This window comes from Empidonax traillii, unplaced genomic scaffold, assembly GCF_003031625.1.
Source record: "Empidonax traillii isolate 1590-97213 ecotype Southwest subspecies unplaced genomic scaffold, ASM303162v1 scaffold117:size1203958, whole genome shotgun sequence".
NCBI classification, from domain to species: domain Eukaryota; kingdom Metazoa; phylum Chordata; class Aves; order Passeriformes; family Tyrannidae; genus Empidonax; species Empidonax traillii.
The window spans coordinates 319,779-391,867 of record NW_020955310.1 but is presented as its reverse complement, the minus strand read 5'-3'; the positions used below and the strand labels follow the sequence as shown (position 1 = coordinate 391,867).

The following is a 72,089-nucleotide window of genomic DNA, read 5'->3' as shown; positions in this document are numbered from 1 at the left end:
GGCACAAGGTGGTACTTTCATTATGCACAAGAGTGGCACTTTACCTGTGGGCAGGTGGAGGCTGCCCATAAAGGAAGTTTCTGGTTGGCAAAGAAAACTACAAATTTGATTCTAGCAGCACTAAAACATCTGTTTGTCTAATCAGATAAAGGGATCACGGAAGTCACTAGAGGATCTAACAAGAGAAATTCCTGGCCCATACCCTAACCAGACATCTTCAGGGTATGTTGCTGATATGTGTTTCAGTCCTGACAGGATGAACACCAGGTATGGTGTTCAGGTTGACATGCCGTGTGCTGTGCTTGGGAGCACAGACAGATCCCATCCTCCTGCTCCTGCCTTCCCAGCGCAGCACAGTCAGGGCAGGGCAGGACTGCAGGACCTCCTACACCTTGCTCACCTTCTGCACAGACAAAAGCAGAACATCTTCACAGACTGCTCTCAAAAAAAGCATTCAGGACAGAAAGGGCCTTTTCCTCTGCCCACTCAGAAATAGAGATCAAGTCAGAAATCCTGACTCAAGTAAAGCAAGCAGGACTTTGTCACTGATTTCAACAGGCCCAGCTTTTCACCCTGAGAGGCTACTCTGCTGTTGAGTAAGGAGATAAGCTGCCAGCAGCAACAGTCTGGCCTCGGAAATCTGGAGGGGTTTGTCAGCTGATTGCAGAAGCAGTAAATGCACAGCTCACCCACAGTGCAGATGTAACTTGCATGTCTCCCACTTTCAGGAAAGCTGAGGACTCTGTGTTGTTTATTGTGCAATAGGAAGACATTAATAATCATCCTGATGATGTTAAAGAATGGAGATAAAATTCTCTATTATCATGGATTATCAGTTTGTCAAAGGGGGTGCTGGCAGACAGAAGCTTTACTGGGATGAGGTTTGCATTTCAATGAGCAATCTGCATGGAGAGCTTTCAGCTCCTCTGCCATCAAATCCAGGCAGGAGGAGATCTGAGCTGAAACATCCCTCCAAGATGCCCTGCAGTGCTTAGAGAGGTCTGACTCCAGCCAGGTCATAGTCAAGGCTGTCAAGACTAGAAATTGTAGATGGCCTTAACTGCAGAAGATGCTGCGCTGCAGGGTGAGTACTCAGGGGCTTAGAAAAGCATGTTGAGAAGACCACATTTCCTGCTAATTATAAAAAGGCTGCAGAAGTATAAACTGGAAACACTGGTGTAATAATTAAATCTCAATTCTCCCTCAGACCCAAGGTGCTCAGATCTTTTCATGAAGGGAATGGTAGAAGCCCTCAATCCAGTTGCCTTGAAAAGATTTCAGGGGCTTTGCTGGGAGTTGGACCCAACCCAAGCACCCAGCTAAAGACAGAGAGAGCAAACGTGTCAGCAAGCAGCATCTCACTTCATGGGGACTGTGCTGAGCCACACAGAGAAAAACTTTACTGCAAGCACGCTGCTAGTTGTCCAAGGCAGTGGTGATTACAAGGGAACACGGAGTGGCAGTTTTGTCCCTCATAACTTCTCACAGCACCATCCCTCTCCTATCACATTTCTCTACCCTGTAGCCATCCTATGAGTCAGGTAAATCTCCTTCTTCAGCTTGCCAGACAAGCCTAATGAAGGGCTCTTCTTTAGCACTAATTTCCTTGCTGTTCATTAACCTTGCACGATGCCTGGGAATGGAATACTCTGACTTAGGTGCTTTTCCAGAGGTAATAGTGGCAGTATGAAACTTTGCACAGATCTGAACTTCGAACCAAGGCTCAGCATGAAGAAGAGATTATCACCCCTTCACATTTGAAGTCTCTTTCTGCAAGCATATGAGCAAGAAACATCCCTCTTTCCTCATCTCCCTGTAAAAAAAAAGTTTTCCCTGAAATACTGTTCATCAAGGAGCTGTCTCTTTGCCAAGTTATCAAGCATCTTGAGACTCACGATGGAGTCTCAAGAGCTGATAAAGCTGTCTGTGCATGTGGCTGAGGAAGCTCTGGGAGATGAAAGGCAAGCAACATCCCTGCTTTGGGCCTCATTTCTACAATTCACAAGACTCACACAAGAGACAGCATTGGCTGCATAAATCCTCATGGCCCAAGAAGCTCAGTGCAGGAGCCTGCTGACAGCAAAATCAAATTTTCCTTGTGCACACCCTCTGCCACACTTTAAAACAGACCTGAAATGCCAGCAGCCACGCTGACAGAGTCACAAGACAAAACACCGGCTGCTCTCTGTTTGCTCTCCGGGATGCAGCCACCAGCTTGTGTGGCTGTACATGCAGGGAGCATCTGCTGTGTGCTGAGAGTGCCATCAGCTCAGGGAGAGACAGGCACACCCCCCCCCCACCAGCTACAGCCTTACACCATAAACACAAGCTGCTGCTCAAGTGCAATGCTTGGCTGAGCTCCCTACCACCTCTACGGCACTCAAATAGTTCAGAAACAAGTGGATTGCTGGGACAAAAACAACCAGCCTTTATTTCTTCTACTGCAGACCTGCTCCCACAGGTTTCACAGCTGACAGTCACATAGTGCCCTTTCCCACAGGGTCCCTGTGTGCAAGGAGGGAAGAATCCTTATCCCCTTTTCTGAGGCAGAGGAAGACAGTGCTTTGCACATACTGTGAAGACTAGATTCCCTGGAACAGAAAGGCAGGAGTCCAGACCCAGGCTCCTCCTGCCTCAAGCCATCCCTTCTCGCTGCAGTTTTGGCCCATTTTTTCATCTGTGATCTGCTATGGACCTGGGGAGCAGGTCCTTTTGTATGGCCCTGACTTCACACTTGAATCCTGTTCTCTTCCTCTTTGTCCTTTTTAGGTTGGACAACCCTTATTCCATGCAGAATACAGTGTGGGAGGATTAGTGCTGCAATTGCTTTTGCAGGAGTTTGCCATTATTATTTTGCAGCTCTTCTCTAGTGTGACCCATCACTTTCCTTAACTAGAGCATGCAAAACCCAGCCCCAGAATTTCAGCTACAGCTGCACCTCTGCTGAACGTGGTCAGAGAATCACCTGTCTGGGTCTGACTGGCTACACTGCTGTTTGTCTGAGCCCAGGTGACAGTGCCTTTGTACAGTTCCCTGCTCTGTAACGTGAAAGTACAATTTCACTAGGCAAGGCAAAGGCAGCTGGGAACTCAGGCAGGCAGGTGCAAGAGACACCCTCTGACTACATCTCCATTTACCTCTGTGTCTGTTTCTACATGGCAGGCAAAGAGGAGGTTTGAAAAGCATTTCCCTTTGCAAGTCACAGTGTCCTGAAAGCGCCTCAGCAAGCCCAGCCCCAGCAGAGTTGCCTGCACCAGACAAAGAGCAGCAATGATTGTGGCTGCACACAATGATTGGAGGCAGCAGAGCCCACATGCATTTGACAGACAAAACCCTAATAGACCAAGCAAGCAGCATGGGTTGACACAGCTGCCACTCTCTTGCTGACTCTCTGCTCTCCACAAAACTGCATGGTTCGTGTTTTGCTGTGAGGGCAGAGGAGATGCATTGTTGGCTGGGCTATGACCCTTCCCTCACCTGGGCTGAGCCACCCCAAAACAAAGGGGCAAGGTTTAACCTGCCCCTCTCTACCTCCCCTCACTACCCTGAGGCAGTGGTTACCCTCCCCAGTTCACACCAATCTTCAGCCCTGGTCTCACATGCCAGGGGCACTGCCAGCCTCCACAGATGGCCATAGAGCAGGGTTTTCATACAAGAAACAGTTGAAATAACAAAAACTCTGCCGAGGCTGATTCAGCTCGTGAGCCTGCATCCCATTAAGCAAGTCATTTTTTCCAGTTGTTCAGCACAGGAACCGTGTGGTCGGGTAAGGCTTCCCAGGCAGTGGCTGGCCACGCTGAATCACCTCTCCCAGCCAGGCTGTCAGCAGACAGCTTACTCTGAACTGGACCTAAGTTGCTCCTTCTACTCCAGGAAACAAGTCCTTGTGAAAACAAGTCCTTGTGACGAGGACCTCCAGCCAGTTGAATACTGAAGCCACACTGGCAATCCAGTGTGTTTCATCCCCTAGCAGCCCTCTCAGGAGCATTGCTGCTGCCTTGTGATGCCCATGGACACCTGCCCAGTGCAATAAGTTTCTTAACGTCCTCAGCTGGCAGCTCTCAACATCTTGCAGGCTCAACACATGGTCTGGAACACAACAGAGGTGGCTGTGAGGCCCTGTAGGGTCCAAAGGGCAGCACAGCTCTTGGGGACTGTAAAGGAGACAGACACCCTCTGCAGCTCCTGCACACGGACCATCACACTCAGGAATCAGGGCAGACAAATTAACACTACTTTTCCCCCTTTGTGTCACGTCCTGGACTTACATTTTGTAACAGACAACTTCACACAAATCTAGTGCCTTTGAGACATACTAACTCAGGGTGCTAAAAAATTCTCAAAACCTAGTAAAACCTACAGCTGATGGAACAGCTCTGAAACTGTTTTTCCTCTTGCTCACTGCTGGGTTTTTTGCTGTCCATTAAGTGCTGCAGACAGTACGTGATTTGTGCCGTTCTGCATCTGTTATCCACAGAAGATGCTAGACTGAAACAGTCATCAGCTGGAAGATTTCAAGCAGGAATTTATAAGAAAGGAAAATATTTTTTAAAAGTGGGTAGATATCTCTAGGAACTCAGAGATCCTAGAGTACATTAGGAATGAAATTACCATCGAAATGTAACTGCATCTTTCAGGGTTTGGCTGCCTTTGAAAATGTGTCCTTTAGTCATTTAGCTCAAGACACAGTTGCTTTTAATTTAGCTTGGGAGGTTTTGACTCAAGGCACAGCTCGTAATTTCTACTGACGTATATGCTGCTCTCTGAAGTGAGGCACACTGAATTGTGAATTTTAGTAACAATAGGATAAAGATTAACTGGGTAACCATTTTGCAATTGTTAAGCAAAGTCTAGAGATATGGGAGTTTGCTTAACAAAACAGTTCAGAGCAGTTTGTTGTAGCCCTGGACATACTTTCAAGTAGAAGTCATAACCAGGTTGTGCTGGAATCACAGGAAGATGATGACAGTAGAATTACCAAACTGTTTGAGGGTTTGACCTCTGAAGCAGACTGATGAATGGTTTTGGATTGAAAAAGAAGGCTCTTATCCACTGTGCAAACTCCTACCTGCTGGAAACATGAGGAGTCATGTAACTGATAGTGCCAAATCTGATAGATCACAGAGCTGATCCAAAGACACGGATACATGCTGGGTCGTTTCTGTGCTCTGACACAGATTCAGGTGTTGACTGTGAAGCTTTTGATGTCTCCTGGGTGTTTCACCAACTACTAACCTTTAGAGAAGACCAAAATGGTCCTTCTCACTTTCACAAGGCTCAGCCTCTACACCTAGAGATTTCTGCTGCTTTTTTTTTTTCTTTCACATTTGACAATTTTCAAAAGCACCCATGTGATGAATGTTAACAAGCATTTCTGTACTGCAGAGTTTCCCTTAAAGCACCACCAACAGCCTGATGCTGCACTTTTGCACATGTGATCACTTGTTGCCTTCCCTGGCAACTGTGCAGTACCCATGCCATGGCAAAAAATTCGCATTAGCTCCTCATTAAACACTGTTTGGGTGCATTTTGTTTTTGCCAGATTATGATGTTTTGAAGGATGAGTATCACATTACAGAACAGCATCTGATCTAGATAATCCGAAGCCAAAGCAGCACTAATCTTGCAGTGAATCCATGTCAACACACTTACTCATGTCTCCTGGGTTAGGGAATGCAGCACTTTCCCTTCAACCCGAGGCCAGACCAAAAATGCCCAAGGGGTGCTGGCAGAAACTGTAATTATAAATGAAGGCATCACAAAACCAGCCCTGAATAAAACTGGGATGATCCTGCAGCCTTGAGCTGGCTGCTGTATTAGAATTGCTGTATAAAAGTACAAAGTTTATCAGTATCACTGGGAGACATTACCCCTACCACAAGCCATTATAACAAAGCTATAAAGTGTTACAGTATGTGTAGAAATATGACACAGTAAAAAAACCCAAACCAAAACAAAACTCAACAAGTCATACACACCCAGGACTTTTTACTGAAAGAAATTTAAAACTTGGTTTCACCAGTTTTCTGGAACAGGATAGGAAGCTTTTAGTCCACGTGAAAATGCACATTTTTAATTTTAGCTATGAACTACATAATACTTAAACACTGGCATATGAAGTGAATCACCTCAGATATTTTTCTTCCTTTGGACCAAGTATATATTTTGGAGATGGGCCATTGGCTATCCGGTAAACAGCGTACTTCACCAAATGACCCATTTCCTCAGCCAGACCATTTAGAGGAGATATTCATTTGCTTCCTGTAAGTAACACTTGTGGAAGAATTTTCCACTGTGAAGCGGGTCAAGAGCCAGCAAACAGCTCTGGAGCTCTGTGCAAAACCCACATGGCAGAGCAAGTCAGGAACGCTCACAGTGAAGCAGCAGAGATGGGAAAGCTGGAATAGCAGTGCCTGCCCAGCACCAGCTGGGTATGTCTTGCTTGACAGGAGGCAGTAGCAAAAGTGTAACAGAAAGGTAGTAAGAGAATGCTGGTTTTTTTTCCCGAAGCTCAAAGGCAGTAGACTACATAATTGAGAGGACCTCCTATAGCAGTAGGTTTTGAGATCTGAATCTCAAAAACAGGCAGTGTCTGGTGCCCAGTGCTGTTATGACAGGCAAACTCTCGTTCCTGCTCTCCTAACAGCCCTCACACGTCTGCTTGCTCTGTGGGACCACTCACACCCATTAGTTTCTGAAGGGTTAGGTTCACATTACAGAAAAAAAACAACCTCAGATCTTTCCAGTTCCCAAGTGATACAATGCTAACAAGCAAGGACTTCCAGCACAAGAGCGAAGGCTTATGGTCCTCACAGCACTCTGTGAGGAGAACCACCACAGTGGGTAAGGCTGGATCAGGCCGTCAGTCTATCCTTGCCTTGTTCCTGGCACTGGCCAATACAGAACATCAAGGAAAGAGCAGGAGAAATCGCTGAAAACAGGAGGAATTCAATGGCATGTTTCTTCGTTCACTTGGAGATGATGGAGAAGACCAAGACTGGCCCACAGATGAAGGTATACAACGCTATCTGTGAAGGTAGTCAAATCCTCCATTTCCTTTTTGCCACAGATAGCAAGGTACCTGCAGCTCACTCTCCTTGTCTCTTTGAGACACAACTTGCCTCAAAGCACCTCAAAACACCAGTGTGTTTGGGAGGTGCCCAGTGCCTGACATACCAAATGCATCAGATTCAAAAGCTGTAGCCTGTCCCTCCCAGCAGCTAAAGCCCCTCTCTGCAAGAGGTCCAAAGCACATAGAAAACACTGAAACCCAGGTGAGCCCTCACATAACCTCGATTTCCAGACATCCAGGATTCCCAACAAATGTGCCAGACGTCCGGCTTCCCCTTGGATAAGACCTCTAGGTGGAAGAAAAGACAGGTCTAGAGAAGGTCTTCTGCTTAGAGCAGGGTTGGAATCTTGTTACTAGACCTGAAAAATAAAAAATGTTATTAGACCTGAAAAATGCCCAGCAGACATTGAACAGTATGACTTCAGAGCTCTCTGCCCATTTCTGGAAAAGTCTGGACAAAGTAATGGTATGACACAAGACTTCAAGCCAATCTGAGGTACTGGGAAGAGTGACAAGTGGGTGCTTTTGTGAGAAAGCTTAGGAGCACTGTGAAATCCAACAGTACTCTTAAACTGCAGATGGGATTGGACAATTATAGCTTTGTACTTTCAACCAAGGACACCACACCTTGTCTTAAGACTCTTTAGAGTGCTTTCTTCTGTCCCCAGAAATGCTCTGTGTCTGTCTTGGCAGCTGGTTTTCCTCAATAAGCTGATCTCATGCAAGCTGTAGCCTCACTGGAGCTTGTGGTGTGGTCAAACATAATGAAAAACAGCCACAGCAATCTCTCACTGTGATCCTACGGGCATTTGGGTAAAGATCTCTGTACCAGTTCAGCTAGTGACTGATGGGGATCCTAAAAAGTAACAGCTTCTAGATCCCTGGTGTGAGAAGGAGCTGGTAGGTACCTTTAAAACATTTTCAAGAGATGAATGCTGGCTATTAAAGTCAAACCTTTCTGAAGAAACATAACATAAAAAAAAAGATAAGCAGTCATAAAATAGTAGCCCTCATGGCAAGGCATTAGAACTAGATGATCTTTAAAGTCCCTTCCAACCCAAACCATTCTATGATTCTGTGAAAAGAGAAGAGCACATCAGTTAAAAACTACTTGTATTCAACTGTAGTTACTGTTGAACATCAGAATTCTTTTGCAGCTTTGTTGTCTCAAACTCAGAGAGGTAAATAATATGTTGTGCTCTGTTTGTTCTTTAGGACCAACATAGGATATTATACATTCATTTAAAGATAAAATCTTGAATGCTTATGAGGTGTTGCTTAAAAGGAGAAAGCATGCATATTAAAGAAAGCTATATGTTACAGATAATAAATAAAGGAAATAGAGCTGGAGTGTTAGCAAAACTTGCATTACTACAAGAAAAAGGGCTTAAATCTTGCAGTCATTTCTGGAAGACTCTTAGAAGTAGAATATGGACAAAAAATTCAGGAATCCTATTCTCAGACTGTTTCATAAGATTTGGCTCCTAACCTCCTCTTCACTGCCTTTTCCAAATATAATATTTTCTACATAAAGTCTTTTTTAACAGTATTCTTCTGTATTTCTTAAAAAAAAAACTTCAGGTAACCATTCAAAGCCTCTGAAAGATCTACGCTTTTGGAGATAATCCATCTTTTTTTAATCATCACAGGAGCAGTTATAGTCAAAAGAAAATAAAAACAAAGCCTGTCAATGTCTGATTGAGTAAGAATCCACTTCACATTCTCGCATCACTGCACGGGTGAGTTTTATCACTTTTTTATGTACACCATTGCTTCCTTGCTTATTCACTCATATTGCCTTATGGAAGAAGACCAATCTGGAATATTTTTGCATACATGCAGTGTTTACACAGGGCTTCTTGATACAGTCTTTGAACCCACAGAATCCAGCTGGATGTCTGCTGTCTGTGACATGTGCCATACATAGTTTTAGAGACTCACATCAGTAACAGGAACCTGCAGCTCTCAGCATCTCACATGGCCCTTGCTGAGCTGAAGGGCTCTGTCAGCTGGCAGAGCTTCAAAGTGCTGTTAGAACAACTTTATAGCAAAACTAGCTAATTACCACAGTCTGCAGCCAACATGGGCTCTCATATATTATTATATTGTCAAGGAAGAAACTGTGGCATCCCTAAAGATCTGAAGAAATTCCCAAACTAATCACTGTTGTATATACCCAGTTACATAGCAGAACATTAAAACACTGTGATATTTCAAAGCTGGGGAAAAAAAAAGAATTTTAAAAAAAGAAAACCACTAAATATCTAACATCAGAAAAATTCATTATAAGGGATCAAAAGCAGCTTTAAATTTGACACCAATGTCCTCCCACACACCCAGCCAAGCACGAGCAGCCCCTTCACCACTGGCCATTGTCCCAGATCCCATCCATCCACATCTATATATGCCCGTCTTGAAATAGCTCCTTGAATCAAATGCAAAAGCCACACCACCAGCCACACAGTAGTCCCAGTCCTCTCTATTTTGGCTTACATACCTCCAGAAGAAGTGGCAGCAAGAGCTGGAGAGCCTTGTCTACCTGAACCGCTTGCCATTGACTACCACATGTGTTGTCTCCCAGCCCCCTTACTCTTCACCAGGTGTGGCTCACAAAACACTCTGCAAGAGACACATTTCCCCCAAACACATCACCTCCACAGTAAAGGTACTTAGAAATATATCACATGTAGCACAGCTCCACATGAGGGAAGTGTTAGAAGTCTAGCTAGCTAAGATTGTGAAAAATTATGGAGTTCCAGATAAGAGCTTTTTATTTGTTCTTAAAATTCAACCCAGAACTGCCCCTCTCTCTGGATCACATTTCTATTTGTTTTTGTTGGTGGTAACTGACACATACGTACAGGCTGATTTTAGTATTCTGGAAGAACAACACATTAATGTTTTTCGACAGAAAAAAACCCCAAATCAAAGACTCAATTCAACCAATCTGATTGACAGCTGCAGAGCATTTCCATAATTTTAAGACTGCCACATACCCCTGGCCATATCTTGAAGCCGAAGTCAATGTTACTTCCACAGAAGATGGGAGTGTAAGACTGGAGAGCCCTCTGTGGTCACACACCTTGGTTTCCCCAGGCCACAGGATTTGCTTCACAGTTTCAGTTTGAAGGTTCAAACTCACGTAGCCATTTGTCTTTAACACTTAAATTGTAACCAGGTCTTACAGCAGACGCCCCCTCTCTGAGGCTGGGTGCAATCAGAAGGGCTAGGTTGGCTGGGTAAGCTGTCCTAAAGGCTCTCCATGGATAGCTTAACATTTAAAACAACACTAAAATCACTGGATCTCTTTCACTTGCTTAGTGAGCAAAAAGGATAATGTCAGATGCTGACATTTGGATAGTTTTATAATGGGCAAAGAGACCTTACGGTAGAGGTTCCAACCTCATGCTCAGATATCTTACATGAAAGGGCACCACTGGGGGACAGCTAAAAGGATCTCTGGCCAAGTTCATAAGGCATTTTGTGTTCTTTGCATGCAGATGAAGGGCCTTATGCTGTGAAACTCCCTTTGTCCTGTGGTCAAGGCTTTGCTGAAGAAACACAATGCCAGCTATAGCTATCGAGTACAGTATTTTCCCCAAGATAACTCCCTTTAGGGGAGTTATTTGCTGCAGCACGTGGGAACCAGCACTGGGGGAAGACAGAAGGTCTTCCATTTATTCTGGCTTCAGCCCTGACCATCCACAATCAAGAATCAAAGTTGAGCTGGCAGTTTGGTTGATGACACACAGTTCTATGAAAAGCACAGTCTTTCTGCTGCTGTGTCACGTTCAAGCACACATATTACACACATAAACAGGACTCAACAAATCCTTCCCACCAACATGCCCCCATTTTTGTGTGGTGATGTGTGTTAGGTGACTACTGCATTTGGGACTTAACTGTTTCTGACAACCCTCTCACCAGGCAATGCCATCCAACCCAGCAGGGCTTTTCTGGAGCCACAGCAATAAGTGCCCCAGAAACAACACAGAAGGAAACAGAGAGATCAGAAACTCAGTTCAGGTGAAGTGACACAACAAACTGACATCAGACAAGACTAAACCTTTGTATCTCAGTTCCTTGGTAAATACTCCTAAATCAACATGTTACTTGTCTTAATTCCCATGCCGCTGAAGATACTAATTCATTTTTGCTTTCAAATCAACTTTCATGTGACATATTGAAGCACTTGGGACTCATTCCCAATGAAATCAATTTAACACAGCGTAAATCCTGAAAAGTAGTGCATATATGTACCAGGATACAGAATCAGGACCCTAACAATAATTTGCCGGTATCTGAAAGCACCAGGAACACCAAGACCTAGCACAGCACATCTTAAAATCAGACACATCCAGCTGGGCAGACAACACACAGCTGAGCAAGAACTTCATACAACCAGCCCTAGAAGAGCGTAGAGCTGAAGCTGTGGAGCCAGCTCATCTTGTAGAAGCTGGAGAAGAAAATGCTGCCCAGACCTGATGACCAAGAATGGCCTGGGAGAAGGCTGGTAGTACTACAGACACACAAGTTCCTTCTTGCTTTTCCAATTCCATTCACAGGGTTAAGAATTGGTACTCGTATTAACTGAGAATATTGTTTAGTCACTCCCTACCCAAATGGTGAAGTATTATCCTGTGCATACAAATTAATCCTTATTAGGAAGAAGCAGGAATGACTTTCTCATGTAAGGAACTCCCATTGCTATGCTCATTTCACATAAAATGGGGCAACTTTATTTCTGCTTTTTTCTGCCCCTCAAACCCAGTTTAAAAGGAAAGCAATGGCGAATTGAAAAATTTTCTGTGATTCACCTAAAGCACACCAGGGAATTCCCAGAACAACTTCAACTGGAGAGTAGAGTCATGGATTTGCACAGAGACCCAGGACAGGCACAGAGCTAGGGAGAACAGGAATTCCAGCTATTGGTGTATGCCATGTGAGCTGTGAGATGCAAATGGATCCTGAAGGACTGTGGGCCCATCTGCAAGTCACTTACCCCGTGGAGAGAGTGACTCGCAGCAGCGTCTGCTCTTCTGACGAGAACAACCACATGCACAGTACAACTCTAATAATCCTGTGTTATATTCCTTAAAAACAAAACCAAAAGCCGCCAAACCAGGGTCTACCATGAAAAACACTCTGATCTCACCCGTGCATGCCAGAGCAGGCTGGAACACAGACAGGACACCACTGGCTTACAAGACAGTGCCACGGTGGGGCAAGGTTTGCTGCTGGAGGATCTCTGAATGCTTCAGCTGCTTTCACATTACAAAGACAGCACCAGAGCCCAAGGAAAGTGCTGAACAACTGGATATTAATTTACATTGTGACATGCTGCAGCCAAGCAAGGGACTAGGAGGGCTGTGAAAGCAGGCAGAGGGAAGAGTTGCCCAAGAATGATTTGGCTATGTTAGGACTTGAAAGTCCAAAGAGAGCCTTGCCACTGAGTGTCCATCTGCACAGGGAACTGGAGGGCAGACTGAGAAAGCCTGGGAGTTAACAGGCTGAAGGGGTAAGGCAGGGAACCAAAAAAGCTGCCTGCAACAGAAACCAGTCAGCCCAGTTAAAGCTCAGATGAAGCTGAGTCTTAGCTTTAAATTAGGATTTACACTGCTTTTTCTCGTGTGTTTCTGAGCCTACAGAAAACCTACCCAATTGCACTGTGTTATTTCTAAAGTGATTAATACGGCTTAGCTTGCCTGAAAGTAGGGAGGAAGACCAGCCTAATTAATTCAGAGAACAGTGAAAGCTCGTGTGAGACCACATCACATCAGCACTTCTCTATTGAATGCTCAGACATAAAACACTGGAAATTTGTGTTGACTTGAACAGCATTTATCTTGGTCATAGCTGTATCAGGTTGCTACAGGCCACAGGAGAGCGAGGCAGGAGGAAACGTGATGCCTGGTGTCACATTGTGCTGTAGTTCAAAGGAAGTCAGCTTCTGTACAGGAGAAAGCAATTAGCTGGGAGCAGTGTGGATGTCCGTAATGGCAGTCTGGGGTGGGAGCCTTGGGCTGGATCCAGTTGTGGCTGGGAGGGCTGACTGAGCAGGCTAGCTAGGACAGGAAAAATAAACTTGCCTCATTTTGTACTTTTTACCTCTCACAGTGAGAGGTTTTCTACTTAAACAGAGTTAAAATAAGAAAAAAAAATTAAAACAGCTACCAGAAAAAACCCATAGTGAATGAATCAGAGTTGCTAGAGAATATTCTCGGGCACCAGAATAACTGGATGCAAAGGCAACTGCAAAAGCAGCAGTCTCAAAATAGCAATGTTTTACAGGCCACGATGCAGCAGAGCTCACGTACACTGCTGACACCTCTGAACGAAGCACAGCTGTTGGGGTTGCAGCAGCTGAAATCCACCTGAAGCAACATAAGGTCTGGCCATGGGCTTTGGGTGTATTCATTTGACCAGTTCCCAAAGCCTGTGGTGTCCTGATGAACTGGGCTGCTACCTTACCTGCACAGAGCCAGCTGAGGTAAGCCTGGCATACTTACCTGACAGACTTCACAACTGCTGGCTTACCACAATACCAGTCCTTTTATTTCTTTTGCCTGCTCAGACATGTTTTAAGTGACTTGCTACATTGCACACCACTTCAGATGGGGCCATAACAGCAAAAGAAGAAACTTAGTAATACCTGGGACCAAAGACTTCTCTGCAATCTCAGTGCAAAACTCCTTACTTCATGTATTATCTAAAAAGATCACTCACAATGGAGAAGTCAGAGATTGATTTCCCGTTTCTTTCAATTTTCCTGAAGAGCTCCATGTGGCTCCATCCCACAATGACAGTCTGTACTTGCTGTTGCCTTGAAGCACATCATTATCTACCAGAGGGATTCTGCGTGACAGCAAGGGGAGCACCACGAACCCTGTTTGAGAGAAAGGGAAATCAGAACACAGAGTCACAGCATCTCTTCCTCAAGGCCATCTACTGAAAACAGTGACCCTTCTCCCGGCAAGAGTGGAGCTCCCCAGCACACGCTGAGTCCCAAAGACAACAAAGGAAAAGCCACGCTGACAACCCTCCTCCCAAACCAGACAACTCCCTTAAACAATGTTTTGCCAGAAAGCTGCACTGCCCCTGAGGATGCCCCCCCTGCAGATGACTGCAGCAGGCAGACTCGCAGCTCTGGGGTGGAGGTGGGTGCTGGAGCAGGGCTCCTGAGCTGCTCTGTGGCAGCAGCAGGGCTAGAGGCGCAAGGCTGGCTTTGAACTGCGGATCAAACACAAGCTGTGATTGTTCCTGCAGGCACTGAGCGGGAAACCTCGCTCCAGCGACCGGAAACGAGGCGTTAAAGCACAAATTACAAAACCTGCTGCCACAGGAGAGGCCTCCAACATATGGCCCTCCAAGCTGTGATATGATTAGGGGGCTGTGAAACACTTGTCGAGGGCTGGTCTTTGTAAGAGGAGCTTGCAAGCAGCATTTATAAGAAAAACAGCTGCTGTAAACTTTGCAAGTCCAGTTGTACACAGAAGTTATAGGTACAAAAATATAAACAGTAGTTCCCATACTGATACATTTTGACTAGAGGAGTTTTTTTAGCTCCAGTGGCAGATCTGAGGAAACCTCTGTAAAAGCAGATGGTTCTGATATGAAGGCAGGAGCTGGACGAAGGTGTTTGTCCAAGCCTCTCCCAGGCCAAGCCAAACAGAATTATACCAGTTCTCCATAATGAGTGACCAGAGAGGACTGGTGCTGCCTTGGTTTAAAACCACCTCTTCAGCTACTTCACTAGTGCAAAGATGTTTGCAGGTCAATCCTAAAATGCAGTTTCAGAAGGGCCAGAAACTGGAATTTATTGCACTGTACTCCTCTCACTTGGAAGGTGGTACTCTTAATCCCTGAAACTGTGCTGCCTTATTTCTGTTACCAGGGCTGCCAAACAGCCCAACAGCAACCAGGGCTTTTTGAGCTCCTTTACATCCCCACAACTGCCATTCCCAGCAGGCAGAGCCTTGACAGGAGTACACCTCCTCACATGTCCACGAGGAGCACACTGCCCAGCTGCCTCTGGCCAGCTGTTCCTCGTCTAGTCTTCATGGGGATCATATTGCTTGCAAGAGGGGTTGATCTTCACCACTGGTCTGCAGGGAGGATTGGCAGCTGACAGCCAGTTTTCCAAGGGTGGTTCTCCCAACCCTGGCACAGAGGTCACATTGGGAGTGGAAGGACGCCTGGAACATGAAGTCTGTTCGTAGCAGCCAAGGTAGGTTTGAACTGTGGAAATGTACCCAGGTGGCAAAGCATAATCATCCCCAAGTGCCTGTGTGACGCTGTGCAGCCAGGAGCTGGCACAGGGGCATTGCTCCTGCCCTGAGCTCCTCAGTTCAGGTGCGCTCAGGAAGGTGAAGAGGTCTCTGCAGGTGTGCTCCGCTCCCCCAGGCAGCGCCCCGGAGCGAGGGAATTCATCCAGGCTGCATCTGCAAAGGCTCCACTGCCAGGATTTCTTCTAATCTCAAGCATCTGAACAACTAACTGTGTCAATTGCTTACGTGCAAGACAATCATCAGCACCACAAGCATTTGCTTCTGATGTCAAGGTCATCTGAAGCCACACGGGTTATATGTGCTAGCTAGAAAGCTTGCAGGTCATGTTTATGTGGGGGGGGAGGGGGAAAGAAGCAAGGATGAGGATGCATTTTGGGAAGGATTACTGAATTGGCAGAGAAGAAAGTGCAATTCAGCACTAAAAACAATGGTAAGGCAAGGAGATCCTTGGAAAGGATTTCCTTGTTATGCCGATGGGCACTGAAGAGGAGTCAAGAGACAGATTCCTACAGGAGCAAAGTGTGCCAACACTTTACATAAATTGATCCCATGGGCACAAACACAGCTACTAAATGCAAAACGTTTGCAAAAACACAAGCTGGGGTCCACAGGCTGACCACAACCTGTCCAAGACCCACTCAGCATGTCACACAGCCACCTGCACTCTGGGTTCACAGACTGGTGGCCTCAGCAGGAAGGTGACAGGCCAAGGACACAACCATCTACCACCAGCAGCTCTTTGCAATGTTCTGTTTTCCATTTCCCAGTTCACCAGCTGAATTCACACCCTTACTGGGTCATTTTTTGCCCTTCACACAACCCAGCTCCAACTCTGGTGGCTCCTTGCTCTAAGGGAGAAGATCTTTTCTTTTGTAAATCTCTGCACAACCCTTTCCAGGGCTTAAATAGGCCAGTGTTTTTCCTAAGCTCTAAACAGAAATGAAAACATAGACAAACTGCTATTTGACCAGCTATGCAAAAAACCCCCAAACCTCCTTCAGCAGGATATGATTTGTGGATTAAAGTTTTTTCCCTTGAGCTCAATGCAACCCAAAAATCTCTTCCGGCAGCTTATCACAATTTAGCTAACCCCAATCCTTAAAAGACTTCTGTATCTCAGCACACCAAGGAAGGTCTTTGTCAGGGACTTTCCAAGAGCCCTTGGCAAACCTGTTGCACACATGGCACAGAACAAGCTTCTGAGCTTCACAGAACGCCTGAGATGCCAGAGTGAGAACTGGGGGGGTTGATGTCAGGAGCAGAACAAGCCTGGGCATTATTTCACTTTGAAACTTTTTGCCAGTCATCTGGAAACTCAGCACATTGTTCCAGAGGCACTGAAAATGGGGGGCTTCAGTCAGAGCGAGCTGCTCCTCACATCCAGACTTTATGTGGTCCTGGAGAGGTGGCAGCAGCTCCCTTGAGTAGACTGGAACTGGTCAGTAATGGAGCTACATATTGTTAAGCTACCCAGCATTAGGTGCTGCCAGCAACTTGAGCTCCAGGAAAATATACCTAAAACTCCTTGAAAAAGCAGAGCATCACATACAAGGACTCACTAGCACACACAGAGTTAACCTCTGTGCACTGCCCTCTCAAACAGAACTGGTTTTGAGATGTATTTATTTAAACAAGTTAAGAGAAATGTCAGAGGCCATTTCACCAACAGCACATGACGACAGCCTCCTTCCTCCTCTATCAGCAGAGAACAATCACACACTGGGCACCAGGGGCTTACTGATGTTGAGTCAGAGCAGGAAAATCCATCCAGAAAACACATGCAAATGAAGGAAAGAAAAGAAAGATTTTGCATTTTCTCTTCCCCCTCTTCCTCCTCTCTTCCCTCAGAAAAGGCGAGCTAATCAGAGACTGCCTCTCCTGCTCCGGTTGTAAGAGCCCCATGGAAGAATTTGACACATCAACAGCCTCATCAGTTCCCACAGCTCCCGTGTGGGTGCTGCTAGTAAATTGGATGTCTGGATAAATCCTAGCTAAGGTTAACGACTTCTGGTTATCTCAGGGCAGGAAACTGTTTTCCAGGAGTATCAGGAAACAGGATATTGTTCCAAGAATGGGCTTCTGCATAAAGCACAAGAGCTCTTACATCTACTCCAAGAGGAGAAGCTCTGGACTTTCTCAAACCACATGGACAAAGCATGCTGGTGTTTCCTTCCAGCCACAGAGGACATGGAAGGCCCTCTTGCTTCACCTTGTAAAGGACCCAGGGCCATGAGGCTTGTTAAGTATTGGGCATGATAAGGGCCTGCAGACAATTCAATTTTTTTTCCACTGCTGAAACTTACTTGCTTTCCACTTGTGAGGAAGGGTCAGCTCAAGGCTTCAATGGCAGTGCCTCTGCTTTGCCTGCCTTTCACAGAGGGATCCACTGCCTGTCAGAGGCTCCACAGCACCTCTCCAGATTGCAAATGGACAAACCAAAACTAGTTTTCAAGAGCAACAATTACTCAACACAAACTAAGAAAAGAAACAGCACTTCTGAAATTTCTGATTACACGTTTAACTTCCTGTTTTCAGGACAGGATAAATACCAGGTGAGATGCAGTGAGTTATTCTGGTACAGCACAATTTTATTTCTTTCAAAAGACTTAGCAATAAATAACTGAGTACTCCCACCTCTTCCAGGAACACCAGCCTGTCTCCAGCCTCAAGCAAAGATGTCACATAGAGGTCACTCCTAAAGTCAGGAGGGTTCAGCTATTCTCACTGAGGAGAGTAGAAGGTTCTACTAAGTCAGTAGTGGTATCAGGGAAGCCTATTAAAACATCTTTCTTCTCACTGCCAGTGCAAGACTGTCTCCTGCTAGTGTTTTATGTGGTCAATCCCTCTTTCCCATGTATTTTCTTTAAACCTACTCTCCTAAAATTATTACAGTTGCAATATGGCATATGCTTATGTACAGCATATACTCCAGAAGGAAACCAGCTGCTGACCAAGCTAGTAAAGAGGTACATTTACATGTGCCCATGTATACCAAAATGAGCCAGGAAGATTTTCTCAAAACATGACCCTGCCAAGATCCCTTGAGCCCTGAGCTGCCTTTCCCCAGCACAAGCACCAGCCACCTTGCAGCTGAAGTGCACTGAATTAGTGACAGGACAAGAAAGGGGAAATTTATTAACAAATGAATTCCTGCTATTACAAACCACTTCCACTGCACTACCAGGGCTTTTAAAGGTTCGTGGCAGGATAGGCCATCTCCTTTCCCAAGAGTGCAGTTGAAGGCTTGATTTTCATGATTGCTGAGCTTTTACTGCAGCTCCCATTAGCTGTGGCAGGAGCTGTGAGTGTTTAGCTCTTCTGAATCAACAGTTTGATGAGGGGAGGGGGGTACACACCCCAGCTCTCGCTGAAGGCTCAGGATGCAGTCAGTGAGCTTCCACTCCTGATGTGAGGGGCAAGTGCAGGTACATGCTTGGGGGAGCCTGTGACAGTGTGTCCATGGGGCTGCCCTGAGCAGGGATGGGAGCAGGCTGCACCTGCCAAGAAAGGTTTGATTCCAGCTCTTGCCCTGGTACCTGCAGTTAAAGGCAGCCAGGAGTGGGGAGAGAGTGCCAGGTCTGGGGTGCTTTGGGACATGTCTGATCACAGCCTTCGCCTGCACCGACCCAGAACACAACCGGAGCAACAAGCCGATGTGTTTGTGAGGGCTGGACCTCCCGGAGCTCTACAGAAGCAGCAATTTCAGCCCTAAATTTAATTGGCAAGATGGAGATTTGATAGACATCTGCTGTTAGAAAATGCTTTAGAGAGAGAGCAGATTCTTCACAGTAATTCTCCTGCATCACCTGCAGATCCTCCTTCTTATCTAAATGCAATATCAGCAAGTCAGCTATTGATGCTCCACAGGGGTTTAATTATTTGCAAGAAATGACTGTTTGCTGCAGACAGCAGACAGTGCTGGGTAAGGTCCTCTGGGATCAGACTCCAGGCTGCTTTATGGCTTGACATTACAAGGAAATCACCTGAAAATCAGTCTTCTTGTACACCATCAGATAAATGCAGTTGTCAAGCACAAAGCTGAAAGATCTTTAGTGGAGAAGAGGCAGAGTTACTATTTTTTTTTTCAAATGCTGACATGAATTATTACATCAGAATGAACTCATGAAGCCCTATGCAAGCTTTAGTGGCTGCCAGACTCATACAGGTTTCTGTGGGAGGTCTGTCTGAACGAGGATGTTTTCAGCTATCCACCTGTGGGGGGGGGGAGAAGAAATGAAAAGAGTATTTTGTTTCGATATAATCTAGTCCCACCACGTGATGCTGACTGACGTGTGATAAAATTTCCAGAGCTCAGCAGGTGTTTGGGGAGTGACTGCAGCTGCCCATTCAACGCCACAGCACACAGCCACAAGAGAGGAGTCTGAGACAGTGGTCAAGGGAAAAAGTGTAGGAAGTTAGGTGTGAGGATGAATAATGGCACAAGATGAAACTTGTGCCAAACATGATTTACAGGAGAGAAACTAAATGCTCTGCCTGGGTGAAAGCAAATTGATTGGTCCCTGTTACAGATTACTTCTCCATCACACTGACAATCACAGGTCTACACACACCCAGATGCACTGGGACAACTGGCTGAAGACCACAGGAACCCCAGGCCAGGACACAGCTCACTTTGTCCACTTACTTCTTGCACATCAGTGCTACTACATTAAGCAAAGGAAAGGGATTTTACTCCTTCTCTTTCAGAGATCCTGCTGTCACAGAGTGGCTGAAAATCAGGCACAGAGTGACGACACGAATTCAACCATAACCAATTCTTTGCTGGTTGCGTAGCCCAAACACCAATGACACAGGAGAAAGTTCCAGCTCACTGTTGATACTCAAATGCCAAGGCACCCACAACCCAGACCCTCTGGCTGTCAGATATTTTAGAATGACGTGCTAAATATAGTCCTGACCCTAAATATACCCCATGCATTCTCTGCACGGAGTAAAACACTCTGCGTGCACCAGCTAGATAGATTTATGGTAGTGCTGGTGCCATGTGCAGGATAACCAATACGTGCTCCTCCAAAACTGCTACACTCCTACACAGGCTGCACAAACTCAGAGTTAACCATAGAGCTCTAGGAATTAAAGCAGCAAGGTTGCTAAGGTCTAACGGAGTACAAACACCTGGGATCAAGTTACTAGACAGAAAAAAGGATGGATGAAGAGTTTCTGCCTGTATGCTGGCTCTCCCCTTGGAAAATAAGGCAAGCACTGCTTTGCACAGCTCCCTCCTGACTCTCCTGGAGTTGCTTCCCAACACGCAAGCAGAAAGGCTCGTGCAGCCTCAGGCAGGAGGCACACCCCCACATTCCCAGCCTCCCCTCCTCCGTGGGGAGATCTAGACCAAATTACAAACTAAACATTTCCCAGCAAGCCTTTCGTATACCAGGAACTTCATGGTCAAAGGAGCACCACACTAACCTCAAAGTCTTTCCCACAGGAGCTGGGGTTCGTGGGTTTATGAAAGCTGGGTCCTTTCACTTTCTGAGCAAGCCAGTTTTAATTCTTGCAAACTCTACCCATGGTATTACTGAAACTGGAGCAGCCTGGTCCAGGGGAAGCACATGCTCAGCAGCACCAAGTCTTGCTCCTATAAAGGGAAAGAGAAAACCAAATCAAATAAACCCCTTACTACAGAATGTTTCACTTTGTCTGTGTACAGATATTAAATACTTTGGAAGATACCTCTGTAAATTGTTGTAAGAAACTTGTAGTTGAAAAATACCATAATAATTTTATTATTTTTGCCTGAATCCTCAAATCTTGTGCACTGCTCTATTTTCTAATACAAGACAAAAAGAAACTAGAAAACCACCACCACCAAACCAAAAGATCTGATGGGTGAGGTTTCTCCAAAGAAATCTGCAACAAAATGGTCTGACCAGCCTGTACAAGGGCTGCACCAGTTTTGCCATGACTTGCACATACAAGGACTTTAAACCTGATTGCTACTGTAATGATGAATCATTGCATAACTGAGGCCTTGTAACCAAAGTATCCTTGGCAAAGGGATCACCCTCTACTGGTTTTTCAGTTCTCTGCTAATTTTTTCACTGCTGCAACTCCAGTCCCCAGAGAAGGACCAGAAACACTCCATTGTAATGACCTAGCTAAACATGACTGTATTTATAGCATTATTATTTTCCCTTCTGTACATTTCAGAGTAAAGACAGAGCAATCAGACCCCTTGAGGATTATATCCTAACATATCTACTATAAATATTTATCTGACTGACTTAATTTTAGCTTTACCTAGGTCTTTTAGGGACACAGAGTGGGTCCTAGCTCTGGGAAACCAGAGAAGCAACACAACATGACCTTCTCATGTTCAAGCCGCTTTCCCTTACTATGTCTGGGTTACGTTACCTGCGTGTAACCGATCCAGGCCAGCCCCACAGCGTCACTGCTTTTCTCAGAACTAATGCCAGGACTCACAGTCCCTGGTGGAAGCTGCATTTATTGCTGAACTTGCTGATGGAGAAGGTAGCATTTTCCATTTTGCTTTAATGCTACATAAGACACTTTGCCATGACAATGAAAAGCCTGGCACTGCCCAAAATAGCATCGCTCCAGAGAGGTAACTCCTTTCTGCCTAGTACAGTGTGTTCTCGTGAGAGAAGAATGTTCATTCAGCTACTAAAATAAAAGATAATTAAAATCCTGGTCACAGTAACATCTTGGAAGTAAATTGCAAATCAGAATAACAGCATACCTTCTGGAGCACGACTTGGATATCTACAGTGGTGCCTCACAACAGAGTTAGTGCCACTGCCCTGAGGATGCTGAGGTAGTCCAGCATGGTCTCCTCTCCTACTAACAATAAACTGACCCTAACTCGAGTGCTCACCAAGTGACAGCCAGGAGGAAAGATCAAGAAGGATTATGATAAACTGAAAATCTAAGCAATATTTGAACAGCCTCAGATCTGCATCCCTGAGCAGCACTGCACAGCTACCATAAGGCTGAAGGGGAAAATCCCCTCAGATTAAGTCAATCACTCAGATTTGGACATTACAGGCAACTTGTCTCAGCAGAAAATGTAAATACACAAAGTAACCTTTGCCAAAAATAGAGTGCCTCCTCTCCTTCCCCTGGTTTCAGGGTGGAGACAGATTCCTCAGACACACACTTGCAAGGTCAGTCACACTCTCTACTGCTTTACAATGTTATCAGATGCTGAGAGACCAAACAGCTCATAAATGAAAGAGCTTAATTCAGGAACAAATTTTCTTCTGTTTAAACAGATTTTTTTTTTTTAACTAATCTCTGATTATTTCAGTACTACCACTTACACTGTGACCCCGCAGGTAGGTCAGTGGCAAGAGGAAAAGTCCAGGCTGTTGAAGCAGAAATAGTTTTGTTCAGTGGGTTTGGTTTGTTTTGTTGCTAAAGAAAACATGGCACTGAGCTGCACCTTGAGTCACGTTTTAGAGCATGAAATACTCCCACAGGCTGCAGATCCCCCTTGCTCTCCCTGCACAGGCCAATGTAGGAAGAGCTGGCCAACTCCCTCTCCACTGAGAGCCAGGAGGCACACGAAGGGTGGTGATTACAGGCGCTGAGGTAACTTAGGAGACATTTGGCTCCCGATTTGTGACTTTTAGATCCTTCCTTCTCCAAATAATTAGTGGAATTCTCAGTGTTCAAGGTTGTATGAGCAGCACAAATTGCCACAGAAATTCTCACTGTGAGTTGTACCTACCATGAGGCCCACATAACCTAGAGATGATCTTTCTCCAAGCAGATAGAAGTCCTGCCTGGTTCTGCAGCAGGGTGGAGTTCATCCCATTCGGGCAGCAGAACTGTCTGGCACCTCCCTCTCACCCCACACCTGGCTGTCCCCTGGGCTGTCAGCAACTTTTGATGGGGCTTCACTAACTGAGGAACAGATTCAGGTCTTAAAATTAATAATATTAAAAGCAAGTAAGATAAAATCAATTTTGTGTTTCCTTTAAATGCAGACCTGCTTGGCACAAAGTCCCACCTTGCAGCTGTGTCACCATGAAGGGAGGTTCACTCAGTTCCAGAACCCAGGACAAGAAGCCAAGGATGGAGCGGGGAACATTGTCACCAAGGTGCCTGTGACGTGAAACTACACCCACAGCAGCCCACTGTCAGAACAGCCCCACAGCCCCACTGAACCCCTGTGCCAGCAGCAGCAGGACTGACCAGGCTGAGGAGCAGCTGAATGAGTCCTAAGAGCCCTTCCAAGCAGAGCAGTGAAGCAGAACCTTCAGACGTCAGTGCATCCTGTACCCCTTCAAGGGAAGCCTCCCCTCCCCTGTTCTTCCCTGTGAAATAGGTGGCCATGGAAAAGAACAGTTTTAGGGGAGGTGATGCTGTAGGTGGTGCCTCCTAAGCCCCACACACAGACAGCATCCTGGAGCACAGGCAGGATCACAGCTTCACATTCTCTGCTCACCACAACTTTCACGGATCTAAAGGACCCACATCTCCTTATGAACTGTTTCAAGCAGGATGCAAGAGTGGGTTCATCTAAAATACGGCAGAAAACAACATTTCCACCAGACACCGTGCAGGAGGCATCTCAACACCAAGGGGAGGGTGCTGGGCTGCTGGAGCAGGGGTTAACTGGCTGCTTTGGCCACTCACCATCCCAACAGGCCCCAGGTTAATTTAAAATACTGCAGAGGTTGCTGGAGAAGCTGTAGTGCTTGAGGGACAAGACAATGCCCAACAGGCAAGGATGGGCATGGGGACTGTGGGATGTCTGTGGAGAACAGCCTGCCTTCCAGCCCCTGGCTTCTGAGGAAACCACATTTGCAATGCAAATTAACTGTGCACAGGCAAGTTATAGTCCAGACAGACTTGCAAGCCTGATCTTCCTTCACTTCTGAAAGGGAAACTGGGATTCTCACCATCAATGTTCATATGGTAAAAGCACTGCCCAGCAAACAACTGCCTAGAGGAGGGATCAGACAACTATTTCAAATGCAATTCAACAAAGGCATCTCTGGGAAAAAATCCAAAGTCTTGGGGGTCCCCCTGCCACTCCCAACCTACCTGTCAAGACTCAAGCCACCGTAAGAAGGTGTTTTGGTGTTGCATGTCCACAGTTGACTCCAGCATTGTGGATGGGAAATGGCTGCTCCACAGTGAGACCCAGGCAAGTCAGGCAGGTGACAGGGACAACCGCAGGTGGAAGATAACAAAGGATCTTTCTCAGGTGCAGTTTTACCAGTACCCTCAGTATTTGACATCTAAACCACTTATGTGTATCCTAGAAGGTTTATACTAGTGTGATTAACCTAGGCATTAACTAACTTACCTGCTCCAGAAAACAAAAAAAAATAACCAAACCCTACAAGCACTGGTACAAGTATAGATGTGTCAGATCAGACAGCAATCAAGCTTTCTGCAGAGAATCCTGAGACACATAAGCTCTTCAAACAAAAAAAAAAAGAGCTTAAACTGGTTTGTTCCTAGCAGAGCCGAGTGCAGCCCTGTGCTGCAACACAGCCAGACACCCACTCCCCAAACAACCAGCAGGCCTGCTGGCTTCAGCAGGTGGTTACCTGCCACTCCCACAGCTCCATCAGCCCCAAAGGTTGTGCAAGCCCAACTTTGGGCACAGACAGTCAGGTTACCTGAGGTCAGCACCCAGATACCATTCAGTTATCCCTTTTACTGGCACAACTGTGGCAGTGTTGAACTGGGGGGCAGAAATGAAGGATAACATCTTTAACACACACAGTTAGGGGCTCTTAGGGGCTCTGTATGGTCTTGCTCCAACTGGGAATTTTTTAAAGAGAGCTTTAAGCCTTTAACAGACCTCACAGGCTCTTACCTCCCCTCTTGTACTGCCTGCAAGGAGCGCAGGAAACCTTTGTACCTGCCCCAAAGGTGAGTGAAGCAGAAAAGCCCCCTCAGTAAGCTTGTGCACCAGAGCACACCAACCTCCAAGTGGTCAAACACATTATGTGATAAGAAACACCAACAACCGCTGAATAATTTATGTGATAAACTATTTCTGGAGCGTTTGATCAGCTCTACCCGGCTACCATTACTTTTGCTGAATCAACAGCCCCCATCGGAGCATATGCTCCAGCAAAAACAAGCAGTGCTGTGACAGGTTAGGAGAGACATTTACTAAATTAAATGCACACCCTGCTCGCTCTGCTGAGCCATAAACGCAGCACACACACAGAAATCCAGGCAGCCAAATGCACGCGCTTCCTGAAGTGGTGTCTGAGCATACACAATCTGTCCCTCCAAGGTTTTCCATTAACATACCCACATGTAGAGCCATAAATCAAAATGAAGGAGAACAGAGCGGGCTGGCAGAAGAGCAACAGAAAGGAAATACATTGCAGGCCATTTTGCAAAAGGTGGTGATTAACTATTGTCAGTTAAAAGGAGCGATTCTGCACCTTGGCGGCCTGGGGAAGTGGAAGGAGGCTGGAAAGAAAAAAGGTATTTAGTTGCTCTTGAAAACAGAAACAAACACAGCAGCAATTTTTAAAGAGATTAAAACCATTGCTAAATACTCACTTCATTTCAGAATTTGCCACAAACCTAATGAGGACACCAGTACTGATTTCTGTAGAGGAGCCAGAGGACCCAAAGCAAAGGAGGGGACTGCAGTAAGGAAGCACAGAAAAGACTCTGGCAAGAGGTTGCTCTGTACAACTGCCCTGCTACCTTTCTAAGGCTGCTCAAAAAGCTGCTGTGGCACAAGGGCTGCCCACATCCACACAGGATGGAATTTCAGTGAGCTATCCCTTCACTTCAGAAAGTAGTGCCTGGGATTTGCTGGGGTAAAATGATCAGGTTTTTACTACAAACATTCCCCAGGGATAACTCACTTCTACAAAATCTGAAATCCTTCTCTGCCACCACCTTTCTCTAAATGGCAGCTGGGGACCACTCTTCATCTCATATAGAGTTGGCAGACTTTCAGAAAAGAAAGAAAAACTGCCATGTATCGCTGCTGTGGGACAGATGATGCCACCAGCACTGGGATTATGAGACTCTTTGCTAGTGGAAGAGCATGCATGGCAGGCTTGCACCCAGCTCCACAGAAGCATCTGTGAGATCACCTTGGCAGATCTGGCAAAAAGAAGTCAGTGCTTGTTTTCCCAAAGGTGCGTGGATTCGGACAAGAGGAATCCCCAGCACACGCTGGGATCTTCAGCTCAAGACACAAATCCCACTCCTATTTGGTGTTAATAACACACAAACTCCCAACTCCCAGAAGAGAATCTCACTGTCTACCCTTGATCACACCGAGGTGCACGAGGGTTCGCAAGAACAGCCCGGCCCAGCAGGTTATTTTGGTGTGGTGAATCAGTTCACCGGGCTGCAGGGAGCCTGCCAGCGCGCATGACGAGGCAGGAGAGCTGCCAGCTGCCCTTCAGCTGCCGGAGCAGCTCCTATCTGCACAAACACACTGGCACAACACCCACTCTCTATCTGGCAACAGCAGATCTTACACCGCTCAACGCTGCTGCTAAATACAGGAATCGTTTCAGAGCACAACAACAAAGTCACACATAACAGGTTTAACCAAGGCTGCGTATTTTCCTGCTATGGAAACCGGTCACAAGAACCAAAAAGCTGCCCAATGACAAGAATCTTGTGTGCTGCTCTCTCCTAATCTGCACTGTTCCCTTCCGAAACCCTAAAACTGATGAACGGCGACATGGACTAGTTACAGCTGGCCCAAAGCAGCAATCTCAGCTTTTCACATCAAAGCTCTGCTAATGCATCACCAAGGTCACAGCAAAGCACAAGGATATTTCACCTCCCACCTCCTATTGACCTCATGCAATGTGCAGCCTCTTCACAAAACAGACTCCCCACATACAGACAGCCAACAGAACTTTAAGTTTAAGGCCTTAGGGCACCTTTTTTTTTTTCCCATAAGCAGGAATAATCCACGAGTCCAAGCAAAATGGGAGGTGACAAAACTTACTTGGTGGTTCACAACTGAATGAGAGAGACACCACCACATTTAGAAAAATGCTCGAAAAACAGCTGTGAAAATTGCAGCTTGTCCTGCTCTACAAAGAGTAGAAAATGTACTGTCTGAAACCAGCAAAAGGTGAGCTGAGACACAGAAAACCTTTGGAAAACTGGACACAGCTAAACAGCACAATCATCACTGTGAACTTTGAGGTTAAAATATGTCAGAAGGGCTTACACTAACTTTACTCTGTTTCTGAGCATGGAGGTCCATGTGCAAATGTATTTTCCAGCGAACTTAAACCCACTGGGGTTTCATGCCAAGAACCCAAGGACTAAAGCCCTCAGTATTATGCACTGCAGAATTTTGGCTTTAGAGACTTCCTACTCTACATCTCAGCAAACATTTTCCTGCTCTCTAAACCTTTGTGTAAACCCTTTATAAGGTTTGTAAGCCGTGCTCCCACCTAACACCAGCCCTACCATGGCCTAAACTCACTGGGTTTCAGAGGGGCTTCACACACAGGCACTCTCACACACTAACAGGACCCTTCCCATAAACCTTCTTGGAGCGGAATAAAACTGCGCCTTGTCTGAAAAACACTTAACAGACCGCAACTTGTGCAACAGCCAAACATTTCATACGTGAAGAAGCGCAGCAGCCCTGCCTTGCGAGAGCAGAAACACAAGGCGAGAGCTCAGCCGTCAGATGGAGCGATAAATAGGTGACTAACAGGGGAGGACACGCACGTGTGGGACCTGCACGGGCCGGCGGGGCACGAGGAGCCTCCTGCCCCAGCACAGGTGATTCTGCTGAGCATGGGGAGTGTACAGCCTGGGCAGTGCAAAGGCACAGCAGACGTGAGTGTGTGTGTGTGTGTGTGTGTGTGTGTGTGTGTGTGGAGATCCATGAAGTATCTCCTGCCGTTGTTGTTGAATACGAATAATTTTTCAGCCTAAATTGCATTAGTATGTATTCTAACTTTTTTCTTTCTTTTTAATGCAAGTTTTCAGTTTATTTTACAGCCTTCTTTGTTACAGTTTTAAAACACATATATTTATATGGTTTAGAAGGGACCATCTGGAACCACCATTTGAAAAACACATCCTTCTGGCAGACAACTTGTGTACTTCTGAGTAATTAGTGTGTGTTTATAGAAATCCAGGGCATGCCTGGGTTTTTTTTATTTGTGAGCCCACTCTTCATTAATTGCTGTATTTCCCGAAGAGCAAGAAACAATATTCTCCCTCTCTCGAACCCAGCTGCAACAACCTCCTGAGTGTGAGGCCAAGATACAGCACACTCTACAAAAGGCTGTGACTCATGTCTTCATTCCCTCCCACACCTTCTGTGCACCTCCTTTGCACAGTCCTGCTCAGCTCTGCTCCAGGGCAGGTGGTTTCCTGCAGACAGGCAGCTGCAGATTCAGACAGCCCCAGCTTCATCCAACAAAGCCCCTCCGCTGCATTAAACACCTGCTAGAGTTCTGCCATTTCCCTCCTTCCAAAAAAAACCCAACATTTTTTTCCCCTCTATTTAATTTCAGACTTCCTTTAATTTGAAAGCTTTTCAGGTTTTTGAAGCACCCATACAACTTGATGCAAGAAACACCTAAAAGCTAGACCCCTTCAAGATCAAAGGCCTTCAAAAAGCCAATTTACCTAAAATGTCTAATAAACTTGGCAATTTGTATACTTTTTAAATTTTACAGTCACAGTCTACTGAGAAAAATGTGTTTGCTCAGAGTTCAGCCCCACAGCATGCAATGCATCAGTCCTCAACCCCTCCCCAAGATCCCCAGCTCAAATGTGACACCTTCTTAACTGTGTCAAGAAGCTTGAGCCCTCGTTTCTAGATCCCTGGCAATAGAGCTGATCTGCCAGCACACCTTGGATGATTGGATGATGTTGTGTAACATCAAAAACCTGTTAGGCCTAGGAAGGTCTGAAGAGATTTAATAAGACATTGTGAAAGGAAGGCAAAAAAAAAAAAGGGGGGGTATAAAGAGTCTCAAAAGGAGTTCACAAAACACACCTCAAAATAATATCTTTCCCTGAAAAAGCCTCCTTCCAGCTCATCTGGGAATTGTTTTTCTATGCAGTCAAGTGTATGTCAGATGCAAACTACTGAGATACCCAGTGCTACATCCAAAACTATGAACTGGCCAAGCACGCAGGTCAGCTCTCAACCTTTTTCAAAATGCAGCATGAGCTCTTCTGCACATCCAACAGAAGCCTGGTCCCAACCTTCCAGCTTTTCTTAGATGGTGTGGATCCCTTGCAAGTAAGTTCAGACACAGAAATCACTTTAAAACACTGCTCTACTCAACTGTGTGACTTATGCAGAGGTGTAAGTATTTCTAGGGAACACACTGCAATCACAATGCAGTGCACATTTATATAATTCCCATGATGTAAATCCAGAACTGCCTTTAATAATTGTCATTGCACATGTAATAAGGACATTTAAATGACATGAAAAAGCTCAGATAATCCTGCTTACTCAGAAACTTTGCTGGCTAACCGAAAGGAAAGTTGTCCTAAGAAAAACCAGGAGCAGAGGTAGTAAACATCTGTGGAAAACAGCAGCCCTGAAGTCCAGTAAAGTGCCAAATTACAGAGTGACTCCAGTCTTCAAACTGGCAGTGCAGCATTCAAAGATTCTTTTTCCCCCATGTCTAGTAATGTCATGCTATGGCAGGACTAAAAACAGACAACAAGATGCATGGGGCTTCCTGCTACGTGGCAGCAGCTACTCCAGGTTTAGTGTTTGAAAAAGTCTGAGAGCCAGAATAATCCTATTTAGTTCTGAGAGATCAAACAGGATTTGTAAAAGGGTAACATATCCACAGATTAGTGAAATGTTCTCAGTTTAAACATGGTCACTTTGCAATCATGTTCAGAAAGTATTTTCATCTGTAGATGTAAGGAAAGGTTTTGATCATATCCAGAGACATGAGAATTACATGGAAAATACACATTCACATATATGGATACATATGCAAAGAACCAAGAGTGGTATCCATAAAACACCAATCCCTCCTCATCTACCCCTCATATGAGTTTTGACTCACTCACTCATACAGGAAGGTTCTCCCACAGCCATATGTACTATCAACAAAGGGAACACACTAACAGAGCACAGCACCTCTTTCTCAGCACAGAACAGCCCCTCAAAATTCTCTAGTAATCAACTTTTCTAAAAAAGGTTTTCTTCAGGAGAAAAACCATAAGGATACTATCAAATTATCAATTGTTTAGACAGACAAAGCCCATGCTGATATTATCTGCAATTAATTCATAATGAACTGAAGATAATGCCCTGATGCACCACCTCACAGCCAGCACAGCCATAGAGGGGAGCCCTCACTGCAGGCTGGGAGGAGGACAGCGGGTGGGAAGGGCTGATCCCTCCAGTGACCAGTGACGGGACACGAAGAAATGGAGTGAAACTGTGTCAGGGGAAGCTCAGGCTGGTTCTTCACCCAGAGAGTGGTTGACCACTGGAACAGGCTCCTCCTCCACTGTACCAAGCCTGACAGAGTTCAAGAAGCACTTGGACAATGCTCTTAGTCCTAGGGTTTGGTTTTAACTAGTCCTGAGGGGAGCAGCAAGTTGGACTCCACAATCCTTATGGCTCCTTTCCAGCTCAAGATATCCTATGATTCTAAAAGCCAAACCATACCTGCAACGACCTGTTCTGCAGAGCTTCCCAGAGCTCATTGTTGACAAGGTCCTTAATAAGAGCTTAGCTACGAAACTTCCAAGTCTTTGCTCTTAATTCTTTGTGCTCTGCCACTACTATGAAAATACCAGCATCACTCATTCAGCTCACAGCAGAAAAGCCTTCACCCAAGGCAATTGTGAACCAACTGCTTCCAAGAGAAAATGTAGCCCCCTTAGATCATGGGAAAACACAGCTCAGTGGACTGAGTGACTGTTTGCAGCATCAAACCACTGACATGACCTGAAGGGCAGAAAGGAACCCTTCTGAAGGAGCTTTCTACCACATTCTATTTCAAAAGCAAAAACGAGCCACTTGCCAGTGAGATCCTGGGAAAACATTACCTAACTGGTTACAGCAGACACAAACCTAATTATCAACCAGACAAGCACCATAAATAACCTAAATAGATGCACAGATGTTACTTCTGTGATAAGAACAGGGGCAGTTAGAGCTGCAGAAAACTCTGGAGCTCACTCAGCCACTATGGGACAGCTCCTGTTCTTTGAATATTCATTCCCCTGCCCCATTATTTTTTCATCCCACTGGAATTAAGGATATTTAAAATCAAACATGGATATTTTAATATCCACCAAATACTTTTATTTACAGGAACATCCTATCCAGCATGCCTATAGAGTAAGGGCAGCCAGATAAGTCAGCTGGCTGGCAAGATAAAAGTCAATATATTCCCTTTGTATTCCCACTATCCATGACTAGACACAACTGCAAGACAAGAAAGTGCTCTTGCATTTAGCTGGAGATATAATCCCATAATGGAATACTTCGAGTCAGTGGATAGTAATGCCTTAAGGGTGCTCAGCTGGGCCTCTTCCCTGACCTGAAGGTTACAGAAGCTCATGGAACATCCCGGTGCCAGAGATGGCTCCCTCTGACAGGCTGATATGTCAGCGAATCTGATCCTCCTCATACCTGAAACAAGTATTTTGGTTTTCTAGCAATGCCCAGTCGGGCAGTGAGAGGTCAGGGCTGAGCTGGTGCTGTCACTGTACAACAAACCTCCTGAACCTTTTACCAGGACTCACCAGGCACCAGGACAGACTTTATACACCCTCATTAGATGAACAGGCAGATTTGTTTATACTTGGAGGCTGGGAAAAGGGACAGCAAAAACTGTCCTTGAGTGAAATAAAACATTATATACATTAGACCCACAACTAAAAAAATACTGTGGATAAGGCTAAGTTCATTTAAGTGACTTTAATTACAAGATGATTGTTAAACTCATTTAAGCTGAAAAAACACTTTCTAAAAGTCCAAATTTAAATAAGACTTTAAAAGAGCAATTTACAAAGGACGACAGTGTAAAAAAATTACTTCTTTTCATCTTTGTAATCCACAAAAAGCCTCATTTTTGGAACCTAAAGTGGACCACTTACTTAGTAAAGGCTTAGTCAGCATCAAACTTATGAAAGTGATTGAAACATTTTCACTCTTAGGAGTGTAGTAAAAATAAAAATAGCCAACATCTTCATTAAACTGACATAAAAGCAAACACATTACCAGTGAAATGGTGCTGTTTCCATATGCCAAATTTGTTGTTTAAGAGGTATCTGGGAAGCTTTTAAGTTAAAAGTACAGCATGTTACACCCATATAGAATGAGTCCCTTCCTAAACAGCTGGCCTCTTCCTGAGAAGGTTACAAATGGAGAGCAGGTAACCTCATGTAGGAGGAACCAGTCTCCCAGCAGAGGTCTGAACTAAGAGGATTACAGGGTCAAAACTCTAGCAGATGGGGAAAGGTTTTATCTGCACATTAAAGAGGCACAGAAACTCTTAGATAACAATTTAATTATAGAAAAAATGAACAGTTTCTGAGGCACTCAGACTTGCAAGTTGAAATTTCTCACTTTGTTTTCTTACTTGCAAATGTCTAAACTGCAGTCACCTGCTCAGCAGAACACATTAACACATGCAGAGCTCTGTCCTACTGCAGCCAGAACGCTTCCCATACCTTCCAGGCAGGAGAAATGGAGGTAGAGTATTGTGACAAACAAGTATCCTAATTAAAGATGACAAAAGCAAGATGTCCAGGTTGAAAGCTCTAACTCAAAGAACCAGGGAGTATCACGAGCAAAGAGCTTGCTATGAGGCACTTTCAGACTTCTACTGTTGTATAAAAGAGCAGAATTCAGCTGGGCAGAAGAGAGATGGGGAACAGTCCTTCAATAACTACCAGCTACTTTATTTCAGCTTATGTAACACATATCCACATAATCAACTTTGCACAGCATCAGTCAGTGATTTCGTTTAAAGAGGTGTTCAGCTACTTCCATTTTCTCTTCAAGTCACATCCAGGCTCTGCAGGACTGTGTGAAAAGTCAGTCAAAAAAGCAACATAGAGGATGTATGAATGCTCCTTCACCAACCACAGAAAATACATAGGGGATATTTCATCCTGGAAAGAGACTGTGGAAAAGTACAGGTGTTTCTTCCAGCCTTTCCCCACTTCACAATTGGTATTTCATCATCAAAGAAGGTGTTTAGAAACAGTGTAAAAGCAGCAATGGACATTCTCCTCCTGTGACTTCCCAGCTTAAAAAACCCATTTATAAAACCAACCAGCAACAGTAGGAAATAGCACCATAATAAGAATTATATGAGATTCTGAGACACTATTATTAGGTTGTATTTTTGCATTGTGGTTCATTTCCCCTTTTAAAGGATACTTTCATCTCTGCTGGCAGAAATTTCTGAGTTTTGTTGGAAGGAGTGCTTTTACTCTGACATTTACATCACTAGCATGTGCCAATTATTATTATTTTTGTTATTATTATTATTACTAATGCTCAGGCAAGATGCAGATTTTCATTCTGGGTTTCAATGCATGAAAAATAAATGTCTTCTGTGATCAGTTAAATATTCTAATTGCATGAACTTTACAGTTTACTCAAACATGGCAAGAAATATTTTTAGTCAGCAAAATATACCAGCATAATAATATCTGTCCACTGTAAACAGGAAGTAAAGAATATCTAGGGAAAAATAAGACTTGTTCTGTACCACTGTATGTTCTTCCAACCCTTCCACACAGACAGCAAGCTAAATCACCATACCCTTGTCAGACAAATTTATCATTTAAGCACTTTACAGAGATTAGCATGGCTTCTCCCAATGAACTCAGTAAAGTTACTGACCCACTCACTTGAATAACCAGTTACTACAGTTTCCAAAACTTAAATGTGCTGTGCAAGATAAAAACCAGCACTGTGATGATCCCTGGTGCAACATGTGCTTCAATAAGAGAAAAATCTTATAAAGTAAAAGGAAATCAAAAAACTTCATTTACACCAGAAATGCAGACTTTGGAATTTTCCTTTATCAAAATAACCCCATTATGGTTACTTACAACTTTGCCCTAAGAGAACTGTACAATATATATATAAATATATGTATAAAAAACAACAACAACAAAAAAATCAATTGCTGTTCTTCCTTGATATTAATCGTCATCTTCTTCCTCTTCATCACTGATCACGTATTTCTTATGCTTCTTACTTGCTTTATCATCATCATCTGCTTTTCTCTTTCCAGAAGGTTCACCCTCCTAAAGGCAAAAAAGGACAAAAATAAACCACCCTACTTGAAGCTAAAATAAAAAACCAAATCCAGAAGAGCAACAAAAGGACCTCAAAGCCACTCTTGTAAGAAAAGCAAAATTACTGGTTCTAGTTTTTGCAGTTTGGTAACTGAAATACTCAAGTTCAGCCACCACTGTACCCGTGTCAAACACCCCAGCCCTGCAGCTCCCTTCACCTCAGTGGACCTGCAACCCCGCCTGCCTCACACTGAGCTATGGTACAGGCAGTCTCTGTCATAATCTGTATTTATGATGGGCAATATCATTCTCAGCAAGTCTCATAAGCATGGGTAACTTGGGGTAACTCCTCAAATTTGCAGTTAATTTTCCAAGAAACACACACATTCCCTTAGGCAGCCGTTGTAGCTTTGCTAAGTTTTCAGACTATTTATACTTACATGCCCTAAATCAGAGCTACTGAAGCAAAGAAGAAATCCAGTAAGTGGGCAGGCATTTTGTTCATTACGAAACCAAAACCACTCTCTGGCACAAAGAAAAAAAATTCTGAGAAACCACCTGCACTCAGGATCAACACCAGTTTATAGTCCAAGAAATGTAACAGTTTATGAGGCGTCAAAGGGCTGGTCACAGGAACTCAAATCACTGAGTTAATTACCTGTTTGCAAGAAATAATATAATGACTTTTATAGACTGGATGTTCCATTTTTAGTCCCTGAATACAGAGTTAACAGGTTAATTTTTTACTCCACGTACATTTACACCAGTTCAGTTTGAATCATCTTTCCAAGCAACGTTTTAAATCACTAGTTGTTCATGAGAAACTCATCAATTGTGACATGAAGAACAAGTGGTAACTCAATTACTGCTTAAAAAGATGAGTATCTTTAAAAATACTCTCATGTCTAAGTAATCTCATCCCTTTTTCCATTTGTTGGTTTCGAAAGTGGAGGGTGGTTTTGGTTTGGTTTTTTTTAAAGCAACTTGCTTGGATTTTAAGAAGGAGCAAAGATTGAGTTTCAGAATTTTAATTAGAGTTTCAGAAAACTCTAATGAGTGATTATTTATTCATAAGCATTTTATTTTGTATTAATGCATGAAGTTAGTACCGTGAGAATCTCAGTTAGGAAGGAATTTTAGGCATGGAAGCCAGAAATTAGTAGGGGTGGGAATCTCAGTGACAGCTTCTTCCTCGAAACAAGCATTCTCTTGTAATCTAGCTGGGCTATTGTTCAATGAGTCATCTTCCTGTTCAGCAGAATACCCCCATTAACAGTGAAACTACTTGCTGTGTGGTGATAAAGTGTATTAATCACAGATTGACATTTACAGTAATAGCAACAAATTGTTATCAGGACAAAGATTTGTGCTGTGTTGTTGACTGACAGCACATAAAAGCATGTTTGTGTACAAGGACCTCAGTGTTTCACGTATGTGGATATGTATTACAAATATCACAGTTCGTCTGTGGCTCTGAAATAAGTACTTACACACGGCTGGGTTTTCTGTAACACTGTAGCACCCCTCCATGGCCTGACAGGAATATTACCTTCAAGTCACAGCATTTTAAAATGGAGGCTATCGTTCCTTGAGCAGCACAGAAATGCTGTTGACAAGACCTTTTCTTCGGAGAGAATGGAATTGCGAAGTCCTGACAGTGCTGTATCATGAACTAACACCTGGCAGTGTCTTACAATAAACACTTCAATTTCTACAAACACTCACAGAGCTCACAAAATTACAGTTTTGTCTACGTGACTCACTACTGTGGTCTCCAGGACTGTGGTCATACTTTCTGAAATATTAAAATCTCCTAATGTATAATAAAAAGCTAGAATCTATGTCTTTAGAAGAAAAATTTAATTTTTACTCTATTTTAGCTTCACATTACAACGCCTGTTAGTGCAAACACTCAGCTGACAGTGTAAGAGAAGTGTCCCAGCAGCAAGAATATGCATTCAGAATGCAGCAGCCACCCAGACGCTGGGAAGTGAGGGATTCCTCCTGGGGAGTTCACAGGAAGCACAATATGGAAAATGAGAGCAAGCTTCCTCCTTGTGTAACACTGCAGTGCTGCACCAGCAATGACACTACTTGAACTAAAAAAGACTCATCTGATAATACCCAGCAGTGACAAATTACAAACTAATAAACTACAACTTTATATGAGGAAACAGCACTACTGCTGTAGCTACACTTACCTTGATCATAACCTCATGTTTTGAATGATACTCGGGTGGTGGATAATGTCTTTTTAGCAATAGACATTAACTCTTTTTAACTCTTCTATTTAAAAAGAGCAGATATACTATGTAAAATGCTTCCACTACTTCCATAATAAACAGGAGAGGACCATGTAGCTTGGACAACACTGCACTAGGATTCTAATATTTAATCTTCTTACTCGTTGCATAATTTTGGTAAAGTCATTTTACATAACTCTGCATAAATTTCTCCATCTTTAAATCAGCAATAACAATAGTGACCTCCTTTGGGAATCACTCATGTCTACGAAACAATGCAGTTTCTTATAAACTGATGATTAATTACTATGGAAAACATGCCAAGTCAAATAATACATTTATCATGGCATTAATGAAAACTACGAAAGCCTCAGCTTTAAAAACCAGATTTAGTGCTGAAATTTTCCTCATCAAGAATGAGCAGCTTAAAAACAAAGTCCTTTTCTTACCTCATCACTATTAAGTTTCTTTGCCTTGAGTAGTCTTTGGGTTTTATCTTCATCTGAGCCTTCATCACTGTCAGAAGAGTAGATTCTAGCACGTTCCTCTGCAGAGAAAAATAAAAAGACAAATATTTATCTTTCTCTGAAACTGGTAAGGAAGAGAGAATATTAAAAATAACTGTCTTACATTTAGTCCTACAAAATGCTGAAATCCCACTGAATCTAAGTCCAGAGTAAACAAAACAAGCTTATCACAAACTGAATTAATGTCTCCTTCGTGTATCAACTGGCAAAATACTGTCTTATCAGGACTATCCTGTGAAATAAATCTATCTGAACCACCCAGACCTTAATTACATGCTGTAAAGGTTTATGATTACCTCTGATGCCACCTTTGTATCTGTTTTTGATAGCTGCCAGGCTGATTGCATCATCTCCCTCATCCTCCTCATCGTAGCGATCAGGTTCCAGGTAACTGGCACTCAGACCACGCTGGTGCTGCTTCTCCCGCATCCGCCGCTGCTGGGACTCTCTGCGAATGGAGGCTCTTAACCTCTCCTCTTCTTTCTGTCCGAAGAAAGAAGCAATATGACTGAGGGATAAAAAACCCCAAACAAACCATCTCAAGTGCCCTTTCTACTGCAGCTTTTAAAATAATTTCACAGCAGTGTAAAGACTAAATATTTTCAGTTTTGTCACCTGTAAGGTTAAGCAAACCACACCTGTGGCTTTCAACTCTTGCCTAAAACTCCAAAACATACTCTGTTTTTCATAAATCACAGAACGTTCAAAAATGTTCAGCTATATTACAGTTGTGATTTTTCAGATTAAATCAGAAGAGAGTTCCACGCCACAATACCTTAATCATTTCTGTGCGCTGAGACTCTGGATCACGACCTGCCATTGGCAAAATACGGATTTTCTGGGTCTTTGAACATCTGTCTGCCAGAGACAGAGTCATCTTCCTGTGAGTGGCACTGTCTGTAGAGTGTGGCCTGGTAAAAAATTGATATGGGTTAAATACCTCTTTAAGGAAAGTATCCATTTTCAAAGGACAACGGTAGGACCAGCACAGTTAAGATTTCAAAGATTCATCTGCACAAAACTAAAAGCATCGTCCATTGTTAAAACACATGTATAAAAAAAATTACATGTAGCCTACATATTACAGTTGGGTGGCACATTAACCTTTCCAGCTTGGACACCTAATTTAGGACAAATCTTTGGAAAATAGCACATTCCTATTAAACAGTTAAGGTCTGAAGGTTTACAAACTAGTATCTCTGAACTCTATATACTAGTTACAACATTTAATTGCAAAAATAGTATCAACATTTGATATAGAATAGCATCTTTACCTGAAGGTTAACTTTGTCTTGAAAACAGCCTGTCCTTGTAGACCTGTCCCTTGTCTGATGAACAAATGGTTGTGATCTCCCTGCAGCGGCGCCTTGTACACGTCAAAGACCTCATTGCCCAAGTGGAGAGACATGCTTAAAGGAGATTCACAGATGAATTATTTGATAAAGCCACTACAGTCTATTTTTTCGTCTCATTTCTAAATGAAGAAAGCCTTCATGTTTCCTTTTTATACACAGGCAATAATTATATTTCAATCCAAACTAAGCAGAGTATAAACTTTTCAAAGCACTGAGACTAAAATAATTTGTCCTGTGCAGAACTGACGTCAAAGTTTTTTGACCTTCCAATTTTGCATGTCGTGGCACGTCACTGTAAGGACAAATGCATTCCTTCAATAGCAAAAAGTCCATACTAACCTTCCATCTGACCATTTGACTATCCGTGCATTACTTTCTCTGATCTCATTCCCTTCCTCATCTCGTCGCATCCGCCATCGTATTGTGTTTTCTACCTGTGGGGAAAGGACCCAAAACATGTTTTCTAACTCATAGTAAGGAATACTGTGGTAAAATGTACTCTATATAGGTCAAGAGTTGCAGTTAGAAAGGCTTGGCAATTTGTTGCATGATGCAAAGAAATGAAGGTGAAAAGTATTGCTTTTATATGTGGAAGGCAGCTGTCGAGCTTTTTAAAAATGAATTACTAAAATGAATCAACTTTCCTCAGTGCTGAACTGGCCCACACTTAATCTGAATCACAAATTCAAAACCATTCCAAGATATCTGAAAGAGACTTTGAAGAAATTTGGCTAAAAAAGTGTAAAAGAGAAAAGGAAATTTAAAATCATACCTTGAGTTTTAGCCTAGTTCTACCCTCTTCATCAAGCATTTCCTCATCTTCAAATTCATCTTCGTAATACTGGGGATCAAAGGGTCTGCAATAAATTTTATAATACATTCTTTATTCTCCTAAAAGATTAATCCAGATTATTCTAGAGTTGTGCAAAATAACAGGTGCTTGAAAATTTAAATTTTAAATTATAACCTGCCCGTAACAGCAGTGAGACAGCCCTTCCTGCAGCAAGGGATCACTGCAGTGATTCCCCACCTCAGGGGCCCAATCCAAGTGTACTCCATACCAATGATTACAGCCACGGTAACATTCACACCCTCCAAATGGTTCTAGCTAAAAAAAACCCAAGTCTGCCTCAGAAAACACTATTTCTTTAGTATCAGGATGATGGGGTGAGGGTTAAGTCTGGAACAAAATATGTACAACATTGTACAGAGAGAATAAAATGAAAAAAAATAAAATCATCATATAAAATGAGATGAATTGGGAATTTTCTAAGAGAACAATCTTTGTTTTTTTTTTTTAATTTCAATCTCAAAACCAGACAAGGAGAAAGGAAAATGAGATTGTTTTTCCTCTCTGACGACTGGGATGGGAGTGGGTGGAAGAACAATTTCCCTAACCTCCTCCCTAATAATTTCCAGGCTGCTGCAAGGGAAAGAAGTGATAGACTCTGCTACTGTGCAATTCTATTTTCAGTCCTGTCTGACCCCCAGTAATCACCAGGACTTCTCTCACTGATTACAGCCACTAAAGGGATCTTTAACAATTCTCCCCTGAAGCAGCCTAGAGCCCGAGGTCAGAAAGGATGGTTTCACTGAGCTATGACAGAAACAAGGCTGTGCTGCCACCTAACAGGGCACCTACTGAACTTTCAATAAAGTTCCTTAACAAAACACTCAAAGAGACAGATTTAACAGTAATTTGCTACAAGTGCTGAACAAGGCCTTCAGGGCCAAGCCTAGCACAACAAATTCCAGTTATTTTGTCTCACATATGAATTCCAGTAAATGTCTTCAGTTTGGGTTAGGTAAACACAAAAAGGAGTAACCAGCCTCTTCACAGTAAAGCAGTACATTTAGCACACACAGATAAAAAAGGCCTTATTCTAAAATTCATACTGTTGTTTTTAACCATTCATAAGTGCATAAAGATCCTGTGCATTTGCTTTTCACATCTCTGAGAGCCTGAACCTATGTTTAAAATGGAACTGATAGCATGTGATTTCAATTAAATCACATTTTTTATTTTTACAGACAAGAAGTTATTCAGTCAACCTGAAACACAAACTCAAAATTACTCAGCACCTGATTAGATGACAACAGATATTACAACTGATTAATCACAGCCATAAATTTTCATCTTAATGTCAGCTGCTTTAAACAGGGTAAACACATTTAGTTGTATTACTAAACAGAAGCAATATAGGGAAACACTGAAAAACTTTATCAATTGTGTATTTAATGTGCAATTACCTGGGCTCCACACTGAGGAAGTTGGGCAGCTTCACGAAATATAAATCATTTCCCAAGTCTGTGTTCACTTTTGGTATTTCTACCTCTATTCTGGTCTCTGGAATAGGCTCTTCTTCCTGCTGTTCTTGACTCAGTCCATTCTCATCCTAATGAAAAAATGGAGAATAGGAGCACACATGAAAAGAAGTCTATCTGGCTACTGCTGCTTTAATAAGCACATTTTCCTTAAAGAAATGTCATCCATATGCACAGAGAGAGATGGGGTAAAAAAGAACTCACACATTTTCATTGAAAGCAATTCAATTCATCATTTTCATGGGCCACTTAAAGTGACTTCAAGTACCAGTGCAAACTCCAGAGATGACAGGAAAGAACAGCAAAGCATAACACAGAAGCTGACCTACAGTTTTCAGTTAAGCACTGGAGACTAAATGGGCGACAACTCCCGTATTAAAAAGGATATTTTTCTGTATTATCAACAAGAAATTTTATCATCAAAATGAAAATATTTTTCAAATAACTGTAATGAGGTACTAAAGACAGCTACGGCTTTGCATTTTACTGATGTCAATCAAAACTACCCATAAAGCAAAGCAGGGATGAGGGAAGGCAGACAAATTAATCCATCTGGTAGTTATGTATAAAACTTTAATAATTCTTTCCACTGGGGCAAAATTATCTGTAATGCTTACTTAATGTAATTTTCACTCAAATATTATCAAATTCAACGGGTGTTCTCCATTTCAGAGAGGAATGGTGTGTTCATTATCTCAAAAGTCAAGTCTACTCACAATAGGCTGTCCTGGGGTTGGTGGTTTGTCTTCTCCATCGCTCCCTGAGGAAATGTCATCTGCACCTCCAAACAGATCCATGACATCTGCATGCTCTTGAGCAGAAAAATTGCTATTTTAAAACACACATATATGTGCACACACAGCCCTAATGCAAGAACACTCACAGAAAAAAAAAAGGTTACCAAATCCCTCACTCTTACTAACACTTAAAATCACCTACAAAGGTTAAAAATTTCAAATGTTTATGGAGCCCACATTATTCCCTTACCCAGAAAAACAGTTTCCCCATGTATTTTTAAGCTAAGGATTCAAGGTATGTTTTCCTGGGAAGGCTCTATCAAATAAGGGAATCTAGCTGAAAAGCTGCAACAGAAGAGTGTAACATAATCCTTATTCAAGTAACATGAATATAAGTAACAGCAACTCCATTACACATTTTGGAGGTTTTAATTCTTACAAAATCAACACTTCTTTCTCAGCCAGCTAACCCATCACAAAAACCAGAACAGCTTCCCTGGGCTGCTCTGATTAAAGGAACCATTTCTTAACATGTGAAAGAACATTCACAAAAGAAAAGTTCATGGAGGAAGCTGAAAAGCTGACAGAACTAACCAGAGTGAATCAGAAGTACAGCGGGTACCTCCCCACAAAGAATTCTTGCTGTTTCATTATTTCCATGGCACCACAGTGCATGCATACAGCAAGTGCTACCAATTCTATCCTGGAGCAGATGAATGGCACCTCAAGGCGATGATTAAAGGAATCAAACCCCCACAAAACAATACCACAGTTTACCTTTCTGCCCTTCTGTATCACTCTCCGCTTCTGAATCTGATGCAATCGGTTTCTTTCGCTTCATTCGCAGAACTTCATCTTCGCTGTCGCTGCCCCTTGCAGACTCTACCAAGGAGCATAATTATTCTCAGCAAATTAAAAACTTTGCTCCACAAACTTTAAAATGCCTTTGTACTAATAAGCTGATTCAGATGAAAAGGAATTTAAAATTGCTGCATAAAAAAAGCATTACAAAGATGACTATAGTTGAAAGCTACACAATTACTGCCTTTACACTGAAGTTTGAATCTTTTCAGGCCAATGCAAACAAAACAAGAGACCAAACCAGCAGCAAATCATTACTTCTGTACACAGTCCTACCGGATTTGTGCTCTTGCTCCTCCTCATCAGAGTGCTGGGCCCTCTCCTCGTCATCAGAGTTCTGCATCTTCTCCTCATCAGAACGCTGGGCCCTTTCATCATCATCCGAGTTCTGCATCTTCTCCTCGTCCGAGGCCTGTGGCCTCTCCTCATCATCGGAGTTCTGCATTTTCTCCTCATCCGAGTTCTGGAGTCTTTCCTCGTCATCAGACACCTGTGGTCTTTCATCCTCATCCGAGTTCTGTGCCTTCTCCTCATCGTCAGAGTTCTGCTGTCTCTCCTCATCATCAGAGTTCTGCTGCCTCTCCTCATCGTCCGACTGATCGCTTTTGTCCTCCTTGCCCCACTTCTCGTCCTCTGAATGTGCTTTTTCAGAACCATCTCCCTCTGAGTGGTGACTGCCTTCATCTGAGCCATGATCACGCTCATCCTCGTCGTCGTCATGGGCAGCTTCTGAGGCGCTGTGCTGGTCCCCATCCGACTGGTCGTTGTCCTCATGCTCAGAGTGCCCCGAGGCCTCGGAGCGATTGTAGGACCTCTCAGAGTGGTTGTCGCTCCCCGAGTGGTGGGATGCTCCTTCATCCTCACTGTCATCTCCAAATAGCTCCTTATTACTGGGTTTTACTGCCTCCCTGTCATCATCCTGGTCGCTGTCACTTCCAGAGGCATTGCTACCAGAACCAGCGTTTTCCTGGTCAGAATCTGAATCAGATCCAGAATCGGAATCTGCAAAACAAACATCACCCTTTCAAAAGTCAGGATGTCCCTACAAGGATGTACACAAGATGGGTATTCCTTTAACACTAAAAAGACCTCCCATAACCAACCCAAACAGAATCCGCAGAGAACTATAAGAAGGACTGACAGAAGTTACCAAGTAAAATAAAATGTCTGCTAATAAAGGCACAGCCGAAGAAAGACACAATGAAAAATGATGCCACATGACATTTCAAGCCACGAGCTATGTGTTAAGACGCTGAAACTGTAGAAGGAATAAGGAATTACACAAAAGTAAATAATATTATTAAAATGACGAAGGCTTAAACAACTAACTACATATACGTGGCTTATGATAGTCTGCAAATTCAAAACAGTCACCATGTGTTTAATTTAAGTCATGTACCCGGGCACGTTTGTGCCACTGGAGCTCCTCGTCAATGCTGAGGCTGGTAAACGCCGTTTCGAGCAGGAAAATAAAAGAACATCCGCCTCGAAAAGCGATTTACAAGAACGGAGACAAGTTCTCTGACTACACGCTAAGGACTGAAGCGTGTTCCCGCGTTCCCTCCCCTACAGGCACCGACCCCTCGGCTCGCGGCTCCGCGCCGGCCTCGCTCCTGCCGCGGGCCCCTCCCTGCCTCCCGCCCAGGCCCGGGTGACGAGCGAGGGGCGATGCGGGGCGGGCGGGCGGCCGTGCGGGACGGAGGGGCGACCGGGAGGGGACAGACCCGCACCTTTGTGCTCGGGCTCCGAGTCCGCGTCGCTCCCGAACAGGTCCGCCATGTCGGCCATGGCGGCGGCGGCGCGGCCCCGCCGGCGCGCGCGGGTACGTCACGGCGAGCGCCGAGAGCGCGGCCCCGCCCCGCGGCTGAGGCGCCGCCCCTTAAAGGGGCCGCGTCCCCGCGGGCTGAGGCGCCCGAGGGAGGGGAGGACGCGCCGCGCCGCGAGTCAAGGAAAGGGATCGTGTTCGGCCGCCGCCACCTCCGCCCTGACACCTCCCCCCTGGGGCAGAAACGCCGCTGCACAGAGCGGCCTCTCGCCCCTTGTACGGAGCGAACGGGTGTCACGATATGGTGTCACGATACTGCCCGGGGTCACTCCACTCACCTTCCTTCTGGAGAAGGAAAGGTACTGCTTTGACACAACATAAACGCACGGGTCAGTTTTTAAGCAAGTCACACTGTACTATTTAAAAAAGTAAACAAACAAACCCCCAAAACCGCAACAAGAATACAGTACTTTAATCATCCAAAACTTTTACTGGTTTACAGTCTGACAGCATACAGTGCTGAGAGGCTAAAACACTCAATGCATGTTTCCCCAATGGAAATTTAAATTGAACACTTGCTTGTTTGTAGCTTACAAACACAGGATTACTCAAGCTGTAGAGAGAATGATGCTATTTCTTTAAAATACAACAGTAAATAGATAATTGCTTTGAAATATAGGCGCTGTTTCCATGCTTAGCTGGGAACCAACAGAATCAATAGATCCAATCATTTGACCTGTCCATTAAGGCTAAAAACAATCCATATGAAAAAAATATCATCTCTTAGAAAAAAGACCTTGTGTTTCTGGTGAGAGTGGTTATCAGAGTAACACCACTCTTTCACTCAGAATCAACGGAGTCATCCACAGGATCTCACCACCCCTGACAGCACTTACATCAGTGTCCACTTGGTTTGCTGAGACCCTGTAGGATTCCTGGCTACAGACTGAATTCCTTCATTTATTTCAAACAGGATACACACATCGTAGGCACAATTGTTGTTAATCGTTCCATGCACCATGCCAAAGGTCTTGCAACATTTTGGACAGCCAAACCCTTCTGGTTGACTGCAACAACAAAACAGTTTTCTATACCCAGTCTGTCAGATTCCTGTCCTGAAAGTGCTGACAAAGTCAAATTCTTACCTATTTTGTCTACAGAGCTAAACCAAGTATTAAGGTCCACTACTATCATTGGTGACAGGACACCTGAGAGCTGCAGCTTAAAAGCCCCTGCCTTTGATTAGGATGTAAATAATTAAACAGCTAAATTTGATTTTAAAAAATAAGGAAGGGATTTGGGCTATCATTTCCATAATCCAGCCTTTCAATTTTCTCCTTAATTTTCAAGTAGGAGATAACTGTCTAATCTTGTTAGATAATGATAAAATAAGTCATCATAGAATCACAGTACGTGAACAGATTCTGTGAATATGGCAGCCCTTCAACAAATGAAGGAAGAAATTAGAGCCTGTTTTTTGACACAAAATTACTATGGTGCCTAGCAAATAAAAAGTAAAGTACAGCTTTAGGCAACTCAGCACATGACATGCTTTGGCCATCTTTATACAGCACTGTCTGTAAAAAGACACTTAAATGTGACTTTATGCACACTGTATGGGAACTTAAATTTCAAAATCTATGAAGTTCTCGGAAATTTACAAAAGATAAAACCAAAAGAAGCCCTTTTGTTACTCATCAGATCACTCCTAGTTGTTTCAAGGTTATAGTAAGTATAATCTTTGGTTTTAACAGAATTGATTCAAAGTTGTTTTTCAGAGCATATATTTATTTGTAATTCTAACAAAAGGCTGATTTTGAAATAGGGGAAAAAAAAAGTTCTTCCACAAGTATAAACCAGTTATGTACATCCCCACTGAAGGCACTATAGTTTAATATTCTCTGCACAGTTGCAGTAAAATTTGAAGTCACCTCTGGAATAAAGTCTGTCTTTAAAGACCCAAAACAAGATTTGCAGCAAATTGTGGGCACAGTGTCAGAGACTTGCTCTGTTAAGTTTTTATGGTATATACAACCTGTTGCAAACATCTCAGTCCCCTCCATGTAAATATGTTTTCTATACATAAAAGTTCACCACATTAGGATCTTTGAATGGAAAGAGCTGTCAGTTGAATTCTCTGTTGCTATAAATATAGCCAAGCAGTCCTTTAGAACATTTTTGTGACCTCAAAGCAAACTAGTACAGGACAGTCCAAGCAGACCTACACCAAGCCTCTAGATTTTTATATTATTTCAAAGAAGTGTATTGTGATTATGTGCAGAAGTTGAAGTGATTCTTGTTGCCTTAATAATTTGTTTAAACAACTTTAAATACTTTAATAATTACTATACCATACAGATCTGACACTACATATTGATTGATTTTCGCATGTCTTAGGTAGTGTTCCAACACTGAGACATAAGTAAAATAGAAAAATCCTTTCTCAACAGTGTTACTTCAGTATTAAAAAATGATAGATTTATATGAAGTACAAATAGCTTAATACAACAGCTTGAAATAAAGGATTTTTCATTTGCTAGCAATTTAGGTCAGTGGTTTTACATTTAAGGCTGCTTTTCCTGTACAGTTATGCAGAATTTAAAATATGCATGTCCACTACTTCTAGAGAAATTGATACTTGTGAATGTAGATAAGGAATTTTAAACAAATAATATAAACTAATGCCGATGAACACATGAAATCAGTCTAAAAATATATCCAGTTCAGATACAGAGCAAGACACTTTTGAAAAAGACTTAAAGGATTTAGGTGTAATAAAAAAAATTGTCATTTTGCAAGGTTCCTCATTTTTTATTCCTTTTTTTTTGCAAGTCTTTTGTATGTGTCCCTCTAATCTCCTGGGAGAAGTCCTTAGCCAATTTATTTATGTTTGCCTTAAAGGGATGTCTTTAAACTTACTCACAGTATCAAGAACTAATAAAAAATAAAACAGTAGAATTACAAATAACATTGCTGTGAAAGATTTCTCTTCAGTGCATATGAACAAAGCTGAACAACTCTACACAATGAGTCCAGCTGTTGGGTGAAGAATCCCTTATCACTAACTCATTGTTTTCAGGAATATACACACCCCTCCACGTAAATAAGCGCCCCCGGATTTTCTAAAAAAAACCATTTCAATTGGGTCATTATCTTCCCAATGACCTTAAATGTCCCATTCTTTGACTACAGACAATTATACCACTGATTTGCAATTACATTTTAAGTAGAAAGCTCAGCCGAAGTCTTGAAATACAAAAAAGTTCTTAAAAAAAACACCCAGTCAAAAACCAAGGTAGAGAGACTGGTGCAGTTACTGTGTCTCCATGAAAAACGTGATGCATACCAGCACATTATATAGCTTTGCTTTAAAAGGAATGGGGTTTCCAGTCTTTTCCCTTCTAAGCCAAGTCAGTGTAGTCCAAGATTGCCAAAGCCCACAGTGCTGACCGTGATGACTCCGCCGAGTTTTGACAGCAGGATTGCTAATTGTCTCCTTCAACCCTTCTCTTGCGAACTGCAAAAAGAGAGAAAAAAAAGTTGTGCTGTTTTATCGTTGTAACCATTTTCTGTATTTTTACAACGTGAGCCTTTACTTTGCCACCTGAGGTTTCAACTTCAGGTAATGAACACTTGATGTGATCCATCATTTTAAGCTTATGCTTTGGCAGTGCTTATTGCCTTATTCACAAAACAGTTGCAAGGAAAGACTTGTGGGAAACATTAATCATCTTATGTCTGGTAAGCAGATTTAGCCAGTATTCTTTTTTTTCATTGCAGTTTTCTAGTGCTAAATTAGGTTTATGTGGCTTCAAAGGAAACAATACAAGAGCTTCACGGGATATCTAACACAATTTATACACACACAGAAGATATTACATTCAATAGCCTAAAACATTCCATGTATTAACAAAAACATTCAATTGTTAGAAAATGCAAGAGCAACAAAAAATTGTGAATAAAATCACTAAAAGCTCACATGCTATTTAGACTTGAGAATACACAAGACTGACTGAATGACTGGAGTTTTCCTCAATATTTATATTATTTTTGCCATTTTCTTTTCACCCTATCAAATGATGTTTTCCTTTTCTGTGCAGACACAGACATGGCTATGGGTCTTACAAATTATATAGGGCACCTCCATTTTATTTTTAAAAGTCTAGCAAGCACACCTATACACAAAGAAAGCGATTCTGTTCTCAAAGCCACTCACTGGAAAGTAAGGTGACAGAAGTTATTCACACCCACTTTCATCAAATGGCAAGAACAGAGGAAAGAATTCCCAATCTTAGACTTCTCCAATCATGCAGTTAAAAGCAACAGATACAGTTTCAGACAAAAAGCAGGCAAGTGGTACAACACAGTGTAAGCAAGAAAGAAGATGTAGATGCAGACTGTCTTTTTGGAAGGAACGTACAAAGACAGAGATGAGAGACTTGGAATATCTCAGTTTCAGTGCTGAATGCCCAGCTGGGTATTCAGAGTGACCTGTCTCTGTAGCGTCACGGCTGGAGAGGTGAAAAGGTGCAGAAACTTTTACTCACATACTCCAGACTAAGAAAGCAAAGAAAAAAAAGGCAAAATATCAATAGAAAAATAGATTCACAACACTCAAATACTAACTAGAGAACTACTGAGAAGAGAAACCTTAGAAAGTAAAGAGATACCTGAAGCATTATGACAAAAAAATAACTGGTTAGAATCTGTTTTGAGAAACAGTTACAGAGTGTCCTACTGCCTTTCTTCTCTCTCTGTGCTCTATTCTAGTTACTCCTCCTCCATATCTTTCAGAGCTGTTCTCCTCCACTTTAACCTTTACTCAGAGGGGAAGCAGATCTTTAAACCAAAGTCCAATTTCCTGTGTCATTCCCTCTAATATATTCCTGAACTACTGCTACTACTACTAAACAGCCTGGCCCATTTTCATGCTGATGAGACATATAATCTTTACCACAAAACATCTAAAGACAGAAGATCTAATTAAGTAGAGTTTTAAAATGCAATTCTATTTAAACAGATGGACCACATCATCTTGCAGTTGAGTGCTTCAAGTATTTGACATTACACAAACGATTTCCATTCATGTGCTATATTATTAACCAATTTTCTGCTGACCCATTTAGTTAGGATTCTAACAGATGAGCTCCAACAAAACTGACTGCAGCAAATAAAGATGCCACTGCTACCAGCTGGAGAGGCAGGGATGGTGATTGTGCCTGACCCGAAGAGATGATCCAGTCCCACCCTCTGCATGTGACAGGATGTTTGGTTTCATTGCCTAAGCATTCCAGATGAGACTGGGTGTACTGGCATTCAACAGGGCATGCTACGCTGTTCATTTCCAATACTGCTTTTAAAGAAGCAATGAATCTTATCTGAATAAAACTGAACACTCAAAACTATTATTTTCACTCCTTTTGCCACAACTCACATGGAATTTGAATGTTCTTGTTCTAGACTATGTTAAAAATCCTCAACTCATACACCTGAAACACCCTGCAACAAAATAGAGAACATCAAGCAGCAACAAAAGAGTAGGAGTTCAGCACAGGAGAAACCTGAAACTGATGTAACATTGTGCTATTCTGGTTTTGTCAAGGGAGAAGCAGAATAAGCAGACACCTTTGTAGCCTGTGCCATACACACACTCAGTTAATAGTCAGTCTCTACTGACAGGTCTTACCCAAATCATTATTTTTTGTGATAGCTGCAGCTGCCCTGGCTCGAGGTCCCTGTTGTGTGAAATGGTATCCAAATTTGAGGATCTTGGTGTTTTCTTCAAGCATCTTGGCAATTTCTACTTCTGCAAGTGTGCCCAGCTGCTGCCTCTGTTAAAATAAAAGGTCCACAAAGACAACAGAGCTTATGTGTGTTCACCCTCAAAGAGATCAGAATACTTTAACCAAATCAGTCAATAAACACTCAGCTTCATTATGATTAATCAAATAGGCAGAAGGTCACAAGATATGTTTGTGCACTTCAAAGCACCAGGAAGCACAGAAGTGACCTGGAATCAACTTCAGATGCATGCTGCCAAGAATCTTAAGGGCAATTATTGATGGTGTTAAGATAATTAAACATAAAATACTTTGAAAAGTTTATCACAAGCTGTCTACTAAAAATATTCAGTCAACTAGGACTGGCTGGTTTTAGCTATGATATCACCACCACCACCTCACTTACCTGATTATCAATTTTGATCTCTGTCAATGTTTCATTGTCTTTCAGTGCATCAACCAGTGCCAGGATTCCAGCTCCAGTGATGAAGTTTGATTCTATGTTTAAACTTTTTAATTTTGTGTTTACTCTCAGCATATCTGCAAGAGCCTTTGAATGTAAGAAAGTATCATTAAACTTTTGAATTTTTCTGCAGTACATCATAGGACATAGGCATCATCATTTCCATAGGAGCAACACGTTCACCAGTACATGGTGTAACTTTGCAAGCTTTCACTTGAGACTGAACTGAATCTTCAACCAGGCATTATCTACATTCCCTTTTTAAATAGTACTGAGTCAAGAAAAGGTCTGTCTTTCTCTTGTTACAAACTAAAAAGCTACACAGAATATAAATTGTCTGAAATTAGCATATTGGACCAATTCCATTTTGTAAGCCCTCGCAGCCTACAATGAGTAATGCAAGCTGCTAAGTGAAGGCCAAAGAAAGGGCGTTAGTCAGCTGAGAGAATTGGATATGGTTAATTTGTAAACAGGAGATCTGACTTTCAGAATGCTTGTGCCTACAGATTTGGTAGGAAGAGGTAAAATTCAAAGCTCCAAGCACAATACCAGCATGTAGCTAAAAGCACTTTTATGGAAATATGCCTGATCCTCCTCCTGAGAAAGGAAGAAAACAAGAATAGCTGACAGCTGAGCTTCACTGTCATAAAAATCATACCCTGTACATTTTTTTCTAGCAAGTCACAATGCAAAGAAACCCAACAAAAACCACACCCGAGAAAAGAAGCCTTTATAGATTTTTATTACATTCCGTTTCACTCCTGCTGAAAAGCAACTTTTTAACTGACCCAAAACCAAAGCTTTCAAATGTTCATTTGTTTATTTAATGGAGTCTTTCAAACTAGTTTCCTTTTTAATTTGAAATAACAAAAAATGCAAAGGATTGTTCTGTCAAAACAATTAGTTTTGTTTTCTTACCTCTTTCTTTGCAAATAAATAAGGCACTGTTTTTGATTCAACATAGAAAAAACCAAGATCTGATGATAAATTACTTTCAACTGTATCAAACTAGATATCTTGACTATTATTATGCTTTGTATACAAATGCTTTAAGCAAATCTTTGGTCACAGGGAGATCACAGAAACAAGTGTTTTACAATTTTCTTCAACTAAAACTCTAGTTCACTGAAAAATATTATGAGCTTTTTCAGTTCTCTAATGTGCTTCTTGTAAATTAATTTTGAATATACTATTGGCTACTGGAATGAACATCAGGAACTAAACAAGTAGGAAAGAAAGAAAAACAGGAAAGAGATTAGCAAAATGAAAAATCAGGGGGAAGGGACTGGAAAAAAGAATTCTCAGTCATCTCACACATGTGATGCATTGCTGCATATTAGTCTGCTAGCAATCATTTACCAACTTTAATACAACAAAGTTTGTTAAAGAAAACATACTTTACAGTGTAACAGAACGTAATCATTTTCATCCCTAATCATTTACACTGGATTAAATTCAATCCCTTATCACTGCCTTTCCATCCTAACTTCCCTTGCACCCCACTTAAACACATTATCGAGATACTCACAACAGCAACAGGATCATTGCTTCGGGTGGCTGCCAGGCTAAAATTCTTCACATGTGTGTTGGTTTCTAAGGCTTTTGCAAATTCTTTCAGCGTTGGAATTGGTATGTTCTTGAATTAAAAATAGCATTTCACTCTCTTGAGATATATAAGTTCCCCCCCCAACCCAACTTCCTCCATTATCTTATTCTCTTCACAGCAAAATGTCCTATAATATTAACTATCACTGGTCTTCAGCAGTCTCACAGTAAAGATGCAATGGATACAAGGGTCACTAATTCTATAAAGCAATAATTTTTACAGTGTGGTATCAACCAAGCTTAAAAAGAATAATTTTAGATAATTAATTAGGGTAGAAAATTTCTCAGTTTATTATATCAGGAATTTTGATCTGTTGCCTTTTTAGGCAGCTCTTTTAGCTAGCATTTATCTGTCATACAGTATTCTTAAACCAAGTATTTTATTTTCTTCCTTTAATAAGTGAAACAAGTAGCCTTGGTTGCTGACAAGGCTGTCACTGCTGTCTGCACTGTAAGTCAGCAGTGCTGTAGTTCTGTTTTCTTTCAAGCAAATATACAAAAGTTTGTCATATTTAGAACCACAACTGTTACACTCAAAAGCTGCCCTAACAGCAACAGCTCTTTTGTACAAGAATTAGAAGGATGTCAGGTACAAATATAACTTTGTTTGCAATTGCAGTAACTGAGAGCACATTGCTCCATCAAGGACAAAGGATTCAAAAAAGTAGTTCACAACAGTGAACTGCTGCCAACTTGGCAGCAACAGAAATCTGGGCTGGCAGTAAGAAGGTCTAAGGCTTTTTAAGCACACATTTGGCAAAAGAATCCAAGACGGCTTATCGGTTTAGCTCCAGGTTTCTGAGCTTATACACACTACAACATTTAGCAAAAAGGCTGCTGGACTTAAAATAAGCCTCCCATGGTCTCTTAGAGAGTTTTGCAGCTTTAAGTGTCTTCTACTGAGAAAAAGCAGTATATTTACTGCAGGCTTCAGGTAATTACCTTAATGTTATTTAGATTAACTTCAACAAGACGAGAATCATTATCTTTGATCCTCTGCAGTGTCTCCTCCACATTTGTAGGATTTGGTGGTTCATCAAAAACAGGCAACATTTTTTCACCTTTTACTATATCTGAAAAGTAAGGCATTTAAATGTAATCAAACAGGTTGCATACATTCACTGTTAATAAATGATACATATACTAAATATTTATTGTATTTAAAGATCATTTCATCAGTCTTTACATCTCTCCCCCACCCAAAAAGCACAACATCCTCTCCTGAAATATCTTCATAAAGTTCAATCCTTTTCCAAAGGTCTTTATAGCCTTTCTGCTTTTATTGCACACCAGCTTTTTTCAGAAAGCACATGGAAGTTGAATTACAAACACAAATATCAAACCTAAAAATCAACACACAGAATGCATGTTTACGCCTACTTTTGTCACCAAAAAGTGACTTAACTTCGGAAGACATTTTAGTGTGCATATATTGTAACTCCAGAACTCAACTAGCAAATGTTATTGCATACACATTTCCAGAGTAAGACTAAAGAGTCTAAAAGAATGTTGGTGCAACAGAAAATAGTAAATGCAATAGTAACTGTGTGCAGTGCAAAGAATTAACTTCTCCAGCACCTGCATACAAACACTTACTTGAGAAGCTGTCTTTGTCAATCCCATTACTGCTTCCTACTACATCACAGAACTGATTGTTTGTTATCAAGTTGGACATCCCCAGTATAGCTGTAAAAGGAAACAGAGAAACAGCAAAAAAGCATTTTTATTGTTCCTGACTAATTCAGCTCAGATGAAGGTTCCTTTAAATAACAAAAACTGATGTCTGTACATCATCCAGTTAACAGTACAAGAAGCCATTCAATACCTTAATAATTTTTAAAAGTAGAAAAAAATTAATTATAGACTTTTTAGTTGGTTTTCATATCTTTGAAAAATTTGACCTCACCAGGTTCCAGCTTCAAAGTTAAGAGTGTCATTCAGTCACAAAATGAAGCTTTAGGAACACAGGCACATAACAACACATCCTCATCCACAAGAAAAAGCAGACACCAACACAACAAAAACCAGGAAGTCTCAGGAATGGATTTAAAGGTTTTGAGTTTGAAAATCAGGTACCTTTTGCAGGCCAAAATAATTTACCTTCCTAAAAATTATCACAAATCAACAAAGTTGAAATGCTACAAGGAAGCTGGCATATAACATGATGCAGTTTCTATCACAACTACAACTTCCTGAGGTCAGATAAATACCATGTTAATTATAGATCTTTCTTGTCTAAAGATGCACTAGCCCATTCATACTTAAAAAAAAAAACTAACCTGCAAGGTCGCCTAATTCTGTGTCTGTGGCACTGGTCAAGGCTTCCTCCAGTTCTGGATCAAGAGTGAATTTTTCTTCTGCAAAAGACTGTACAGGCTTTTGCTTGGGGATAAATATTTTCCCTGGAGTAAACAAAATGAAAAGTCTGATGTTACTTTGTGTTATGTAGTTACTTATTTTTAAATTGTTCTGTACCTAAAGAATACATATTATATTTAGTAAATCCTGAGAAGAGCACCACAGACAACAAAAAGGAATGAAGTTTCTTCTGTTATTGCAAGTCACAGATGAGGAAAGAGGATAAAAAGAATAAATTTTCAGGAGTCTGTATCATGACTCCAATCTTATTTGTTTCTCACAAGGATTCAAAAGTAACATATAAGTCTCCGTTATACATTTTAAACAGTCTAGAAAAAGTGTCTAAAAAGATTGAGTATCCCTAGAGAACAGTGATCAGTATCCTCTCAAAGGAGGAGGGACCCAGGCAGAAATTTAATCTGAATGAGAGAAAATAACAAAGAATTATCAGAAATCACAGGCCTGCATATTCAGTGCAGTTTTTACAGCATACATGATAATTTCTCATGTCAGATGTGAACTCAGTTCTGAAGCAAAAAAGAGATGCCCAAATGCTTGAGAAAACCATGGTTTGTGAACAGCACAAAACAAGATAACAGACTTCTCTGGCAATGACACTGTTTCCTGAAATGATACTTAGAAAGGTCATGGAAGATTCAATGGTAAAAAAAGCAATAGCAATACCACCAACTTTTTAGTTATTACGGGAAGTAATGAGAAAAGTTATTTTAGAAGACATGCATTTTAAGTAGAGGTTTGTGTAGTTACCATAATTCCTGCATACATCTCCAGCTGAAAAGTTAGGGTAGGAAATCTGAATACAAGCAAGATATTCCAACAGTTCAGCTGTGAATGGTTTAGAATTGGCCTTTCAGAACACAGAAATCTACCACTGGGTAGGAGCCCTGGAGAGGCGAGGGGTGCTTAGGTTCTGGACAAGTAAACATGGTAAGTAAAAGCTCTGGTACTGATACATTTGATAGAAGTAATCCACAACTGCAAACCAAAGCTTAACAATTATTAAAGTTTTTCAGACTTTCCAAGTTGCCTGAGCTATCAGCAGAAAGAGTTATGGGAAAGGGGTTTCCAACTGCCTTTTTTTTATTTCCCGGGGTAGGAAGTGGTGCTGATGGTCTTCCTATGAAGTCTCAGTTCCAATTCAGGAACCCAAACCCACCCTCTTCCACATCCATAGTTATAAAATACTTCCACACAGGAATCACCCTAGTTCATCCCAATGACATGATTACATGCACCACCATCAGACCTCCTGGGCAGGAGGCAGAGCCTAAGATTTTTTCCCTCGTGCTGCTCACAAGTTGATCTTGTTACATGCTTGGGCTAAGACTAAGTTTAGCATTTTTGAACCCCTCCCAGTGCCACAAAGCTTTACAGGGATGTTTCAGTTTTATTTAGGGGAAATGAAGTGGGATTTTGGTTTCACCACTGGTGAGGAACAATGCCTGAAACCAGGTCCTGTGTCCTACAGAAGACACAGGCATCACAAAACACATCCACCTCTTCTCTCTCTCTCCAAGTTCCCATCCTAGAGTACAATAGTTGTGGTTTATTTTCTTTTTAAAGGAAGTTAATGCATTGCCTCTAGCACAGATTACAGAGAAGTACATCAGGTTTTTCTCTGACAACACAGTCTGATGATCAAGATCTGTTGCTAGCAACAAGGTATTTTTGTTCCTGGGTTGCTATCTCTTTGGAAACTTGTGTAAATGGTCATTATCCATATTTAGAAGAAGAAAATAAACCTCCTTACGTAACTGTAATGACTCCAAACAGTAGCTGAAGGCAGCTGACACGTATTACCACCCTTATCTCAGCTTTGATGGACAGTGCAAAAGAAACTGGTGATTCAGGATTAAAAGAAAACTTTCATAAAGTAAAGGCTTAAGTAGTAGATGTTGCAGGTTATTTTAATATAATTGATACAGTATGTTTCTACCATTTTATTTTACCAGCATCACCTACTGAGGAGAAAATAACTTTCAACATAAATTGTAATTTTCAGAAGAGATACAAGAATGTTTGACAAGGTTTTCATTAACTCATGAAACAGCCATTCTCTCCACAGCATCATATGAGCAGGCAGAGAGCAGAAGAGGCAAATGAATCTCAGTTAAAAGCAACTTTGCAAAAATGTATTTCATCCTAGATCAGCTTTCTGTCTGCTTCATCACCCAGTACTCACAGAAAAAGAGCTACTTTTCCTGATGTTGCCTTTAAATAATGCTTAAATTCATAGGTTAGGAATGTCTGGTTCTAAACGTTTGCTTTCTAAGAGTAAGACTAACTTTATACATATATGCCTGACTCTTAAGAAAACCTAAAGAGAGTGAGAAGTGTATTTAGCTTTTAATAAAGCAAAAATGTTAAAAGGTACTGCCCTCCAGAAATGTTCACTGCAGCCAACCCCAGTCATATGAACTGAGTCAGGAGCAGTTTTTGTTATAAAACAGGTCACACCCTTGTGTACATAATCTCTCATTCATTGGTTTAATGTCATCCTAGCCCAGAACTGAGAGGTTTACAATGCACACACAAAAGCAGGTCCTTCCCCACTCCCCACTTCCAGTAATGAACTTATTTCAAAAGGGGTAAGACCCCTGTGTCTCTGGGGACAATGATCTAACTCAAGGCCTGCTGCCAAGATAGTTTGGCAATTCCCTTCCTCTCAGTAATGCAAGCTTTAAATAAAAAAACCAGAAACCGCTACACATCTGTGCAGCCCATGAGATGTACAGCTTTCCGGGCCCTCAAGTGGAACATTTCCAAGTAGCAGGGATTTGATTACATGAAGGAACAAGACATCCTCCTTCTCAGCCAACGAGGATATTGTGAAGATTAAGCAACACAACACAAAGAAGCAAATGTTCACATCATTTTGGTAATAACTATATATTCAGGTCTTCTATGCCTTTTAAGCTAAAATGTTAGATGATGCACATCCCAGGATTAAGTCACAGGCTTTCTTTGCTACAGAATCAACTTGCAGTTCCAAGCTCCACACAATTGTATTGCTCAAAAGGCAGGAACACTGGATGTTGTTGGTTGAAGTGCTCTGGACATTTCACACACAGACTCACAGTATCTCGGGTGGGGCTCAACATGTTGCAGAAATCAGGGCTGTTCAGTGGGGCCACCACTGCATATTGCTGGTACTATTCTCACACATCCCACAGTCCTACCCCCATTCCAGCAGGCAGCGAGCAGCCACAATTTACACAGCAGAAGAAAGTCTAAAATCCTCTTTTGCTGTACTCCATTTGCGGAAATGAATCAAGTGTTACCTCAGGACAACTGAATACAAGTTTTTCTCATCAGTGGCTTCATGAAGAAAAGTAAGTAACATCTGATATATTCCTTACATCTTATGTTCCTTAAAGTCTCCTCAGTTCAGAGGAGACTTCATAATCCACACTTCATCAATCTCCAGTTCTTACTATGTGAGAGACTTAAGTTCATCAATTCACTTGTAAACACAATTTAATACTAATTTTTTTTGAATTCAACTTACAAGTGACTTCCTCAGTGTCTTACTGCAGAAACAGAACTGTTATTTGTTATCTGACTATAAACCACAGAGCAGTGAGTGAGAAAACTGTTTTACATTAAGGCTGGAGTGTCACTCTTGTATGGAGAATGTCAATCCCACAAGCTGTTCCTGCAAAGCTCCCACAGGATATTAGCTTCACTTCACAACATGTAACACACTTCTTTAAAGACCAGGGATTCAATGGCAAGCAGAGAACACAGCTTCCCAAATCCTGCTGCAACAGAAGGCAGTGGTGATCCAGAGCAACAACTGAGCAGGGTGGAAAGGAAAGAGCTCTAGCCACGGGGCTGCAGTTTGAGCCTAACAACACTTTCTGGGTGATACAGACAAATCCAAACAAAACAAACAAACAAAAAAAACCCTCAAACTTCAACAAGCCCCAAGCATTAAAGCAGAATCAGAGAATCACAGAATCAGCTACATTGGAAAAAACCTCTGAGATCATGGAGTTCTGCAAATTTACCCAGAACAAATACCCTGGCAGGAAAAGGGAAAGTTGGAAGAATAGGCTACAATTAGGAAAGTGCAAAGGCTAGAAATGCAAAGCTTAGTTTACATAATACTTTGCTAATGCCTTCCACAATACAGCACAAAGTACATTAGTAATCTTAAGATATGTTTTTATCTCAGGTGCAATAATTCAGGTTTTTTGCTGCTCCCAGAGAAGTGGGGAGTGTTGGTCAGATGAGTGGAACACACTTAAGGGCAACAGTCTCCAGCACTAAAGCCTTTACTGTTTGCATGAGAGATCCTTCTGCTTGCAGTATGCCTTGTAAAATCTTTATGACATACTTCCATGTACAGATTAAGACAAAGCTGGTTTTGTTGCAATTATTACCACACTGCTCTCATGAATCTGTTGAACAATGTTTTACTGTATGGTTCAACACTTAATTGGAACAGAATGTGAGTTAAATCGTTAAATCATGTTTAAAAACAAAGTAAGTTTTTACTGATGCCTTCAGAAACAAAATCAGGCACTGGAAAAATGTAATAGGATATAATTTAGGGATTGTTAAACTTAATATTACTTTAGCACTGTTCATCTCACTACAGCAGGACACTTTACATTATTTTAGATTTTCCACATTTCATAGCACAAAATAAAAGAGAGGTTCCAAAGACTTGGGAGAAATCACATCCTCTATCACTGAAAGAGATGCAAAAGTGTTCTAAAATAACATGCTCCCCCAAAATGAGGTACTTGAGACACCTGGAAGAGAGAATTTCCCTTTACACTGCAGTAGGAAAACAAGGTTACCAGGATCAGCAGCAAGCCAGGGTGGCTAAATTTAACTCAGGATAAGCTTCTTTGATAAATCTGCAGGTCAAATGACCATGCAGGACATCAGTTCTACTAAAATAGAATAGGGAGAGAGGATAGATTTGCCCCTCCTCACTCCATGAAATGAATAATTAGGCCAAGTTAGAGCAACAAGATCAGCCAGGCACACAAATGTTTTAGCAAATCCTGACCCAAAAAAATGGCTCCAAGAAAACAGCTGCAGTTCAAATCCATCTCTGTCCTCCCAAAACCTCTGGAACTGAAAGTTGCATTTGTCAGTTTTCTCCTGAATTAACAAGAGAATCAGGTGAGATTTTCATCTACCCCTATTCTACAATGTTTTTAGCATTTCTCCATAATACATTGTTCTAGCCAAAGAGAAAAAGTATTATCCAGCCTAGTTGTTTGTTATTTTTTTTCTTTTAGTATTAAAGAAAAAGCACATTGGGATGCAAGTTCCCTCTAGATAAAAAATATCCTACACATCTATTAAGTTTTACTTCATGCCCTTTCCAAATTCTATATCTAGATAAATATAATGATTCCTTGATTGTAAAGCTTAAGTTACATAGATTTGCCATTTTTATGCAAAATGGATACAAACGTGGCAGCAAGTCAAAGCTGAACCATAATATTTCCACGAGAGGAAAAGAAAAGATTATCCCTCACCTACTACAAAATGAGCTTGGCCTTCTTGCCTTCTGCCCATTTAACAAAGCATGAATTTCCACACTAAACATTTGTTTCCACATTTTTAGTTTTAATGAAAGTAAGCTCCATTCAATTTTTCACATTATTTTCTCTTCTTCTACGGTATTAAAATAAATGGTGGAAAAAGTTATTAAACATCAATTTTTTTTTTCCAAGAGATACAGGAAATTTTACTAACTAAACTGGTATGACTCATTGCAACATGCAGACACACTGCAGTTTAGTAATACTTTATTACAAAAAGGAAATGACATTTGATCTTTCTTAACCAAGATCTACGTTACAGCTGGTCCTTTCTGTTTTTCTACTCGATTCTCACAGATTTTATCTACCCAAACAAATACTTGTGCTGTGTGCATGTAAGCTGACTTCAGAGAACCACCTACCTGAACCATAAGGCACCATACCTGCTGCTGTGGGCACCTTCTGCACCCAATACATTGCATTATCCTTATCTCAGTTACCCTTACAGATCCTGCCAGCAAACGAGTGTCTCCTCAACACGAGTGGTGTTAAACTTCAAACTAAGGTAAACCACAGTGTATGGAGGAAGTAGGACATCATACACAGAGTGCAGCATATTGTAAAGTCATAATCTCTCTATTACTTCAAGGAAAAAGCAAAAAGACACCAGCATTGTCAAGTAAAGCTACCTGTCACAGGCAGAGGAAATGCAAATATGCCCAAGAAAATTTTCACCAAATATACACCACTATAATATAGACAAACTCAGAAGATGAATGAAGACTCAAATCTGAAATAAGCAATGATTCACACCAGAGAATTAAGTAGAATTAAAGGGTTTCAAACCCTTAAGAAAAGAGGAGCCTGTTCATCTTGGGCAGCTGGAATACAACTCAGCAAACAATTTGCTGAAGTCTCAGTGCAGCAGATCTGTCCCTGCTGCTGGGGAAGGTTCAGACAAGCCTGGATTCACAGGCACTCAAACACTGTGGTGACAACTAAAGGCCGCCTCCTGTGCATATGTACCCAGCGCAGCTCTGGGAGTTTCTGTCCTTACCAATACTGCTTTGTAAGGCACAACGGATTTGGGAACTCTTGTTTTATGGGAAAAATATGAAGTTATTCTTACAATATTTAAGATGCATATTATTTTTTAATTTTCTCTGGAAAAGGCAAATGCTCCCATCAAGTCAATGAGAATATCAGATCCAAAGCAGAAATTTCAAATAATAACATGTCCATGGTTTTTAGACCACAAACCACAGCCAGATTTCAAAACTTGTGATGTTAACTATGTAATTACTTAGTACTAACTATGCAATCTTATTAAACCCTTCAGGAAGGACACTAGAAAAACAACACGACTGCATATACCACTTGTCTGGCCTTGTCAGCCTAGAGCATCTTTGAACATTACTGAGTGTCTTCCACAACATCACTCAACTGCTGTTTTTCTAATTTAACACAGTATTACAAAGGTTGTTTAGCACAAGGCACAAGCCACGGGCACAATGACAACATTTGTTATTATTGACGCAAATCAGGGTTAGCTCTTACTTTGAGGTTCCCATCCCCATCAGAACTTGGCAACTTATGATAAAATCTTTGAGTCTTACTTCCTTCCTTTGCTACATACAAACAGCACACCAGCTCCAGAGGCACAAAATGCCTGAACAGGAAGCCTCCTGCCTCTCCACAGCAGCACTCGCTCGGGAACGCCACGAGTTAAAAAGCATTAGAGTTGCCAATGCTCCAATAAAATTTGGTTCACAGCAGTTCTGGTTGGTCCACTTCACGGATTTCATAACCACTTGCACCGGAAAGGGTGGTGTTACCTTTCTTTTCTCTTGTAAAAGGCACATAGTCCTCCCTGTCCTTGTGCTCGAGCGCCTGCTTCTCCAAGTACGCCAGGAGCCGCTCCCGGTCGAAGGGACCCGAGGCCTTTTTTGCAGTCTGGTCCTTCTGCCGGAAGCCCGCGGGCAGCAGAGCGTTCTGCCGAACAAATGGAGCAAACAGGAACAGCTTAGAAAGTCTGGGGGAACACCTGCTTAGTTTCACTTCCGTCTTCCTTCTCCCTGTCTGCAAGGTTCAAACCTGAGACATCATCCTTTTCAGGTTTTGATCCCTTGCCAACTTCCTTTTTTGGGGCAAGGGAGGACACAAAGTAACCTGTTCTTCAGACACAGAGAATGAAATGTAAAATACAGCACACTGCCCTCTGAGTAGGACTGAAGCGATTCTTTAAGTACAACAGCTCCCAGCACTTGATTTGCTAGTTACTTTTAATTTCGTTTCTAGAATGAGCACTGTTCAAATGAGTAGTAGTAAATAAAACACAGCTATTTCCAGTTTAGACATTCACTAAGAGCCTACTTCCTCTACCACTTACTTATGTGTTTCTAAGTCTTTAAGACAACTGACTCTACCATTGTTTGGCATTTAACACAGAGTATTGCTACGTTTGACCTGACTCAAGGTGGGGTATTTCTTTGTCATCATCAACTAAGGAGAAAAAAAGAGGATATTAGTAAGGAAAGAACAGAATGTATAGGAATTCACACTGTTTTAAAAGACAACCAATCCCTTTTGCCAGTTCTCCCCTGTTAAAGTGCCCCTAAAGCCAAAGGCAATTAAAATATCAATAATATCCTGCAGTGCAACAAAATAGGTGATCATAATATTCTTAACTGATCCCTGAACATCAAGATTAAACTTAATCCTGGTACTATTAAAGGAAAAACAGAGAACCACTAGGTGAAAACACAAGTCTTGGAGTCTGACATTAGCTGCAGTATCAGTAGAGGACCACTCAGCTCATTACAGCAGAAAGCTCTAATATTCCAATACCCCATGCTGACATAATCATTCAGGAGCTCGGTGATTATTTGCCTTCTCTTTACAAAGTCAGCATGAGGACAGGAATAGATACAGACTACCAGATACAGGACCAGGAATCTTCAGAAGAGGTTAGCACCCATCAAACTAACAGCAGAAGTAGTAAAAGAAAAATGGACGAAAAAGGGTTGTTTATTGGAAACAGGAAAGTTAAACAGACCTTTTTAAATAAACTTTCTTTTCAAGAACATGACAAAGAGCCACTTTTATTTATAAATAAATCCCAGAAAGCTCCTCCTGACTATCCCTTCTTCCATTCTCCTCTATTGCAGTTCCTTGCCAACAGGAAGTAAACATTATATACATGTATATATATGTAAGTAAGATCACCAGCAGACTAGGAAAAAACTCTGTCCAAAAGTATATCGTACAAAATCTTAACTTATTTTACCCTAGTTATGGAACAAATTAAAAAAATAACACTTGGCTAATGCCTACCTCAGGGTCAAGATCATCCAAAACAGTTTCCAGTTGTTTCAGTTCTTCTTCCGAAAGTTTGCCAAGAATTTCATCCTCATCGAGATCTTTGTACTTGTCCAAGTCCTTTCGAAACGGGAGCGTCATGACTTGGGCAGCAGCAAGTTGCTCAAATACTTCAAAACCCAAGTCTTAATTCTTAAACCAGATCTATGAAAAAAAAGTTTTAAAAACAAAGAACCACAGTTAAGGCAAGTATCCCAGCTACAAAGCATCTTCAACCTCCAAATACATCTCTAAAAGGAAAGCTTTTCATCCAGTAGTCATATCTGTTAGTCTACAGCTAAGGAGCACATGGAAGCTGTGTAGACTTTGCTTCTCCACTGACAAGAATTCCCTCCTGCCATGCCCTTTTCCATCAGTAACTAAGCCACATCTATTTCCAGATGAAAGTCAGTACCCAGTCTTCTCAACGAGAACTCCAAGGCCATAATTCCCACAGAGTAGGGCAGGTTGGAGGGTAGGAGGGAAGAGATACCAACTCTACCTAGTATTTATGAATCCAGTTAACACCAGGGGTTTTTATGCAGATGGTTATTTTGACTGCAGATAATTCAGCCAAAAGAAGAGTTAAGATGCTCCTCATTTATCGTTGCTGCTGGAGTTCGAGGGCAGTTAAGGAAAACTTCACTATAAACAAGCTAATTGGTTATTACTGACTCATATCCCTGCATATTACCTACAGAGGAAACAGAGGAAGTTTGCCTCTGAGTTAATTATAGAACTACCATTGGAGCAACATTCTGTTCTGTACAAGGAAAATCAAAATACCCTGATGAAACGCATAGGAAATACAGCTCCTAAGTAGCAGCACTCCAGTCAATCCAACAAAAAAAATTAATTTTTTTTTTATTTTAAAATAAAGAACAGACTATGTAACTGCTCTCTAAATATTACACTTGGAGGAAATAATCAGGGTCCTTCAAAAGATGTACAGTCTATATAGCACTTCTCATGGACAAGAAGAGTGCAGGGAACCTTTTTTCTAACACTCAGAATTTTTGAGCATTTGTCTTGGGAAAGAAACGGTTAATCACAGCAGTGTTGAAGCAGACAAGTTGTTTCCTCTCACTTTTCTGAAAGAAGTTACAGGATTCTCATTTTGTTCAGCCAAATTCCTGCTTCAAGTTGATTGAGCACACAGACAAAGAAAGGTAACTTGAATGACTCTCTGTAGGTAAGCAAGAGAGTCCATAAGGTATTTGGGGAGCAAAAGCTAAATCCATACATTCAGGCTCATCAATCTCCTTAAATCCTTTCTTGGCTCTATAGAAACACTCAACACAGACCAGACACACAGCAAATGTTATTTCTTCTGCAGTAGCCCCATTCCAGGTCAGATGCTCACACCACATACACAACTGCATTACTTCAAACCTGCACTTACAGTGTCCTTCAAAAACAGATCAATGTAGTTATTGCCTCTTAAGTAAAGCAAAAAGAAGGACTGTATATACATACACACTATACCATGGAATTCTGCTTACAGGATTCCTTCTCCTCAGCTGTTTACACCAAGAAAGGTCTCCCGGGCTGCCACAGTTACATTTTAATTCAGAGACACTAAACAGACATGAGCACATAAAGCTTCATCCACACCATTCAGTCAAGCAAGTGTACCTGTAAAGTAAATCTGGTTTTAACAATTGCCATTGCAAGAACGGTAAATTTTCAGTCCCTAAAAACATCTACACCTGAATGGAGAATATATTTACAGCTATTTTCAGCATGTCTTCTTTTAAAAAAATATTGTTGATATAAATACTAGATCTTGCTTGTAAACTACAGCTGACATTGATGGAACACAATTCCAACGCTGAACTACCACCTTAGGCAGAGTTATCTTGAATATAACAAAAACCAGGAGGAATTCCCAATTTCATGGTAAATTACATCAAAAGAACACCACCTGGCTTCCTCCAAACTAAACCAAATCATGTTGAAGGAGCCTGGACCTTTTGCAAGAGGCTGCAGAGGTAGGAGCATCTGAGTTTGGTGGCTGCAGAAAATGAAGAGAGCAGCACGCCTGTGTTTTTCTAAGTTCCAAAAGTAACTAAGGAGTGTCTCTGTGGCCGAGAGAGCCACCTCCCACAGTTTTTTCCATAGTCTAGTTGTATTTGTTTCTCCAGGTGCACAGTAGCTGATGGACAATTAACTGATGACAGCAGATGCCACACAATCTGCATGAGAACTACTCATTCCTAGAGCCTTAATGTTTTGCCCTTCCTGACAGTTCAAGCCATTACACACTATCATATGAGAAAACATTTCCTGCAGCCGATTATACAGCATTGTTTGTGACCAGGCTGCACTGTCTGAGTCCTACATCAAGACTCTGCTATTTACCACATTTCTGCATGTCCATTTGCATTCAAATATTAAAAGGCGTAGTTTTAAGAGGTAATTACAAGGAGCAGAATGGTTAGCAGGCTGCAGAATAATGCTGCCCTTACTCTGACAGAGAGCAGCACTGCGTAACCATACATTATCTTCACGTAGGCTGTATTTCCTCTCCATTAATTGCTGTAAAATGCTGCCATCCAGAATTAATTACCTTTTATTTACTGCACTGGTACGTTTCATATGGGAAAACTACTCATCCTTTGTAATACATTAATTAATGTTCAGGTCACAGCCCTTGGTCTCACTTGTTTCTATAATATGACCAAAGAAGCCATTTCAAATCCTCAACTACAGCGTTCAGGCACACACACACACACACACAAAATGAAAAATAAAGAAGCAGAACAAAAAGCCTTATGTCTCTGTAGCTGAGTCTTCACTTCATCAGGAGGAAGAGAACCACATGCGGCCTGGCAAATATAAATTTATGATTTGGACATGTTTTTTAATATCTATCAAAGGTAGTGGTTTGTTTGTTTGTTTGTTTTTAATATGAAAGCACACTTAATGTGACAAACCTTTAGAACTTTATGATGGCAGCATTGATTAGCACGTCTGTACTACACAGAGATAGCTTGGAATGACTTTCAGAAATATTCCCTACAAAAGAAATCACAGCATATAAAACACTAGCATATAACATGCTAAAAATCAGGTTTTAAAACATGGTGTTAGGAATTCTCATTGCATAAAAGGGCATAGAGGCCAGCTGAAGCCCTTATCTAATCAAATAAGCCCCTCATCTCACATTAAACACACTTGGTACTCTATCTGTTTTCCACCACTCCCTGCAGCAGTTCTGCACAAAGACATGAGGGAAAAACTACAAATTTTTAGACAGTGCAGTTACTCAGCCTGTGAATATTTGTGGCACATTATATATATTTTGTGTGTGATCTTACTGCAAAATCACAGGCAAAATTGTAACCATCAATTTTGGCTTTGCAAATACTTTGCCCTTCTTTGATGAGCAAGCTAGTTTTCTTCTAAGTATCCTTCCTAGCTTTACCATGAAAACATTACATATGTTAAAAGTCCAAAGGGCTTTTTCAGATATATAAATATAAGGGGAAGTTCTTTAGCAACTTCATAGTCACATAAACATTTAAGGAAATGGAAACGAAGCCATCACTTCCAGTCCATCCAATTTCAATTCTCTGTTTATTATGCAGAAGACAAACTGAAAAACTAAAAATGAAGAAATTCTACTGGACAGAGACAAAAATCTTATTGTTATTCCTTTACCTGAGAAATCAATGAAGGACTAAAGAAATGAGAAAACAGCAGTAACTTTACTTAAGGCCATTTTATAATTATCTGAATCATCCCCCGAAAGACTGTCAAGCAACTTCGACACACCTCTCATCTACAAGTTAAAATATTTTTGTTTTCTCCTCTCCTCTCTAAAAGTATACTTCTAAAAACCAAAAGATTCTAAAAATAGCAAGCTTCCATTTTTTCTTTAAAAAACTCCCCCTCTTATCCCCCAATTTCTATTATATTTAAGAACACAATTTCTTGGGACCCAAACAGGAGAAACTCTTTAGAAACAACTTGCCCACAGGAAACTCCAGTGTTGTTAAAGTCCACTGCAAATGGTTTCCGTGACTTGGATTTTAAAATAGAAGCAACATCACGAAAAACAAACCAAGATGGTTTTGGCCAGCACATTCACTTTAATCTCATTTGTTCCTCCCAGGCCTCCTTCCCCCCAGCCTCTGCGTGAACCCAGCCCAGAGCAGTGGGGTCCACAGGGCTGGCAGCATTCCTGCACCACTGAGGGCCCCAGACCATCCCAGCTCCTTGGAGAAGCCTAATCTGAGCATTTCCCCAGGGAACCCCAACGATGGCAACAATTTTATTTTCCAGATTATACAGAACTGTTTATAAAGAATGTGCTGCACTTGAAAGAGCTATCTTTACTTACCAAAGCTAGGAGAAAAATTAGTAAATATAACTATTACCATAGTCCCAGAAGGTTCCTAAGGATATTTTTCTAATGCCTTATGATAACTCTGCTGAACAGCTCAATGCTGCTTCTCTTAGCAGAAAGCTCTCAAAAACCCATCTGAACCTCCCAAAACTCCAGCCTGGGGTAGGGCACAGGATCCAGGTTCTCCTGCCCAGGGAACCAGCAAACAACCCCCAGCCCAAAGCCTTACGGAGCCAGCAGGTGGCAGCTCATCTTTGCCTAAGCGTTTTGTCAGGGTAAATTGTGTTTTCCAGGCAGAAAGGAATAGCTATTTTGGGCCATTTTCCTAGAAAAGCAAGCCCGAGGCTTCATTCTGTTCAAGGAGGCAATTCACTAAGTTTTACACATGGCAAACTGGGCTTCTCCAACTTCACATTTGTCCTCGAGGTGACCCGAGGAGCGGATGGGGAGAGACAGCTACTGCAGAGGAGCTAAACAGACCACAGAGATGCTTTCATGATGAAGGAAATCTGAACATATCTGTGTTTGTGCTTCCTGCCAGCTCCTCCTCTGTATCAGAGGGCACCTGGAACCAGACAAAGCCCACTTTGCTCTCCTACATGTCCTGTATAGAACGACACTGAACTAGGACACAGCTGTCTTGCGGGTAGGATGCTCCGAGTCATGGCTGAGCTGTCAAACTGGCATTGTCCCATAAAAGCTTACTCCTGTGTGCCTGTTTTTGAAAAGCAGTCACCCACTGCAGGGCTAAATGAACATGCCCACCCAGCCCAGGCAGTGGCGAGGGTGACAGGGCCAGGAGCCCTGAAGCCTGTACTTGGCGAGCTGCACAGGGCACGGAAGTGGCAGCAGTTCAGCACACCCATCTCCATGACACTTCCAGGCACGCTCATCAAACTTGCTGCAGGGCAGGTGTTATGATCCCAAATAAACACAAGGCCAGGATTAGGTAGAAATCTCAAGTACCACAGACACTGCCTGCTCCGAGAAGTTCCTCTGGCAGAAATCACCACTCCAACTGTCTATTCCCTCTCCCAGCATGCAGGGCAGCACCACTGAGTCAGGAATTATTGACCAACCAGGATGTGGGATGTTTTGGCATCATTATTTTTCAGACAATACCTGGATGTTCATTAGAGATCTACTGCCTATGGACATTAATGCACAGTACCTCCTCCTGGAGGAACTGCCTGCAGGTGTTTTAGTCAAAAAGAAACATCAGGTGCAAGCTATCTGAAAGTTTATAGAAACATTCAGATATTCCTATCCATTGCAGAAAAGGGGAGAAACTTGCAAGCCTAGAACAGGACAGCAGAAGAAATTAATTTCATCCTCACTATGTTACTCCAGGAAAACGTCTGAGTACAAGCCAGCTTCAGGTTCTCGCTTATATCATAGCCTATACACCTGACACAGACACCAAACTTCAGTCATGAGGATTGACTCAACACATTACAGCAAACTCAGAGCACACAGCAACCTCTCTAGAACACAGATTACTTTCAGTACAGCCTGCGCCTATCCACAGAGAGCCGGGCTGGCAGGCGCTGGGGACGGGCCCCCGAGAGCCCTGTGCCCGCTGCCGGGACAGGCCGAGGCCGCCGGGAGCGGCACCCCCCGCCCGGGGCCCGCGGCCGGGGCAGGGAGCGCACCCCGCCCCGGAAAGGCATCCCGCCGTCAGCGAGCGCCGGGCAACCGGGGCGAAACACATGGAGCCAACTGCGGGGGTTACGCTGACCGGCCCCACAGGCGACGTTTTCAAAGCCAGAAGTTTTCGGGTCCCACGGCAAAGTCGGGAGCCGGCTGCACAACCACCCACCCCCTCACCGGCACGCCCCCCTCCCCCCCGGCCGCTCTCAGCCCCGAGCCCACCGACCACGCAGCTGCCAAGCCCTGCCCCAGCCTGGACCTTCGAGACGCCAGCGGGGGGCCGTGTCCGCCGGGGTCCGGCCGGCCGGCGCCCACAAAGCCCCGTCTTTCCCCCTCCCGCCGCGGGCGCGGCCCCTCCCGCCGGGCTCGCACCGCGCCGCGGTAGCGGGCGGAGGGCAGCGCTCGCCCGGGCCCTCCCCGGCACCCCACGGCCGCCGGCACCGCCGGCACCCCCGGTCCCGTCCCCCCCGGTCCCCGCGGCTCTCCCCGCTCACCCGGGCGCGGCCGGACCAGCTCGCTCAGCCCGCCCCGCGCCTGCGCCCCGCGCACACCGCGATCCCCAGTCCCGGCGCAGGCGCGGGCGGGGGCGGCGCCTCAGGGAGCGGGCCCGGCCCCTCAGTCCCGGGGCTGGCCTGGAGTGGGGCAGGGACGGGAGGGACGGGCTCGGGGCAGGTTGAGCTGGGGGGTGGCGTCCCTGCCCATGAGGGGGGAGGTGGATCGAGATGGTCTGTAGGGTCTCTTCCAGCCCAAACCATTCCGTGCCCGTAGGTGCGTGCGGCAGCACCTCCCAGGCGGGCACAGCGTGAGTGCTACCAGCGGGGGCAAACTCCTGTGTGTGCCTTCGTGGCTCCGCATCCTTGCAGATCTGTCTTATTGCTGCTTCTTCCTTCCTTCGGCCCCTTCGGATCTTCGCCTCTGCCCGCATTTTGTTTTTTTCTGTATTCGAAACGTGCAGCTTTTCTCCTCCTGGCTGTGGTTGCGTTCAATGCCGTCTCTCCCTGACCGACAAAGGAGCAATTACAGGGACACAGTGGCTTCTCCTGCTCCTGTTGGCACCAAGCAGGTGGAGTCCAAGCCCTCTCAGGCTCTGGTGTGTGCTCAATGAATTTTTTGGACGTTTCAGTTACCAAATATGATGCATTAGTAAACACCACGTGCTGGTAAACATTATCTGTGTACAACTGTTTAAGGTTTATAACGTGAAAGGAATCTGGACAGGTTGTCTTGAGAAAAGTGGAAAATTTAACTTGATCTAGTCTGTTCCCTGCCATATTTCAGTCTACATGAAAGCTGGAGCTGCTCACAAGCACCAGCCTTCAGAGGTCTGGTTTTTGTACTGTGAGTTCTTATCTCAGTGTTGGAAACTTCAAAATAAATAAAAAACCACAACAGTTAAAATTAAGGCAGTTGTCTGGTATGTGCTACTTGAGTGGCTAAGTTCTGGCAACACAATGGAAAATAGGGTTTTACAGCAGAAACTGTTGAGTAACTATCCTTGTAGGCATTGCCATTCCTGCCTTCAGAATAAGGCACTGTAGCATGAAAATAATAAGCAATAATCATTAATTAGTTCAGATACAGCAGTTTGAATCTACATTTTCCAGATATCAAGGATGCTACAGTACTGCTGTGACCTACAGAAAAATGATTCCCAGGCTTACACAGTAGGTAACACCAAGATTCTGATTTTTTCAGTCACTGGAAACTCTTGGCAAATATGGGAAAAGAAATTGGAGGTGAAATGTTGGACCGCCTGGCATCAACATGAGTTCTGCTGTCTGCTTCAGTAGTGCCAAGATTTCCATAAGATATATAGAGTGTAAGGTATCCTACATCAACAATCTTATTTAACACAGAGCTTATTTAAAATATTTTAAATTCTAGTAACTTATGGCTAATACATTACTTAAAGATCGTTTGCAAACTCCTGACTGTGCTGAAGTCATTAGTGAGGCTCTTATTAACTTTAATAGTGACAGATAAATTATACTAAAATCAAATTTGTGCAAACTTAAAATGGAACGTTCCAATTTGTTGGGCTGAACCATCTGAGAGTGCTTCTCTTCAAAGAAAGAAGCTCCCAGTGCACGTAAAGGGGGAGGCTGGGGCTGGTCAGTGAGTGACGGGCTTTTGACCACTGTGAGATTCTCCCTTGTGAGGCAAGAAACCCACAAAGCCATGCTGAGCCCTTCTGGCACCATGGGTGAATGAAGAGGCACTTTTGTAACCACAAGAGCACTTCTGCAAATGCTCAGCAGTAGATTCATAACCCTCCAATCATTAGAAGACTGGTGGTTTCCAGGCTGACAGACCAACGCCTGCATCAGAGGGCAAACATAATGTTCACAACAGGATTAGTAGAGGGATTTCTTTTTCAAAGGCTGGAATACAATTTAAAACAATCTTACATCGCTGAAGGAAGTGTTCCAAATATGAAAACTGGAAAGATCTAGAAGACCTGGACAGCAGTGGAACTTCCACTGGTACTGAAACAATGCACATGCACAGCAATAGTGGATACAGTATGAAGCTTCCTCACTGCTGTTCACTGGGCTGAGCTGTGCACAGCAGGAAAGGAGCATCCAGAGCCTCAGATATAATCC

At 42.6% G+C, this 72,089-nt stretch overlaps 2 protein-coding genes across 5 annotated transcripts; both read right to left on the bottom strand.

The window, feature by feature from the left end:
• Positions 1–32,817: 32,817 nt before the first annotated feature.
• LEO1 (LEO1 homolog, Paf1/RNA polymerase II complex component) lies at positions 32,818–44,456 on the bottom strand. The gene is made up of 12 exons (XM_027883063.1): positions 44,360–44,456; positions 42,906–43,631; positions 42,546–42,650; positions 41,748–41,842; positions 40,957–41,102; positions 39,479–39,563; positions 39,046–39,140; positions 38,626–38,760; positions 38,127–38,262; positions 37,648–37,834; positions 37,274–37,371; positions 32,818–34,590 (listed from the first exon to the last, which is right to left on the bottom strand). Exons 1-12 carry the CDS (start codon positions 44,415–44,417, stop codon positions 34,486–34,488), a joined length of 1,971 nt encoding a protein of 656 aa, XP_027738864.1. The 5' UTR covers positions 44,418–44,456; the 3' UTR covers positions 32,818–34,485.
• Positions 44,457–46,519: 2,063 nt separating this feature from the next.
• Positions 46,520–70,039, bottom strand: TMOD3 (tropomodulin 3). Of its 4 annotated transcripts, XR_003571136.1 has the most exons (11): positions 64,272–64,329; positions 63,462–63,650; positions 61,964–62,120; positions 54,522–54,644; positions 53,839–53,928; positions 53,185–53,315; positions 52,166–52,273; positions 50,581–50,724; positions 50,081–50,225; positions 48,815–48,951; positions 46,520–47,911 (listed from the first exon to the last, which is right to left on the bottom strand). XR_003571136.1 is itself a non-coding variant. In XM_027883054.1 (10 exons), exons 2-10 carry the CDS (start codon positions 63,585–63,587, stop codon positions 47,880–47,882), a joined length of 1,056 nt encoding a protein of 351 aa, XP_027738855.1. In that variant the 5' UTR covers positions 63,588–63,650; positions 69,981–70,039; the 3' UTR covers positions 46,520–47,879. The 4 variants fall into 4 exon arrangements, 3 of the variants coding, with proteins under 3 accessions (XP_027738855.1, XP_027738854.1, XP_027738856.1); XM_027883054.1 differs by lacking the exons at positions 48,815–48,951; positions 64,272–64,329 and adding an exon at positions 69,981–70,039; XM_027883053.1 differs by lacking the exon at positions 48,815–48,951.
• Positions 70,040–72,089: the final 2,050 nt, after the last annotated feature.

Coding starts and splice junctions, on each gene's coding strand:
- LEO1 (XM_027883063.1), bottom strand. CDS start 44,417: ATGGCCGACATGGCGGACCTGTTCGGGAGCGACGCGGACTCGGAGCCC. Junction 43,632..44,359: donor CTCGGAGCCCGAGCACAAAG/GTGCGGGTCTGT, acceptor TTTGTTTTGCAG/ATTCCGATTCTGGATCTGAT. Junction 41,843..42,545: donor TGATACAGAAGGGCAGAAAG/GTAAACTGTGGT, acceptor TTTCTGCTCAAG/AGCATGCAGATGTCATGGAT.
- TMOD3 (XM_027883054.1), bottom strand. CDS start 63,587: ATGACGCTCCCGTTTCGAAAGGACTTGGACAAGTACAAAGATCTCGAT. Junction 50,725..52,165: donor GCAATGATCCTGTTGCTGTT/GTGAGTATCTCG, acceptor TTACATTCAAAG/GCTCTTGCAGATATGCTGAG. Junction 47,912..50,080: donor CACAAAAAATAATGATTTGG/GTAAGACCTGTC, acceptor CTCTTTTTGCAG/TTCGCAAGAGAAGGGTTGAA.